Here is a 72,089-nt window from a genome sequence, read left to right as displayed (position 1 = left end):
AACATAAATTTGTATAACTAGCATATCATTTTGATTTCTTTTAATAAAGAGGGTTGTATCTACATTACCTCTTGAAAAATCATTATTTAGTAAAAATTTACTTAGCCTATCATACCATGCTCTAGGTGCTTGTTTTAATCCATATAGAGCTTTATTTAATCTAAAGACATGATTAGGAAAAGCATGATTTTCAAATCCAGATGGTTGTTCTACATATACTTCTTCAGAGATATATCCATTTAAAAATATACTTTTAACATCCATTTGAAATAATTTGAATTTCATAAAGCAAGCATATGCAAGTAGAAGTCTAATAGCTTCTAATCTAGCAACAGGTGCAAAGGTTTCATCAAAATCAATTCCTTCTTCTTGATTATATCCCTTAGCAACCAGTCTTGCTTTATTTCTAATTACATTTCCATGCTCATCTAATTTGTTTCTAAAGACCCATTTTGTGCCAATTATTGAATAATCTTTAGGTCTTGATACTAAGGTCCAAACATTATTTCTTTCAAATTGATTAAGTTCCTCTTGCATAGCATTAATCCAATTATGATCATTTTCAGCTTTTTCAAAAGTTTTAGGTTCAAGATGAGATACAAAAGCACAATGATTAACTGCATCTTTTAGTGAAGAACGGATTTTTACCCCATGCATAGGGTCACCAATAATTAACTCCTTAGGGTGGTTGTGAACATACCTCCATTCCTTGGGTAGGTCATTTGTACCTTGAGGTTGTTCTTAAATTTCTTCACCTCTTTCATTTTGTTCGTTTTCTTGATCCTTGTCTTTTGGAGTTGCTGAATCTTTCAGAGTGATCTCCTTCATACCTTCTATTAGTGGATCTGCATCATCAACACCCTCATTCTTTCTTGAAGGAAGATCGTTAGATTCATCAAAAACAACATGTATGGACTCCTCAACTACTAAAGTTCTTTTGTTGAAAACTCTAAATGCTTTACTAGTAGAGGAGTAACCTAGAAAGATTGCTTCATCTGATTTTGCATCAAATTTACCAAGTTTTTCTTTGCCATTATTTAATACAAAACATCGGCAACCAAAAACATGAAAATATGCAATATTTGGTTTTCTTCCTTTCCAAAGTTCATAGGGGGTTTTCTTTAAAAATTGTCTAATTAAAGCACGATTTAAAATGTAACATGCTGTGTTAATTGCTTCCGCCCAAAAATATCTTGGAAGGTTGATTTCACACAATATGGTACGTGCCATTTCTTCTAAGGTTCTGTTTTTCCTTTCAACTACCCCATTTTGTTGGGGTGTCCTAGGAGCAGAGAAGTTATGGCCAATTCCATTTTCATCACAAAAATTTTTAAAATCTTGATTTTCAAATTCAGTTCCATGATCACTTCTAATATTTTGAATTGAAAAACCTTTTTCATTAGAGACTTTTCGATGAAATTTAGTGAAAATATGAAAAATTTTATTTTTGTGAGCCAAAAAGAAAACCCAAGTAAAACGAGAGTAATCATCTATAATTACAAAGCCATATCATTTTCCTCCTAGACGGGTGGTTCTTGTTGGTCCAAATAAGTCCATATGTAAGAGCTCTAATGGTCTAGAAGTTGAAACAGTATTTTTGGATTTAAATGATACTCTAGTTTGTTTACCTAATTGGCATGCATCACAGATTCTATCCTTTTCAAAATTCAGTTTTGGCAAACCGAGAACTAAATCTTTCTTAATTAATTTTGAAAGAGAATGCATGCTGATATGTGCAAGTCTACGATGCCACAGCCAACTAGTCTCATTGATTTTAGCATTCAAGGATACTAGGCATTGCATGTCTAATTTGGCTAAGTCATTCAAATCTATCATATAAACATTGCCATGCCTATGTCCTATAAATTTAATGCCATCGTTAATAGGACTAGTCACAATGCAAACAGATGATTCAAAAACTACTTTATACCCTTTATCACAGAATTGACTAATGCTAAGTAAGTTATGCTTTAAACCTTTAACTAGTAGAACATTCTCAATGTATTTGGAGGGAGTGATACCAATGTTACCTATCCCGATGATCTTTCCTTTGCCATTATCTCCAAAGGTGACCATCCCTCCATCCTTAGCATCAAGCGTGATGAATTGTGATTCATCACCAGTCATGTGTCTCGAGCATCCGCTGTCAAGATACCATTTCCTGTTTCCTTCTTGGGATGCTAGACACACCTGCAAGCAAAGGTCAAGTTTCTGTCTTAGGTACCCAAGCTTTCTTGGGTCCTTTCAGGTTAGTCAGAATGGTTCCTTTTGGAACCCATATTTTCTTTGTGTTTGTATATTTGTTAATAAGACATGTGTATGATTTATGTCCTATCCTACCACAGTTGAAACAAGTAATATTTGTAGACTTGTTACTTGAACAATTTACATAAATATCCTTCAGAAATTTTTGTTTCTTCAGAGGTTTATAGCCAAGTCCAGCCTTATCATATATAGCTTTCTGATTATCAAGAATCATATTTAGTTTGTTTGAACTTAAGGTAAACTTATCTACTATAGATTTCAGCTTGTTAATTTCATCCTTTAAGTTTTGATTTTCTTGAATCAAGGTGAATTTTTCAATTGACAGGTTTTCAGTTTGTTTCACTAAGGACTGATTTTCCAATTTCAGTTCTTTGTTTTTCTTTTCTAGTTTCTTTAATTCATCAATTGAATCATAGAATGCTTCATGCAATTCTTCAAATGTGAATTCACTAGTGGATTCAGAAGTTACCTCATTTTTATGTGCCATCAGGCACAGGTTGGCTTGTTCTGTTGAGGTTTCCTCGTCGGAGCTTGAGTCATCACTCGCACACCAAGTCGCCATCATTGCCTTCTTTTTGAACTTCTTTGGACCTTTCTTCAGTTGTGGACATTCGGATCTGAAATGTCCCGGCTTCTTGCACTCGTAGCATATAAGGGGTTGATCTTTCTCTTTTTCTTTGCTTTGTTCCCCTTTTGTGAATGACTTCTTTCTCATCCCCTGTTTTCTTTTTCTTAGGAACTTCTTGAATCTCCGGGTGATGAGTGCCATCTTTTCATCCTGTTCTTCATCTTCAGTGTCATCCGTTTCATAATCAAGCGAAGTTGTGGATTTGAGGGCAATGGTTCTTTTATTTTTGACTTCATCCTCTTGATGTTGCTTCATGCTAAGTTCATGAGTCATCAAGGATCCAAGAAGTTCTTCTAGAGGTAGAGTGTTCAAGTCCTTTGCTTCTTGGATGGCAGTCACCTTGGCTTCCCAAGTTCTTGGCAGTGACCTGAGAATCTTCCTTACAAGTTCACTGTTAGTATAAGATTTGCCAAGACTCTTCAAACCATTAATTATATCAGTAAAACGAGTAAACATAGCAGTTATGGACTCGTCATGCTCCATCTTAAACAATTCATATTTATGTACAAGCATGTTTATTTTAGACTCTTTTACTTGATTTGTTCCCTCATGGGTTACTTCTAACCTATCCCATATTTCTTTAGCAGATGCACAAGTAGAAATGCGATTAAATTCACTTGCATCTAGTGCACAATAAAGAACATTCATGGCTTTGGCATTTAATTGTGCCAATTTCTTGTCAACCTCATCCCATTCTTTCTCGGATTTGGTTGACTCCTCACCATCTATAATCTTGGTGGGTGTATGAGGACCGTTCACTATGATACTCCACATATCATAGTCGAGTGCTTGTATGAAAATCTTCATCCGAGCTTTCCAATAGGTGTAATTAGACCCATTGAAAAGTGGAGGTCGGTTTGTTGATTGCCCCTCGGCTAGAGAAGTACCAACATGGGTTGCCATAGATCTTTGACTCTTTGATTGTTAGATCAAAGAAGGGCTAGAGCACCGGGCTCTGATACCACTTGTTGCCCAGCTATGCAACCCAAGAGGGGGGGGGTGAATTGGGTTTCTAAAAATTTTAAATATTGATTAATTACTTATGATGAACAAGACAAAGATTTTAATTCAATATTAAATATCTAAAACAGGAATGCAAGGATATAATAAAAAAATAAAGTGAAGCGATAAAGCATACCACAAACACAAGGATTTATAGTGGTTCGGTGCCAACCCTGCACCTACATCCACTCCCCAAGCTCCTACTTGGGAATTTCAATCCACTATACTTGTATTCAACCTGAATACAAAACGTCGGAAACTCCGACACTAGCTATCCCAAGCTAAATACTTGTTTTTCGGGTACAAGTAAACCCAAAACACTCCGATTTTAGGTTCGGATCAACCTTTCCTTGTTTTGAAAATCTTTCAAAAAGAAGAACAAAAACTCACAAAGAGTTAGAAAATTTTGAGCACAGATTAATACAATAACAGCTCCTTTAAATGAGCGAATATAACAATAAAAACTTTACTCAAATGAAGAACCCCTTTTCGGATTTTCTCAAAGTGGATGAACGCTTGAACGAATGCTTGAGAAGAGGTTGATTGTTGATTGAAGATCTCTTGAAAACTTTGAAAGGTCTCTAGATCAAGGTTGAACAATAGGCTCGAAAGATCCTCTCTTTGAAAGCTCTTGAATCTCTTTCACAATCTCTCGTGTGGATTTTGGATCCTCTTTTCTTTTTCTCTCAAATTATCTCGTGGATCCTCTCAATGAATTTTATCTCTCTTTTGATCTGCCGATTGATCTTCTTCTTTTTCTCTCCAATTTGATCTGCTATTTAATCTGCAATTTCTTTCACCATTTCAAGCATTTTATAGCATTAAAAGCAAGAGAAAATAATTTAGGCAGATAAAAAGCCGTTAGAGCAATTTTAGGAAGCATAAAAGGTAATTAAAATGGGCAAAAAAATAGTCGTTGCTGATATTTTCCGTCGCAGGAGTCGACTCATGAGTCGACTCATGCTACAGGAGTCGACTCATGAGTCGACTTCTGTTGCACAGACCAGACAGTCTTGGTTTCTGGATTTTTCGGCTCAAATCAGCAGAGGTCGACTCATGAGTCGACTCATGCCTTGTGGGTCGACTCATGAGTCGACTCACAGGTCGTGCCAAGTCAAAAATCCAGCATGCCATGGGAATTTTTTGCGTGCCAGTCAGCTCATAGTGCCATGAGTTGACTCATGAGTCGACTCATGCACTTCAAACCTTCATAACTTCAAAAATATAAGTCCAAATACAATGAAATTTTCATCAATAGTTTACAAATCATTTGTTCTATCAAATGATACTATCAAATCAGAATTTTAGTGAAATTATGATTTTGCCCTTGAAGAGCATAAGGACTTTTCAATTTAAAATTATTTGTATCCCTTCAATCTGCTTTGTAATCATCAAAATCAATCTAGGAGCAACAGGAGAGAATCCCGACAGGAAAGTTTGGGTCGGGTCTCAATTGCCCGACACCGAACGACGACGACTGACGGAGCTGCTGACGGCCAATGCCAAAATATTTGCTTGGTCGGCAGTAGATATGTCGGGCATCCCCCCAGAAACAATAACTCACCGACTCAACATCGACCCGACGATGAGGCCGGTGAGGCAGAAGAAAAGGTCCTTCACCCCAGAGAGGCAGAGGGCCATCGACGAAGAAGTAGACAAGCTACTTGAAGCAGGCTTCATCCGAGAGTCCACGTATCCCGATTGGCTCGCCAATGTTGTCATGGTCAAAAAAGCCAACGGGAAGTGGAGGATCTGCATCGACTACACCGACCTAAACTGAGCCTGCCCGAAGGATAGCTTCCCACTTCCGAAGATCGACCAGCTGGTGGATATGACGTCCGGATTTCGACTGCTCAGCTTCATGGACGCCTTCGCCGGGTACAACCAGATCCGGATGGTGCCCGAAGACGAGGAGCACACTGCCTTCGTGACCCCGAAGGGCCTCTACTGCTACAGGGTGATGCCCTTCGGACTGAAGAACGCCGGCGCCACTTACCAGCGACTCGTCAATAAGGTCTTCAAAGACCAGATCGGGCGCAACATGGAAGTGTACGTGGACGACATGCTGGTGAAAAGCATGCAGATCCCGGACCACGTTCAGGATCTCGAGGAGACCTTTCGCACCCTTCGACGACACCGAATGAAGCTCAACCCGACCAAATGTGCTTTCGGGGTGACCTCAGGAAAGTTCCTCGGATTCCTCGTTTCTCAGAGGGGGATCGAGGCCAATCCTGAGAAAATAAAGGCAATCCTCGACATGCGTCATCCGAACACCAAGAAGGAAGTCCAACAGCTGAACGGAAGAATCGTCACTCTTAGCCGATTCATTTCCCGATCAGCTGAAAGGTGCCTCCCGTTCTTCAAGATTCTGCGCCAAGCGAACGGTTTCTCTTGGTCGGATGAGTGCGAACAGGCCTTCGAGGACCTGAAAGAGTACTTGACTTCTCCGCCGCTGCTCGTAAAGCCGCAGGTCGGGGAGACCTTGTATCTCTACTTGGCCACATCTTTCGAGGCAATCAGTTCGGTGCTCGTTCGGAAAAATGAGTGCCGAACTCATCAACCCATCTACTACACCAGCAAGGTGCTCCACGGGGCCGAAGCAAGGTACTCGGAGACGGAAAAGATGATTTTCGCCCTGACCGTCTCCGCGCAACAACTTCGACCATACTTCCAGGCCCACGCCATAGTGCTACTCACCAACCAGCCCCTGAGGGCGATACTGCACCGACCCGACACATCTGGATGACTCGCAAAGTGGGCGATGAAGCTTAGCGAGTTCGACATTCGGTATCGACCGAGGCCTGCCCTGAAGGCTCAGGTCTTGGCCGACTTCATCGCCGAATGCCCGACGACCGACCGAGGGTCGGGAGCTGAAGACCCAGGACGAGATGCGGTCTCTGAGCCAGACCCGATCTCCACCTGGGTACTCCACATCGACGGAGCCTCAAACGCTCAGGGAAGCGGGGCCGGGCTCCTGCTCACGAACTCGGACGGGGTGGTCATCGAGTACGCCCTCCGGTTCGACTTCAAGGCCTCCAACAATTAAGCCGAATACGAGGCACTCCTCGCTGGCTTGAGGATGGCGAAGGAGCTAGGCATCGACAGCCTCCGGGCATTCTCCGACTCTCAGCTGATCGTGGGGCAGGTCAAGGGCGAATTCGAGGTGCGAGATCCGACCATGATCAAATACCTTCAGAAAGTGAAGGACCTCGTGGCGCGCCTCGAGCATTTCAAGATCTCCCACATCCCCAGGTCGGAGAACGCCCGTGCCGACGCACTCTCCAGATTGGCAACGTCGGCCTACGACTCTTTGGGTCGGACGTTCGTCGAAAACCTCCAGCAGCCGAGCATCGATCGGGTTGAAGAAGTACAGCAGCTAACGTCCGAACCAAGTTGGATGGACCCGATCGTCCGGTATCTGACCGACGGGATCAGTCCCGAAGATCCTGTGGAGGCCAAGCGACTCCGATGGTCGGCCTCACAATATGTGATCATGGACGACCGACTCTACAAAAGGTCATTTTCCCTCCCTTTGCTCAGGTGCTTGGGGCCGACCGACGCTGACTACGCTCTCCGAGAGGTTCACGAAGGAATTTGCGGGAACCACTTGGGGGGCAAGTCCCTAGCCTTCAAGGTCCTGCGACAAGGCTACTACTAGCCAACCATGAAGAAGGATGCGGCAGAGTTGGTCCGAAGGTGCGAGCCATGCCAAAAGTATGCCAATATTCAACACCAACCGGCCAGCCAAATCGCTCCCATTGTCGCTCCGTGGCCCTTCGCCCAGTGGGGAGTCGACATTCTTGGTCCATTCCCACCAGCGTCGGGCCAGAGGAAGTTCATCGTTGTCGCCATCGACTACTTCACGAAGTGGGTAGAGGCCGAGCCCTTGGCGTAGATCACCGAGCGAAAGATGGAGGACTTCATCCAAAAATTCATCATCTTCAGGTTCGGATTGCCGCACACCATCATCACCGACAACGGACGGCAATTCGACAACCAAGACTTCAGAGACTTCTGCGCCAGGTTCCACATCAGGCACCGACTGACTTCGGTCGAGCACCCTCAGTCCAACGGCGAGGTCGAAGTGACCAACCGAACCTTGCTCCACGGACTCAAGACCCGACTGAATGAAGTCAAAGGTCTCTGGGTCGACGAGCTGGGCTCCGTTCTGTGGGCTTACCGAACGACCCCCCACGTCCCGACCGGGGAGTCGCCGTTCAGTTTGACCTACGGGACAGAGGCTATGATCCCGCTCGAGATTGGCCTACCATCTTCAAGGGTCGAGCGATACCAAGAGCCGGACAACTCCGAGGGTCGGAGGGCCGACCTGGACCTCCTCCCTGAGCTACGAGACGAGGCTCAAATCCGAATGGCTTCATACCGACAGAGGGTCGCCCGGTATTACAACGCCAAGGTCAGACCAAAGCTCTTTAGGCCTGGTGACTTGGTCTTGAGGAAGGCGGAAGTCTCGAAGCCCTTGGATCAGGGGAAGTTGGCTCCAAATTGGGAAGGACCCTACAAGGTTGCAGACACCTTCGGGCCGAGAGCCTATCGGCTGGAGACCCTTGAGGAGAAGCCCATTCCACGGACTTGGAACGCCGACAACTTGAAGCTGTATTACCAGTGAATTCTGTAATTCAGTGGTCGGAATACAAATACAGTTTGAAATCTCGGAGTCTTAACTCTTCGACTAATGATCGGTGCTCAGCCCCAACGTATCGACGTGGGTCTAGCATCCACCTAAAACCGACGACCTCATCATCGGTAACGCATCGGACTCTTGCGAGGACCGATGCATCTACAATTATGGGAGTCGACACTCCTTCGACAGTCGACGATGCGTCGCTCTTGCGAGGACCGATGCATCTACAATGACGGGAGTTGACACTCCTTCGACGATGCGTCGGACCCTCACAAGGACCGACGGACCCTTATCAACGGGAGTTGCACTCCTTCGACTTTCGGCAACACATTCGCCCTTGACAAAGGCCGATGCATCTGTTGCGACGGGAGTTCATACTCCTTCTACGGTCGAATTTTCGGGCCGAACCATCGGCCGACAGGCCGATCGGGCCCCGACCAAAGAGAGGCTAAAAGCCCACGCGACTGTCGTCGCGACTTCCGACCAGGCTACGGCCGGTCGAGGGATATTCGGCTTACCACCGTCTATTGCACGACGCGACCTTAGTCGCATCCACAACTTGCCGATCGACCTACGGCCGGCTGAACGACATTCGGCTTGCTACCGTATGTCGGAAGACACGATAGCCGACGCAAGAGCATGGGGATCCGACTTGTTATCGTTCCCCCGACACTGCGCCGGATGACATTAGACTATGGAAGCCCGACTACCGAACCTTTACCAGGTTCGGTCGGCTCCTGACTCAATAAGGCGCGCCCGACTAATGAGCTCGACTACAAGAAGCTGACCCAAAGTCGGGACGCACTCTACTTTCGAGGCTGCACAAGTCGCTGGGATCCTACCGACTTACGTAAGTTAACGACTTACTTAAGTTAGCGACTCACGTTCGACATTGCAGAAATGCTCGACATTACGAAAAAAGGGAGGAGGTAAAAGAAGATTTCATTCAAGGCTTAAAAAAATTTTACAAGCAAAGGCCGAAGCCCGATTACAAGTCAAAGCAAAACATGAGACAAAACAAAACCGACTAATCGTCGGAATCGACGTCCTCCACTGGACGACGATGGGAGTTGGTCGGCGGATCCGCTCCGACTTCAGCCGTCGAGGCTGACCGATCTTCGACAACCGGCTCTGCGACGTCTTCGGCTTCTGCCCTGGTGGAGAGGCCTTCCGATGTTGGTCCGGCCGTCTCCTCCGTAGCTGGGGCCCCCGACCCCGGCAGGACCACGCCGCTGAGATCTAGTCCCGGGTACAAGCTCCGAATGGCTTCCCAAGCATCCTCGTACCCGACTTGGTACGAGAGGTAGCCGCTCTCCAGAAGCCCTTCGCGGTACTCCTCCGAGTCCTGGAAGACTTCAATCGCCCGACCCAAAGCCTCCCTTGCCGACTCTGCCTCGGCTTTGGCGACGTCTGCGTCGGCCTGTGCGGCGGCACAGCCTTCTTCAGCCTTGGCGAGGTCCCCGAGACTTGCTCGGAGTTGCTCGCGCTCGGCCTCCAGCTCTTTGGTGATGCTATCTCGCTCGTGTCGGAGCCGACGGATGGTTCGGGACTTCTTTGCTGCGTCGTCCTTGGCCGACTTCAGCTCCGACTCTGACGACGCCAAGGTCTCCTTGAGTCGGGAGACCTCCTCCGAAAGTTGGGCGACCTCCCCCTCGAGTCGGTTCTCCCGGTCGACCGACTGCTGGAGTTGGTCGACAAGGACAACCTTGTCGGCTTCGAGGCCCGCGACCTTATCTCTCCAGGCCGCGCGCATGTCCCCAAACTTCCGATATCCGGCCTCCAGCTCGGATATGTTGAAGACCAGCTGCACAAAATAGAACCGACCTTTAGTAAGCCAAACTTGCGAGGCTACGTTAAAAACGAAGGGAAGGAGAGTTTACCCGGATCATCATCGGGTAGAAAGACGACAGCATGTCAGAGACACGCTGGTTCTTCATCGCTTCGATGTCGGCGGGAAGAAGGAGTGCTTGGCATAGTCTTCTGGCCAAGTCGTGGTTGGCCAGGCCCGACGCACCCTCAGGAAGCGGAAAGTCGGCCGACCCGCCCGCCGACCGACCTTCGTCGCCCGACGCCATGGGGGCCTTACCTCGGCTAGTCGTCCAGGCCCTGACGTCGGAGATCGACGGCAAGCTCGACCCCGACCGAGTCTCGACCGACGGTGCGGCAGTGGCGTTCGTCGGCCGCTCAGGTTCGCGGACCTCCTCCCGAACCTCCGGAGGCTGCTGGGCGGTCGGCGTGCCCCCTGCGGAATCGACTGCTCGTCGGTCGGGCGAAGCGGCTCCCCCAACCGACGGTCCCTCGGACGGGACATCTACAAGCACTGTCGGTGCTGACAGTGCGATCACCGGCTCCGCCTCCGACCCGATTGGTTCGCTCGGCGGAACCACGCGGGGCCTCTTGGGAGGCTGCAACGGCCCGGCGCCTGCCGCCGGCCTCTTCCTCACGGCATGCTGACGAATGTCGGCTGCCGACAGTCGCGTCCTCGACGGCATATCTGAAAAAGATGACGAACGGTCAGAGCTGAAAAGAAAGGCAGAAAAGAAAATGGAGATGTCGGAAAAATGCAAACCGACCTAAATGGGGGACCGGGCTAAGGCCGGCGTCGTACAAGGCCTGCTCGGTGACGAGCTCGCTCTGCTTCGGCAGCGAGATATCCTTTAGCCGATGGAAGTCCTCCCGATCATCGACCTCCACCCGACTGTTCTCATTTGGATCGGTTCGGGGATTTCCCCAACGGATGGGAAACCCCCAAGGGGCAGAGGATGACGCGAAGAAGAACTGGTTCTTCCATCCGTGAATGGACGTCGGAAGACCAGTGATGAAAGAAAGCCCTTTCTGAGGGACGAAGTACCACCACCCTCGGGCTTTAGGATGGGGACGGAGAATAAAGAAAACTCGAAAAAGGGAGATCCGAGGTTCGGTCGGCAAAAGCCGACACAACAGGGCAAAACTGACTATCAGCCGAACTGAGTTCGGCGCAAGTTGTGCCGGGCATAGCCCGTAGTAGTCAAGAATGTTCCGGACAAACTCCGGGATCGGGAATCGAAGGCCGGCCCGGAGATCCTCCAGATAGAAGGCCACCTGGCCCTCGGGCGGGCTGTTAACCCGACCATCGGCGCCAGGGGCGAACAGTCGAAACTGCTCCGGGATGCGGTACTGCTCCCGGAGCCGATCGACGTTCGGCCCCGAAAGTGAAGAAGCCTCCACCTCCGGGGACGACCGAGTGTCTTCGGTCGGCTCTCCCGACCGACTACCTTGCGGGGATGTCCTAGCCATGAGTTCAAGAAAGTGGCAAGGAAGAAAGGAAAGAAAGAGGGGGAAAGCTACTCTAGCCCTTGGAAGGAAAGGATCGCAAATGGGGGACAGAGCGGAGAAGTACCTGGAACGGAGGCCCACGCGGGCAGAGTCTCGACTGTAAAAATGAGAAGGGTAAAAAACCATGTGGGGGTAACTTTGTATATATAGTGCCCCCCAACGATCGAGATGAAGGCACGGCCAACGAAGGCTCCCCAGATTTCGCCGCGTGGTGTCATCAGGGCCGTCCGACGGTCCGACGGTTCGATGCACCCCCTTCAGATTGCGCCACGTCACCTCCATCCGCTCCACCGAACGTGAACCAATGGCCACACGCCACGTGGCACGATGAGACGCGACGTTTGGTGTTCCCGAAGGGACGACGGGAATGACGGTTCTCCTTCCCGATGGGACACGACGGTTCCCCTTCCCGATGGGACACGACACCTGGCACCAGTTTTATCGCTGACACCAGCGGGACATCCGACACGGTGGGGCGTCCGGCGCCGACATGAAACCTGACGCTGATAGGACGAGACGTCTGACGCCGACTAGACGACGGATGCCATCAAGCCTCTCGACATTTATGAGGCGCCTGACACCGCATCAACCGACGGTACGGTCGGATCCTCTCGTACGATGAATCCACTCCTAGTCGCCAGCTCACCGTCCAACTTAGGAGTGGAGGGGGGCAACTGTTGGGGGATACTGACCGACTGACCGACCAACGGCCCGACCGAATGACCGACCGACCGACGGGCGTACCGACCGATTGACGGTCGGAACGACCGACCGACCGGAGGGACCGACCGGCCGACAGCCGGGAGCGCCCGATTGACGGACGCCACTACCGGCCATTCAACGGTCCATCGCCGACTGAGGATATGTCGGGCGTATCTTTCCCGACCGGCCGAACCCAGAGGTCTGACGGCCGACTCATATGAAACTCGCCGACCGACGGAGGAACCCGACGCCACTCTGCTGGCCGCCGACCTAGGGTCGGCCGACTCCTCCAATCGCCGTACAGCCGCCAGAACTTGTCAGCTCTGACAGCAACATGCGGCACGGCCATTTTGGGGTATTGTCCTGCCAGGGGCATTGTCAACCCTGATGATTTGACAGCCCCCACGGCGATGTGACATCTTCACGGCGACCCTGACAGTCTACAGTGAGTTGACAGTTTCTCACTTGTCCGCGCCATTAATGACGGCGCCATACCATGCTCCACTATATATACCGGGGAAGGCAACAGTGCAAGGGATCGATCCGCTCCGTCTCTCCCAAAAACGCAGGCTTGCTCCTCTCTCTCTCTCCCTCGATCGAGCTCTCTGTCTACATTTCACTGTTGCCCAGTCACCTCTTTGACTTGACCGTCGGAGGGTCCCCGTCGGAGCCGCCTCCAGTCAGAGTGGACTTCATTTTGCAGGTGCACGCTCCCCGGCGATCGGACGATGAGGCGATTGGCCGCAACAGCTATGACCGCACACAACTTGACGATCTGCAGCAGTCATTCAACATTTCTTTTTTGAGAAAAAGTTAGTTTACATATTTTCTTGGATGAGGATCTGGTTTACAGGTTTGATCCTTAGAAAGAAACTACTCAAAATGGAATGAAAAATAGAAAATGAAAAATGTAACCAAAATAAATTTTAAAAATTCACCACCGTTTTGAGCATTTGTTAGTGTGTAGATAGGGAAACAATATCAAGGAACTATGAACATCAATAATTTTATTTGTCTAATAATTTCCATGATTTCCTTTGTTTTTGTATCGTAGCTGGGATAATTTGGACCTCAAATTAAGAGAATTAATTATTACTCAATGAAAAATTTTACATCATTATTTCACAAAGACGAAGTATATACTATCAGGTGGCACTACAAAAAAAGTGGTTTTTTTCAAGAATCATTTTTTCTCACTAATGAATTTCTAAACTGTATAGACAGATTATGTGAATTATCTCATATCGCGGCACAGTGAGGACTGATCCTCTCAGTCCCTCCTTGACCTCAAGGGATGGATCAGGACCATCAAAGGGATGATGAGTAAGAGCCGGATCATAGGATTCGATCATAGCTTTGACCCTCCAGCAGTTCGATACTCTTCGATATCCTCCTCTCAGGCTTCGACGACCCAAATATAGGGTGATGCACATGTGGAGGAGATCGTGCAGAGGCTTTAGAGCCAATAATCTCAGAGCTTCTGAGACACCGTCTGCATTACGATCGTTGAGATTTTTCAGGACCACATCTATGCGATTAGTTGAACTTGTTGTCACAGCCTCATAGTAGATAAGTCTATTAATAATTTTTTTATTTATTTTATATTTTTATACTTAGAAGCTTCACATATTTAGGTTTGAGTTCGGGAAAAAGATCTAGAAGGTAAAAATTCAATCTAACCATCCAATTGATGAGCCGGAGGTGTCTATAGCTCCGTATCATCGAATGAAATATGTAGGAATAATTTATTCAAAAATCAGAGTAGTATATCAAAATATATATCTCATATCGACATATACACTTTCGTATCGAAACTTATTAATAATATTTTATTTTTTTTCGTTATAGGATGCTAGAACATCTGGATCTTATCCACTAGCTGCTAGAGATGACGAATAGGAATAGGAGGAGGATGAGGAGGACGATGAAGAGGATCTCACATGATTTTTTTTTTGATATGTATGTAATTTTGATAGTCGTAAAGCAGTATAAATTTATAAAATTATAAAATTTATATTTTTAATATAATATAATTAATTTTATATTTATGATTATCATAAATAATTATTATTTTATTTATAATAGATTTAAAAAAATATAATTATTTATTATAGTTATTAAAATAAGATTTAAAAATTTAATTACGTATTTTTTAAAAAAACTATTAGCGATGAAAAATACCATCGCTAATAATTTTTAAAATTTTAATTAAATTAAAATAAAAATTATTAGCAATGATATTAGAGATGAAAAATATCGTTGCTAATAGTTTTTAAAATTTTAATTAAATTAAAATAAAACTTATTAGCGACAGTAAATGCTGTCGCTAATAGTTTTTATTTTTAAAAAAAAATTAAAATAAAAAGTATTAGTGATAGCTTTATTGTCACTAATATCGTCGCTAATTATCCATATTAGCGACAGAATTTTTACCATCACTAATAATGATAATTAGCGATCACGTTATTTTTGACGAACTATTAGCGACAAGAAGCCGTCGCTAATAATATTAACGACGAGGATGAGGTTATTAGCGACGACATTTAGCCATCGCTAAAACCTGATTTTTGATAATATCGTGAGGTTGAGAAGTTTGCTTGGCATCAATATCAAGTTTAAGGGGGATGTTGGAAAATAAATTTGATTTTGGATCACAAAAGCAGTAAAAATTGAGCTCAATTAATTTTCAATTGGGCTAATAAAGGCATAAATTCTGGAAAATTTATTTCTTATGCTTAAAATATGATATTGTATCCGGAACTTTCTCTAAAATATACTTGGAATATGCTTGGAATGTACTAGAATATTTTGTATCCAGAACTTTTTTTTGGAACCTATAATTAGGCCTCCTCCCATTTATTTAAAAGTGTAGCCAAAGGCATTGAGTTGTAATACAAGCTTTTTCTTCACAAAATTCTCTACATCTCTCTCGTCTCTCTTTCATAAATACACAACCACCCTTCCACCAAATACAAACATCTAGCATACCTATTCCAACACATGGTGGTCAAAACTGCACTATCCTCAGCTAAATCCTAAACCTAGCCATGGTCTTCATCCATGAAGGGCCTGTGAAAACCTTAAGATTGTTTCACATGACACTCCAACAAACACTAGAAATAGGGCAACCTCTTGGGCTTTTACAAGTAAACAAATTCTAACCCTAATCAAGCCAATAACCATAAGTCCTGGGCTCTTCAACATATGTAGCACTATAAAACCTTGGGAGAAATTCTTTATGCACCGTGTGCGGTGTGGAATGTATGCACCGTGCGTGGTGATTGGCTCATGCACAGAGCCGGATAGCACGTGGAAAAAAAAAAATTTCGCTGGCCCCGCGCGTGAGGCACGCACCACGTGCAGTGCATAAAGAATTTCTCAAAACCCTAGAGTTTTGCATCAAACCTAACAGTCAAATAAAACCTAACCCAAATCATCCTTTTTAAAGAGAGACCTTCCAAACTATCTGTATATCATGCTAAAGCATTTGCATCACCCACCCTAAACCTGACCCCCAATCCTGCATAGAACGTATGTATCCACATAACATATCTCATCCCATGGATTAGCAATTCCAATGCTCTCCTATCTACAGCAAAAGAAAAGCTTGCAAGCAGTGGAGGGGAAAGAGCAGGTGGAAACCCTAGAAATAGACAAGGAGGTTGGAAGGGTATGTTGGTATGTGGATCCAGAATAGTGAGATTGATGGGATATAGAGAAGGAAAGGGCTGAAATGTACCCTCTTGTATGGGCTTCTATGTGATTAGGGCCTTAAGGTTGCGTTTGGTGTATTGCCAGATAATTTTGAAAGATAATATGGATTGCCTTTAAGATAAATTATCATCATTAAATTATTAATAATATTGATTATTGTGTTTAGTACATGCAGGTAGTGTTGTAGTAAAATTACTGAAAATCTTGATTGACATATTTGGTATGACAATCAAATTATCAATAATGTGAAATCAAATTTTCAAAATATCCTCAATAATTTTATTCTGATGCTCTTCTTTTTTTCTAGTGAGAAGTAACGGGAGTGATGTGGGTGTCGTGGTGGTGTGAAGAAGTGGCAGGTTTGGCGGTGTGGCCGGGGAACCATGGCCACTAAGGGGGTGGATATTTGTGGAGCCGTAGGGGTGGTGGGGATAAGCATGGAGGAGTTAGATGGTGGTGGGGGACAAGGGCGGAGGAACTATAGGTAGACAAAGGGAGATGAACGAGCCACGAGCAGGCAAAGGGAGATGGAGGAGCCACGGGTTGGGGGCACATGCGGAAAGAGGTGGGGGGAGGAGGGAGGATTGGGCAATGAATTTTGTGTGATTTTTTTGAAGGATAATTTTATCCAAAATTTTTATTGCAATATTGTTAAAGAAGTGATAATCTGGATAGCCATCTCTCTCCAAAGTAATTTGGATTGTCAAGGCAATCTGAATTATCACTCAAAGAGCATACCAAATGCAGTAATCTAGATTACTATATTAAATTGTCAATAATCTGGATAGATTGTCAGCTATCAAATGCAACCTAAGGGTAAGGGTTGCACTGTGGGTGATCATATCCCAAACCATGTCTAGAGTTAAACTAAGGATTATTGAAGTAGTGCCTTGTCATACTTCTATATTTGGTAGAGTGCTACCATGGTCTTGAATGTTCATAACAATATATTATAGTTACCTCACGGCAAAGTTAAACATCATAATAAGCTAGAATTTTATAGGGATTTGTCATCTGACCAGCACCAAGATGATGATGATGAATAGTAATAGTAGTAATAATAACTACTATTGTTATAATAATAATATTATTACTATTATTATTATAAATTTTTTAATCAAAATAATAATTTGGAATAAAATTTAATAAGGAGTATACAAATTTTTTGTATTAAAATAATATCAAATTATATCAACAAGGCTTTGCCAAATACTAGAACAGCCATCATAATCATCATAATCTATATATACTAAACACCACTAATAGACAATTATATACATTTTTAAGAAGAATATTGTTGGAATTCAAGATTTCGTACGTGCATATGTGTTTCAAAACTTTTATTTTTTAAATACCATAGTGGAGAATAAGATTAAAATACTTTTAATCTGAATTTTACATACATAAAAAAATATAAAACTATATGAATCTATTTCATATGCTGAAATTGATATATACTGAAATTCAGATTGTGATCAAATCACATACCTGTTTCACAATCTCTTTCTTCAAAACTGGATCTGAAAGAGATGAGGCTCTCTGTTAGCCACACAAGTATCCGATCTCTACGAGTATCCACTCGGGATCAGTCTGCAACAGTCCTCTATAATCTGAATTTTGGTTCTCCAAAATTCAGCCTACTGAATCTGAACGAAGTCTGGATTGCGATCAACACTTGATCTTTCTCCTTGGTCTTCTTCTTCTCCTCTTTTCTAGAGTTTCTTCTTGCTATGTGCTGCTATCATATGCTAAAAATCAGTAAGAAAAAGGTATCTAAACTCTTTTGGACATGAAACTCCTTGAGACGTGCATCCCAAAGAAGGGGTGTATAGAACACCCAAGAGAAGAGAAAGGGAGAGGAAGAGAGGGCATGGAGAGAGTCTTTAGGTGTGAGGGGCTACTGGTTTTGATGCTCTAGGAACCTTAGGAGAGGTCTCTTTAAATAAGCATAAGGATTGAATCCTATTCAATTTCATAATACAAGTCCTACTTGCATTAGGATTCTTATTAACTTAAGTTATCCAACTTACATTAGGAAGCCCATTAAGTGCCAACTATTGGAGCCCTTACACCCATAATTAGACACCCTCTTTTGCACCCAAGAGACACCTCATATGAAAACCAAAAGCCCTCTAATCAATGGACACATCCAAATTTATCAAATCAAAGTGGCACCCCATAATAACTATCAAGGAGATTCATAAGCGACTTACATCCTTAATTTATATGATTCATAATCTTAGACACCCAACAATTGGAGTCTCATGAATCTTATTCATGTAGATAATTAGCAGGTAATTAAGTTAGAATTAATTTATCAAATAAGTAATCCCAACGAAAAGAAAAATTGGGTCCAACCACGTGCTAGCAAGGTTATCATGAATCTAATGGGTTTCTCTAAATCCAATTGATACTTCATAAGCTCAATTACTTATTCCAGGCCTAATCTCTTTGTTGTGTGACCTCATAGATTCAATTCTATCGAGTAGTAAGACATATAATGATCTCTATCATCGTATCATTGAAACTCTTTTCAATGGATCAGAACAATTTCACTCTAACTCAACAAGGATTGTCGATCCGGAACAATCCTAGTGAGCTCTCATAATTCACCAGTGACACCTAGCAATATATAGTAGCAACCCAGTAGAACTGAAAAGAACTTCTAGGTGTAGTTAATGTGTGATTCGGTCTCTCTATCATGAATCTCGATTAGATGGCAAGTCATGGATAAATTATCAAACCTCAACATCAGTCATATGATAGATTTGATTAGCTCAAATCCAGATATGATGTCTATAAAATTTTTTTTTCATCAATCACTCTACTGTGGTCACAGACTCTTGGACTTAGTCTCTTAAATCTCATAGGACTACTACTCTCTATCAAAGTCAATAGATCCTATCATGACGTGCACTCCACTCCTACAGTGGACCAACTGTTGCCTACGTCTACTACAAGGGCTCATTGAGATCCATGTTTATGTGTCAATCAAACTCTAGTAATCTCACTGCAAATAGTAGTACCATCTCAAGTCAAAGGATCAGTCACACAACTACAGCATCGAGACCATCACTGATGATTGAATAAAAATTTAAGTGATCTCTCGTATAGTCACGCTCAGTGCTAGTTGTTCTCTAACAATTATCTGCACTTGTCGCCCTGTGTCTCTACACAATAGATTAGAGATCCATCTATCTCGAAGGAAGCAATTTGTGCATCAGTCTGTTCGGATCCATCATCATCCTCATAATGATCCTATGATCAGGAGTATTTAGAAAATAAATACATGTCTTTAATTCTCAATACTTTGAGAATATGTATCGAAGCTAATTCTATGGATGATTCAAGGATACATCACACTTGAATAAAAAAGAAATTATTCTTTTATTGATCATATCAATATATTAAGTATAAAATTATGTCCTAGATTTATTATAATGTGTCAGTCATATTGATTTTTAGGACATACGTCTAACAATCTCCCACTTGGACTAAAGTCAATTGGCCACAAATCTAAGTTTCATCTTCTCAAAGTGGACTTTCATTTTCGGTTGGCTCAACTGCTTAGTCAGCGGGTCTGTCACATTATCCACAGAGTCTACTCTTCGCACCTCGATATGAGGTAGTCGCGTACACTACTGCTTTATGTGTTTGAATTTTTGGTGAGACCTTGGGCTCATTAGCAAGGGCTATGATGCTATTATTTTTGCAGTACTGTGTTATGGTATGATTTTTAGCTTTACAACTAACATTAGAGCCAGAATTCATCCTACACATCTATAGCACACTCAGCTTTCATTGATCGATTACTCAGAATCCTTCTAGTAAATGGAATAAGAATACACCCTCAAATTATAATTTAGAATCACCTCCAAAGATCAAGAACAGATCCTTAGTCCTTCTCAAGTACTTAAGGATGTTCTTCATAGCTATCCAGTGCTTCTCACTTGGATTCGACTGATATCTGTTCGTGACACTCACAGCAAGGGCAATATCAAGTCGAGTACATAGCATGGCATACATGAGGCTTCCTATTGCCGAAGCATAAGAAATCCTACTCATACGCTGAATTTTCTTAGATGTAGTCGGACACATTATCTTGGAGAGACGAATACCATGCCTAAAAGATAAAAGATTTCTCTTGAAGTTTTCTATACTGAACCTCTTCAGCACCTTCTCTATGTATAGCTTTTATGATAGACCAAGTATCTATTTAGATCTATCCCTATAGACCTTTATTTCGAGAATATAGGATGCTTCTCCTAGGTCTTTCATGGAGAATTCTTTGGATAACCATCTTTTGACCGTGGTCAGCATGGAAATATCATTTCTAATGAGAAGAATATCATTCACGTACAGTACGAGGAAGGTGATTGCACTCCCATTGATTCTTTTGTATTTACAAGGTTCCTCTTCATTTTTGACAAAATTAAATGATTTGATTACCTCATCAAAATGATGGTTCCAACTCCGAGAAGCTTGCTTTAATCTGTTTATGGACCTTTGCAGCTTGCAGACTCTGTGATCACCATCATCAGATCTGAAACCCATAGGCTGCTCCATATAGATATCTTCTTCAAGATATCCATTCAGGAAGGCAGTTTTCACATCCATCTATCAGATTTCATAATCATAGTAAGCTGCAACAGCAAGCAAAGTATGGATGGATTTCAGCATGGCTACGGACGAAAAAATTTTCTAATAGTCAATACCCTCTCACTGACTATAATCTTTAGCCATAAGTCTAGCTTTATAGATCTTTATTTTACCAACGATATCTATCTTTTTTTTGTAGATCTATTTACATCCAATAGGTACAATATCTTCAGGTGGATCTACTAAAATCCAGACTTGATTCAAGTGCATCGAGTCAATTTCTGACTTCATAGCATCTAATCATTTTTCGAAATCGATGTCAGACATAGCCTCGTCAAAGGTATTGAGATCATTACCATGACCCTTATCTCCCATAAGAAACATTTTCTTTACTTTCTCTGTAAACATATTTATGTACCTTTTAGGAGGTCGGAAGACCCTGCTAGATCTATGAAGTGGCAGAGGAACATTAACTACTGACTCATGGACTACAGGTTCTTGAGGATCTATAGCTCTAGACTCTTCAGAGACCTTCTCTTCGAGTTTTACTAACCTCCCACTGCTGCCATCTTGGATAAATTATTTTTTCAGAAACACGGCATTTTGACTCATAATCACATTGTGGTCTTGTGGAAAGTAGTAGTATCCCATGGATTCTTTTAGGTACCCTATAAAGCGAGCTATAATAGATCTATCCTCCAACTTTTCTGCCATCTGTCTCTTGACATAGATCGGACATCTTCAAGTCTTAAGATAACCCAGACTCAACTTCTTACTGAACCATATCTCATACGGTGTTATAGGAACAGACTTTGAAGGAACCCTATTCAACAAGTGAATAGCAGTTAATAAGGCATGTCCCTAAAGAAATAAGGGTAGATTAGTGAAGCTCATTATGGACCTGACCACATCCAATAGGATCCTGTTTCTCCTTTCGAATATCCCGTTGAGCTGAGGTATTCCATGAGGGGTCCACTGAGAGACTATACCGTTGTCCTTAAGATATCTCAAAAATTTCTGACTAAGGTATTCACCTCCTCGATCAGATCGAAGAACCTTAACGAGTTTATCTGTCTGCTTTTCTACTTCATGCCTGAATTCTTTAAACTTTTCAAAGACCTCAGACTTGTGTTTCATGAGATACACATATCCATATCTAGACAGATCATCGATGAAGATAATGATGTAGCTGTAACCACCCCTGACCTGCACATCAAATGGCCCACACACATCGGTGTGTATCAAGGCAAGTAACTCTGTGGCCCTTTCTCCATGTCCTACAAAGGATAACTTGATCATTTTTTCTCGAAGATAAGATTCACAAGCTAGATACGACTCTGGATTAAGAGAGCTAAGGATCTCATTCTTTTCTAGTATGTTTATCCTATCCTCTCCAATATGACCTAATCTATGGTGCCATAAGTACTTCTGGTTAATCTCTTTTTTGAGTCTCTTTTGACCTACGGCACTCACTATTTGCTCATTTAGGTTCACATTCGCATCAACATACAAGTGATAAAGACTGTCAATTAAAAGACCCCATGTAATCAATTTATTTCGTAAATAAATAGAATAAAAATCTTTATTGAAATAAATTTTAAAACCTTCCTGTGCTAGCATAGACACAAAAATTAAATTTCGACTAGCTACAGGAACATAATAATAGTCTTTCAAATTTAATCTAACTCCCGACGAAAATCGAAGAGGATAAGTGCCAACGGCCTTTACAGCAATCTTTGCTCTATTGTCGATCCAAAGGATCATGTCACCTTCCCTCAACCTCCTACTTTCTATCAAACTCTGTATTGAGGTACATATATGAGCACTCAAGCCAGAGTCCAATACCCAATTAGAAGTAGAAGAAATCATAAGGTTAGATTCAATTATGATCATATATTCGAAAGGTTTATCATCCTTTTTGGTCTTTAGACTCTCCAGGTATTTTAGACAGTTTCTCCTCCAGTGGCCTTCAGCATGACAGTGGAATCACTTTTCCTTTACCTCAGCCACCTTTGGACCATCCTTCTTTGACTTGCTCTCTCTCTTCTGCTTCTTTGTGGATTTTACTTTTTTTCTTCCAATAGACTTTCTCTTGAAAGAAGAAGTCCACTCCACAGCGAAAATAGTGTCCCTTGAACTCTTCAAGGTACCTTCCATTGTGATCAATATATTAACAAGTTCAGAAATAGTGCAGTCAAGTTTGTTCATATGAAAATTCACAATGAATTGACTATGTGAACTGGTAAGGGATTGAAGGATCAGATCCATCTGCAATTTCTTTTGCATATGCAGCTTGAGCTTCCCTAGCTCCTCAATGTCCTTGATCATTGTCATACAGTGCTCATGGACAGACTGTCCCTCACGCATCTTGAGGTTGAAGAGTCTCTTGGATACTTTGAAGCGCACAGTATGATTTTGCTCACCATACAACTCTTGCAGGTGAGTGATCATAGTCCGGATAGTGGGCATATGCTCGTGCTGGTTTTGCAACTCGTTTGACATAGATGCCAGCACATAACACTTGACTCGACTATTTTCATCCATCCATTTCTCAAAAACAGCTCTCTGCTCAACAATAGGACGGTTTGGCAACACAATGAGATCCTGATCGAAAATATGATTTAATTTTTTTGAGGTCAGGATAATTCTAAGGTTTCTAAGCCAGTCTTGATAATTATTACCAGTCAAATGATTGGTTTCAAGGATGAGAGCTAGAGGGTTTGAGGTTGACATGATGGTTTAATTGCTAGAATAGAGATTCAAGTTAAATTTTTGTACTTAATATTTTTAGAGATTTTAAGATGCAAATAATGACTCCCACTAATTTTTCAGATCCCTCCACTCTCCTGGAAGAAAACAAAAATTCTAACACGATAAAAGATTCCTAGTGGATGCTGCGGTCTCACCGATGACATGCACCTTGCCTAACAGTTATTGGTAACATGCACACCGATGCGTAGGTAACTCTTTGCCCAGATGCTTTACTAAGCATATTGCAGCCACTTGATCTCTAAGTCATGTGGGCTCATCTAACAGTTATTGTCCACACTTTTTAGTTAAGTCCAACCTACCATTCACAAGTAGGTGCAAGGCCATCATTGGGTCCTTCACCTAATAGTTATTGGACCCAACCCCATCCTTACTCTGAAGCAACTCTTTGCTAATAGAGTGGTTGCATGTTCTCGATGCAATTGAATCACTGTGACTAGCCGAGAACAATCAACATCAGTAACACGTTCGCACATCTACAACGGTGGAAGATCTATGGACTTAATACTTGTGGGAAGGTTTGGATTTAGGTCTCATCTAATCAGTCATCATACGACTGATCTAATTGGCATGGACTAAATCAGATTGCTAAGTAACCTAATTCAAGATCCAATCTTCCAAATTGATCAGATAAGTGGAGATCGATGGGGTTCTCCCGTTATCTTCCTAAGATACCAATAAATTGATCAGATCAGCTAACGAAACTAATTAAATAACTACATCTTATTAACTTACCTTAGACACCAATAGATCGATTGATCAGAATTGGTTAGCTAAAGCGAATCGGACTCAAACCAACGAGTCAAATTAGATCCTTAGGTTAATCGATTCTACAAATGAGACTCAATCGATTTGATCAATAATAATTGTATAATCATTAACTTAATTGATCTAACTCAATTCAATATTTGACTCGGTTTGACCAATTACTTAATTGAATTAGACCCATATGACTCAAATAAAAAATGTTAGATGTAATCCTATTACATGATCTAATTTTTGATATTTTTATGACCAAAACTCTTATGCACAAACATAATTTTAGATTCTAAAATCATATTTCAGATCTAAATTCTTTGCATGAAAGTAAATTTTAAAATATGAAAATAATTTTTAGATTTTAACATACAAACATATATCATATATATGCATATATAATTAGATCTAAATAAAATTTTAGATCTCAGCATGATATCATATATCTCATATACTAATCATGAATGAGATTAAAAATAAATTTATGATTTAAATATGCAATCATATATCACATATATGAATCAAAATTTAGATCATAAAAGATTTCAAATTTTATGCATGCATTTATATTTCACATGAATATTAACTAGAACTCTTTCTAGATCAAAATTCAGATCTATGCATGCAACAACATATCAAATATATGTTCTAAAATTAAATTTAAAATTAAATTTTAGATTTGAAGATCTATCCATACATATCATATATCAAGAAAAAATTAATTTTAAAATCTTTTCAAAAATATGTATATCAAAATTCAGCATATGAAAATCTATGGCTCTGATACCACAGTTAGAATTTGAGGTTTGGTGCATATATATGTGTTTCAAAATTTTTATTTTTTAAACACTATAATAGAGAATAAGATTAAAATATTTTTAATCTAAATTTTACATGCATAAAAAAAATATAAAACTACATGGATCTATTTCATATACTGAAATTGATATATACTGAAATTCAGATTGTGATCAAATCACATACCTGTTTCGTAATCTCTTTCTTCAAAACTAGATCTGAAAGAGATGAGGCTCTCTATTAGCCATACAAGTATCCAATCTCTATGAGTATCCACTTAGGTTCAACCTAGAACAGCCCTCTATAATCTGAATTTTGGTTCTCCAAAATTCAGCCTGCTGAATCTGAACGAAATCTAGATCGTGATCAACACTTGATTTTTCTTTTTGATCTTCTTCTTCTCCTCTTTTCTAGAGTTTTTTCTTGCTATGTGCTGCTACTAGATGCTAGAAACCAGCAAAAAAGAGGCACTCAAACTTTTTTGGCATGGAACTTCTTGGGACGCGCATCTCAAGGAAGGGATGTATAGAACACCCAAGAGAAGAGAAAGGGAGAGGAAGAGAGGGCGTGGGGAGAGCCTTTGGGTGTGAGGAGCTGCTGGTTTTGATACTCTAGGGACCTTAGAGGAGGTTCCTTTAAATAGGCATAAGGTTTGAATCCTATTCAATCTCATAATATAAGTCCTACTTGCATTAGAATTCCTATTAACTTAAGTTATCTAACTTACATTAGGAAGTCCATTAGGCGCCAACTATTGGAACCCTTGCACTCATAATTAGACACCCTCTTTTACACTCAAAAGATACTCCATATGAAAATCAAAGGCTCTCTAATCAATGGACATGTCCAAATTGATCAAATTAAAGTGGCGCCCCATAATAACTATCAAGGAGATTTATAAGCGATTTGTATCCTTAATTTATATGATCTATAATCTTAGACACCCAATAATTGGAGTCTCATGAATCTTATTCATATAGGTAATTAGCAGGTAATTAAATTAGAATTAACTTATCAAATAAGTAATCTCAATGGAAAGAAGAATTGGATCCAACCATATGCTAGCAAGGTTACCATGAACCCAATGAGTTTTTCTAAACCCAATTGATACTTCATAAGCTCAATTACTTATTCCAGACCTAATCTCTTTATTGTGTGACTTAATAGGTTTAATTCTATCTGATAGTGAGATATACAATAATTTTTATTATTGTATCATTGAAACTCTTTTCAATGGGTCGGAACAATTTCACTCTAACTCAATAAGAATTATCGATCCGGAATAACCCTAGTGAGCTCTCATAATTCACCAGTGACACATAGCAGTATGTAGTGGCAACTCAGTAGAACTGAAAAGAAACTCTAGGTGTAGTTAACGTGTGATTCAATTCCTCTATCGTGAGTCCCGACTAGATGGCAGGTTATGGATAAATTGTCAAACCTCAACATCAGTCATATGATAGATTTGATTAGCTCAAGTCCAGATATATCTATGAAAATTATTTTTCGTCAATCACTCTATTGTGGCCACAGACTTTTGGATTTAGCCTCTCAAATCTTATAAGACTACTCCTCTCTATCAAAGTCGATAGATCCTATCTTGATGCGCACCCCACTCCTATAGTGGACCAACTATCACCAACAACCACTACAAGGACTCATTGAGACCCATATTTATGTATCAATCAAACTCCAGCAGCCTCACTGCGAGTAACAGTACCATTTCAAGTCAAAAGATCAGTCACACAACTACAACATCGAGACAATCACTGACGATTGAATAGAAATTCAAGTGATCTTTCGTATTGTCACGTTCAGTGCTAGTTGTTCTCTAACAACCATCCACATTTGTCATCTTATATCTCTATACAGTAGATTAGAGACCTATCTATCTCGAAAGAAGTGATTTGTGTGTCAGTCTGTCCGGATCCATCATCATCTTCATGATGATCCTATAATCAAAAGTATTTAAAAATTAAATACATATCTTTAATTCTCAACACTTTGAAAATATGTATCGAAGCTAATTTTATGGACAATTTAAAGACACATCACATTTGAATGAAAAAGAAATTATCATTTTATTGATCATATCAATATATTAAGTATAAAATTATGTTTTAGATTTATTATAATGTGTCAGTCATATTGGCTTCTAGGACATATATTTAATAAATATCTAACATCAACCAATGCAAGTAATATTCCTGCATCCATGGTGCTATTGCTTGTATAGAGAGATTTGTTTTTGCTACTATAGCCATCCATGTATTGTAGAAAAATTGATGATCCAGAGAAAATGTTCATGGAACATAAAATATCCACTCATTCGTTGGCCATTTCATAATACACAAATGAAATAGGACCTTTGCAATTCAACATCATCCACTATATGGTTCGCAAGCCCTATAGAAATAACTATTAGAGGAAGTGGTACTGATTCTCAAGGATTATTTGTCAACATTTCTCTAGTAGTAAAGCGTAATGTTACAAGGCTCCATTTTATGCATATTAATTTTGTATTTGGTTAAGGTCATGAGAAGATGGATGGATGAGATTGGAAGAATGGATAGTTTCTATCCATCGTTTGATCCAAAAAGTTACAAAAAAAGATGGATGAAAAAGAATGGTTGTCCATCTATCTTGGCCTACCAAATTGCATCCTCCCAAAATCGAAGAATGTAAAAAAGGATGGATGGAGCATTGATATATGAATTTTTGTATTGATAAAATTATTTTTCATTAAATTTTTGATAAAACTATAATATTTTTTTACTTTTTTACATTATATATATATGTATATTATTAATTATATATTATTAATATGTATACTATTAATTATATATTATTAAATTTTATTACTAATTATTTTGATTTTAGAATATAATTTTGATAATTATAATTAAATAATTAGAATTATCTTCTATTCTCTATCTTTATTTACTATTTTTAATTAACTATTTGTATGATATTAATTTATTATATAGATTAAATGATAAATTAATTAGTTATTTATATAATTAATTTATTAATCATTAATTTATAAAATTATTTATTAAATTAAATTAAATTAAATATTTATATAATTTTTTATATAATTATAGATTATAATGATTATAAATTGATATATATTATTTACTTCTTTAGTATAAATAAGTGTTATAAATTAATAAAATAATATTTTTATCAAAGGATAGTCTAGTAAAAATATTATATAAATATCATCCATCTTCTTTTTCATTCCTCCTATATCAAATAGAAAAGAAAATCATTTCTATCCATCATTCCATATTTCACTAAACATATAAAAAGTTAGATGGTCTTCCATCTATCCTTTCACTCATTCATCCATCCTTCCTCCTCTACCTATCCTTTCCTTAATCTGTCTTTCATGCCAAATAGAGGGTTCAAGTTCTCTTTATATATCATGTGGTGCAAGGGGATTTATTTAACTCCCAAGAACAGCAACTATACATAGGATGGTTGAAACCAAAAGAAAGCAATAGAGAAAGTACGGAATAAGTTTTCATTTTATGCTCATACAATGATTCACTTTCCCACACACCATGACACCATTACACCCATTAAGGATACAACCAATATTTTTATAGATTTTCCATCATGACAAGTGATTGTATCAATGGATTAGATTATTATAGATCCAAATCCATCTTCACATTTTTGCCTTCAAAACAATGATAAAAACAGGATACTTGGTCTTCTCCTTCAAGAGGTGCCTCGCAACATTCTTTGCATGTCTTGAAAATAAATCATCAAGTATGTGCTCCCCAAAGTTGCATGCAATCATAGGTTCTATCACTGCTCTCATACTCTTTGCCACATTTTCCCCGCTTAGGAAATTATCATATATGTAATCATCCCTAGAGTCATCGAGTGGATCCCAATTTCGACTTGAATATTTGCACTTGATCGAGATCAAATAATCCGACACTTTGCATCACTGCCTTCGCTTCCTCCATGGAAGGTGCACAAAAAGGCAAGTTGAATGCATCTACTTTTTCCTTTTTCAGGATACCCTGTGAATCAGCATGTTTCAGAGAATCAGGTGTCAATATATATAGCAAAATAGTGCTTAACAAGAAAAAACATAAAGATGTTTAGGATCTCATTTTAGCCCCTAATGGGAATGTTCTCTTAACCTACCTTCGTTTAATTGAGATAAGGGATATAGATAAACTCAAGATGTATTTGGTTCGTGATTAGGTTCAAAATTGAAATAAATTGAATAGGAATTAGAGTGGTCATATTTTTGAATATGTTTGATTCTAGATCATCATCAGAATATGAATTGAAATAGAATTTAAATATTAGATAAGATTAGAGATTGGATTTTAGGAGATTGGGATGTTTTCATCCTCTCCTAAAATTAAATGAAAATAGGATCCCCACGGATTATAATGGGAGTCCCTTATTTCTGTTCACTTTTAAGAGCCCAAATCTCTCAGTCAAACATGCTCCAAACACAGGATCAAAAATCATCTTTCTATATCAATTCTCTCACCTCTTTTTCTATTGTCCTCTTTTCAGATGCTTTATTTTATGAGAGATCAAAGAAGGAAGTCTGACACCCAAAACATCCTACTACCATAAAATTATGAAAGAGGATAACATTTATACCTCGAGGACCGTAGCATTGAGTGCCTCAGCCAGTAGCCCCCAAAGCTGGAGTCCTTTTCTTAATTAATATAAAAAAAAAATTATTTATATAAATAATTTAATTTTTAATTTATTTATTAGATTGATGCAAAAATAATAAAACATCATTTTGAATGGTGTTTTATCATTGCCACATCACATCCCATTTTCCACATAGACGACGTAAAAAAAATAAATAAATAAAAAATACTAAATAATATAGCATTTTTAAAAATTAAATAACATTTTTAAAAACGTCATATTATTTGATGATTTTAATTCTCCCCCCAAAAAAAATAGTAAAAATAGAATAAAAATAAAAATAAAAATTTTAAATTTATAAAAAATAAAAATTTTAATTTTGATAAAAATAAAAATTATCATTTCAAATTAGTATCCCTATTTCAAATTATCTTTTTAAAAAAATATCTGAAAAAAATTGGTAAAAAAAATAAAAATATCATAAAAAAATAAAAAATAGAAATTATAATTTTAAATTTTAAAAAATAAAAATTTTAATTTTAATTCAAATAAAAATCATAATTTCAAATTACAATCTCCTTTTCAAATTAATTTTTTAAAAAAAATATCATAAAAGAAAAAAATGAGAAAAAATAAAAATTATAATTTTGAATGAATTTTAAAGAATAAAAATTTTAATTTTAATTCAAATAAAAAAGATAATTTTAAATTATTTTATCCATTTAAAATTAATTTAAAAAAATATCTCAAAAAAATCTTAAAAAATTAAAAAAAATAAAAAATATCATAAATAAAAGAGAAAATAATGAGAAAAAAATAAAAATTATAATTTTAAATTTAAAAAAAATAAAAATTTTAATTTTAATTCAAATAAAAATCATCATTGCAAATTACTTTCTCCATTTCAAATTAATTTTTTTTAAAAATATATTAAAAAAATAAAAATTTTAAAAAAAGTATAACAAAAAAAAAATATTTAGAAAATGAGAAAAAAATAAAAATTATAATTTTTAATTTAAAAAAAATAATTTTTTTAATTTTAATTAAAATAAAAAATACCATTTCAAATTACTTTCTCCATTTCAAATTATTTTTTTAAAAAAATATTCTAAACAAAGAAGTAAAAAATGAGAAAAAATAAAAATTCAAATGTTAATTTAAATAAAAAATATAAATTCAAATTATTATTTTCATTTAAAATTATTTTTTATAAAAAATATCCTAAAAAATCTTAAAAAATTAAAAAATAAAAAATATCATAAAAAAGAAAAATGACAGAAAAATGAGAAAATATAAAAATTATAATTTTAAATTTAAAAAAATAAAAATTTTAATTTTAATTCAAATAAAAAATATCATTTCAAATTACTTTCTCCATTTCAAATTAATTAATTTTTTTTTCCATACCGCACCGTACGTAGCTGTTCGTGCCCGTACCAGATCAAGATGTACCAGTGCGGTCCGATTCATCTCATAATTAAATTATCCGATATATTATTATTATTTACGTTATAATTTTTATAGTCCTTTTAGCATAACTTTTTCTCTCATAATGTTCTGAGACACATTAGAGTATGTGTAACCATATCCACAAAGCATAATATCTGATCACTTGAAATTAAATAATATAAAATAAAATTAATAATTAATAATATTAAATAAAATAAAAATATCAAGCATACAAAAAATAGTACAATAAAAGTTTCAAAAATACTAAGTACAAATCTAAAAAAGACTAAGTCCCACAAGGACGTCGTGGTGTCCGTGGTCGCTTGGACCTTCTCAGGAAGGTTCTCAATGGCTGCTCCTGCTTCTGTTGTGATGGCTCCTCTTCTATATCAATGGAGGAAGTCTGCTGGTCATGCTGCTCAAGAATAACTGATGCTGTCGGATCATCTACGGACTGAGCGACCCACTCAACCCTCTCATCTGGATACACGGATGGGCCTAAAAAGAAAGTATCATACTTATGTGGCCAACTGGTACTCGATGATGTCATCTGGGGGATGTAGGAAGAAAAAGGCGCTGCCATCTGTGGATCAAAAGGCGGTGGCATCTGTGCAGCATCTAGTGATGACATCTACGGAATATACGGTGATGGCATATGTGGAACATATGGTGACGGCGTATATCTCATATCTAACGCATCGACTGCTCCATATCAAAGCGCATAGCTATATGGATCAACACCAATCGCCATTAATATTTCGAAACTTGTTCTCTCTATCTCACGCAGTATCTGAATCCGTTCATTTTCATCAGTCGTAGATAAAGCACGACGAGCGTCTAACACAAGACCCGACATAGAATCAGTTTACAAAATAAAAATAAAATAGTCAATATACTGTAAAATATAACACAAAAATATAACACAAACAACATAAACTAATTTTTGTAGTCTTACCAAAAGATGCACAGCAGAACTCTCGTCCTCATATCCGAAAATTGCATACCGAGGCTGTCTAATGACTCGCACTGTAATGCTAAAAAATCAAGCCATATAGTCATTGGTATATGAACGGTCTCTCAAAATGGGATCACCATGAACAATGTGATCTTGACGTGCATCCCAAATATCGATGTACTCTGCATGTCTGATACGCCAGTCAACACGAGCTCTCCCTCGTCGATCAATACGATGAAGTCCCTGGCTGGTATCAAACTGCTTTGGAATGCCCTGAATCTGACCAAACTGTCGTAGGACACGATCGAAAAGATGCCACTCTACCACATCAAAATAAATAAGTGGCACCCTAGCAGTCTATATGTCATGTCTAACTGTACACATCTGCGGCAATATAGCCAATATCTCATCTGTATATGGCTCCCACAAAAACTGATAGAGTTAAAATAAAAAAATTAGTAAGCTAAAATTTTAATAGATTATGAATAATGTAAAATAATATTTATAAAAAATTCAAAATTTATCCGTCTATATGTATCAACTAATGTATCCAACTGGCACCTATAAACCCTGCCACTCTCGTCGATACGTGATGAACGTTAAATGCAACGTTCCATCTGTTTCATAATCTACTCATGTTAAATAAATTTTATCGAATTTAAAATAATAAGTTTCAAATAAAAAAAATAATATTTTTATACTGCTATGATGGCATCTTGAGCAACTATCGTCGTAATGGATTGATAGTCGGTATACGCTCCCATACCCAAATCTGCAAATTTTAAAAAAATCATACATCATATACCCAATGTTTGGAATATAATTGAATATTAAAAGTAAAAATTTTTAATTCACATACCTATAATAATACAAGATAACCACCAATCTCGCTCTAATCAGCATAAGAATCCCAATACATAGCTATGTACAGGCAAGTTAGTACTGCCACCGGCGGCCAAAAAAAAGAGGGAGAGAGAGAGAAAGAGAAAGAGGGAGAGAAGAGAGGGCCGATCAAGGGAAGGGGAGGGCTGGGGCCCATCATGAGGGGCCGCCGTCGGGGTGCACGGGCCCGCTGCCGGCCGTCTGTCGCCGCCGGTCAAGGAAAAAGAGGGAGAGAGAGAGGAAGAGGGAGAGGAGGGGGCCGGCCAAGGGAAGGGGAGGGCCGGGGCCCACCGTGGGGGGCCACCGCCAAGGCTGCCGCTGGGGCGTGCGGACCTGCCGCCGGCCCTCTGTCGCCGGTGGCCAAGGAAAAAGAGAGAGAGAGAGGAAGAGGGAGAGAAGAAGGAGAGAGAGAGGAAAAGGGAGAGAAGAGGGAGAGAGAGAGGAAGAGGAAAGAGAGAGGAGAGAGCTCACCACCGTCGGAGAGGAGAAAACGTCGGAGAAACGTCGGAGAAGAGGGAGAGAGGGTTTTTTTTTTGTATTTTATGCTTCAAAAATGCCAAAGAGAATGGCGTTTTCAAAAATGCCATTCTCTTTGGTGTTTTCTTCCATTTTTTTCTCTTTTTTATGGTTTTTTAATTTTTTTTAAATTTTTTTAGTAATTTTTGTGTGATTTTTTAATAAATAAAATTAATTTAAAATGAGGATAGTAATTTAAAATGATAATTTTTTATTTAAAATAAAATTAATTTTTTTTTAAATTTATAATTATAATTATTATTTTTTATCATTTTTTATTTGAATTATAATTATAATTTTTATTTTTTTAAATTCAAAATTATAATTTTTATTTTTGAATTAGAATTAGAATTTCTATTTTTTTCAATTCAATTCTTTTCCCTTTTTTCTTTTTTTATGGTATTTTTTATTTTTTTACACCAATTTTTTTCAGATATTTTTTTAAAAAAATAATTTAAAATGAGGAAAGTAATTTAAAATGATATTTTTTATTTAAATTAAAGTTAAAATTTTTATTTTTTAAAAATTTTAATTTATAATTTTTATTTTTTTCACATTTTTTCCCTTTTTTTACTTTTTTATGGCATTTTTTTCTTTTATTTTTTTTGAATTCAAATTCAAATTTTAATTTTTTTATAATTTAAAATTATAATTTTTATTTTTTTTATTTGTATCATTTTTTTTATTTTTATGAATTTTTTTTAGGTATTTTTTTCATTTGTTTGGAATATTTTTTAAATAAATTAATTTGAAATAGAGAAAGTATTTTAAAATTATGTCTTTATTTTAATAAAAATAAAAATTTTTATTTTTTAAAATTTAAAATTATAATTTTTATTTTTTTATTTTTTAAATTTTTAACTTTTTTATGGCACTTTTATTTTTTATTTTTTTTATTTTTTTAAATATTTTTTTTAAAAATTAATTTGAAATGGGGAAAGTAATTTGAAATGATATTTTTTATTTGAATTAAAATTAAAATTTTTATTTTTTTAAATTTAAAATTATAATTTTTATTTTTTTTCATTTATTTTTCATTTTTTAATGATATTTTTTATTTTTTAAATATTTTAAGATTCTTTTTAGATATTTTATTAAAAAAATTAATTTTAAATGGAAAAAATAATTTGAAATTATTTTTTTATTTAAATTAAAATTAAAAATTTTTATTTTTTTAAAATTCATTCAAAATTATAATTTTTATTTTTCTCATTTTTTTTCATTTTTTTCTTTTATGATATTTTTTTAAAAAAATTAATTTGAAAAAAAGATTGTAATTTGAAGTGATGATTTTTATTTGGATTAAAATTAAAATTTTTATTTTTTTAAAATTTAAAATTATAATTTTTATTTCTTTACAATTTTTTTTATGGTATTTTTAATTTTTTTTACCATAATTTTTTTCAGATATTTTTTTAAAAAATAATTTAAAATTGAGATACTAATTTGAAATGTTAATTTTTATTTTTATAAAAAAATAAAATTTTTATTTTTTATAAATTTAAAATTTTTATTTTTATTTCATTTTTTATCTTTTTTTTTTTGAGGAAAAATTAAAAACACCAAATAATATGGTATTTTTAAAATCACCATATTATTTGATATTTTTTATTTATTTATTTTTTAGCGTGATGTACATGGAAAATGGAGGGTAACGTATCAATGATAAAATATCATTCAAAAAGATATTTTATCATTTTTACATCAATCTGATAAATAAATTAAAAATTAAATTATTTATATAAATAATTTTTTTTAATATTAATTAAAAAAATACTCCCAAAACTGACACAGTTGTCCACTTGGTGCCCGTTTGGCAGTCCTTCCCAAAAGTGCTAAGACCATTCGTCCTCGCAAACCGAGTTCTTGGAAACGGGACTCGAGAAATGTGAAGTCCCTCCGATATTGTTCTTGAGATATGATTTCACCACGGCAGGTGGACTGGTCTCTGATATGTAGATGTTTTCCTCGTTCAATGGAACACCGGTGTCACTCTCAACTCCAGGAGGGACCTAGTATATATTACATAATCGAAGTCAGTATTCTGAACTACTAAATGATGTATGGTTGTAAAAAATAACATATAATGATTTAAAGAAAAAATATATATGCAAGTATAAATATAAAAAAATATATATATTTTCTTTCACAATAGTTTATAGACTTTTTTTTTTTCTTGTTCTTTTTTTCCTTGCAATGGTCCCATGATTAAAACAAATTATTCATTCTAAAGAATCCCTCGTATATATATACTGGACAGCTGGAGACAAGGCAAAGAGAGCAACTATAATATTCTTACGGTATCATAACTTCGGAGCAATACTTATCAATTTAGCTTATATATCAAATCAAACATTATTGCTATACGCTACCTTACTGCTACAGTATAGCACGGCCAATATGGGAGGCTACGGGAGTCCAGCCAATTTTTTTTTTCTTTTTCTTTTTTTCCTTTTGAGGGGGTGGGGGTGGTTAAGCAGATAAGAGTGAAAAATGGCGACCAACATAGCTATCTTTTCTGAACATGATCATAAAGACTCCCATCCCATTGAAGAATGTTCAATTCGAAGATGAGATTTGAGAAGGGGAGGTAAGCAGATAGGGTTGAATGAGGGCGACCAACATAGCTATCCTTTCTGAATATGACCATAAAGACTCCCATCCCATTAGAGAATGTTTGATTCGGAGATGAGATTTGAGAAGGCATCCTCCTCACCATATAATCCGAGGACCAACCTAATGGATCACTACAAGAAAATAAGTTATTAGCTATGAAAAATTTTCGTCGCTAATAAGTCAAATTCGTCGCTAATAATAATTAGCGATGAAAATTTTATCGCTAAAATTTTGTTGATAATATTTTCATCGCAAATAATCTTAATTTATGATGAAATATTTTAGTCATAAAAAATAAAAAATAAAAAAATTTATTCGTAAAAAAAATAATTTGTGATGAAAATAACAGTCGCTAATAATAATTAATAGCGACGAAAATATATTCGTTGCTATTATTCACTTTTAGCGATGAAAATTTTTCATCACAAAAAATTTTATTTAATAAAAAAATAATAATTAAAAAACTTTAGTGACTAATATTTACGTTGTAAATAAATATTTTTTTGATAGAACTTTACGTTGCTAATAAGTATTTGCGATGAAAATTTTTCGTCGCTGTTAATTATATATTTTTTAAAAAATTAAATTATTTTTGTAAACTTTTTGCTACGAATATTTCATCGGTAATAATTTCATCGCTAATTATTTTTTTTAAATTTTGAATATATTTTTTTAAGTTATATGTATAATATTTTTTATAAATTAAGAAATTCGAATAAGAAATTTGTACAATAAAATGATAAATAAATTTTATTATTTTATTATATCAAATTAAAATTACAAGAGCTTTAAAAAAAAATACATCAAAGAACCATCACATATCGACATGTGGAGAACGAGGTGGGGATGGAGAATGCTCGATGGAGCTCGGACCGGCCTACTGCTGCCTCAGCATCTGGATCGTTTGCTCTATCTATGCCATCCGATCCATCATCTGGATCTGAAACTATTGATACTGATCGATGCGTTCAGTTAGCTCCTGAGCTCGCTACTCAGCCTGCTATCGATCCTCGATAGTCTGCTGTCGATCTTCGACAGCCTGTCTCTGCACCTCCATCAATCGAGCCTGGCACGTAGAATGGATCTCAGCCCTAAATGATCGTGAAGATGGAGCAGTGATCCCATATCCTAGATCCCTAACATAATAGGATCTCGTACTGAGCACCTGATCACTGATCTCACATCTGTGGGTGAGGTCGAGCTCTTAGAGATAGGCTGGGATTTCATGTCGGTCATACGATCTTGAAAATAAAAATTAGAATTATTTTAATTTTTTAATAAAAATTAAATTATAAATAAAAAATTAATTGAAAAAACTTGCAAAGAGCTCCTGGCTCTCCATCGTCCACTCCCCCGATCGTCGTTGGTGGGTCCGCTAGTAGATATCGATCCTACTCTCGCCACTCTCAGCATCTCTCTGTAATTTAAGAATTATTTAAAAAAAATTTAAATAATTAAAAAAATATATCATAATTAAAAATTTAAAAAATACGTACCATGTGCTCCATGTGGCGAGCAAATGATCTCGAACCCCCACAATGTGGCACGATCTGTCTCGCCCGGTTTGCCACATTCTGGGTACATCGTCTCTGTAAAATTAGCAGTAAAATTAGTAGATAACAAATATAATTTAAGAATAAATGATTAAGTCATTAAAATTTTAAAAAAAATTAGATGTGTAACTCGATATGCTGGATCTTTGTAATGCTGGCATATGGTAGTCCAATCATCGATGGTGATGCTGTCGTAGTGCTGCAGCCGTGTTGCCTCCTGCCCATCAGCTTGCACTACCCGGTACCATTGATGATGCATGTGACCGCGATAATCCTTGAAGCGCAAGGATAGATGGGGATCGATCGCTCACCTCACACGATCATCCTCGAAATCGATGATGTCAAATACACCATGCCAATAACAAATATTAGAAGAATATTATGCAAATTAAATATTCATAATATAATTTATTTTATCTGTACGTGGGTGTAGAAAATCTGTCTCTGAGCTGGGACAACATGACGCCAATCGAAGAGCATCACCGGGGCATAGCTGTGGCATATGGTTCCCAGCTCGATCTACCATGGCTCATACCATCCCCTAATGGGTCTGGTGTAGCCGGCCGGTATCTCTATCTGGAGATGCTGTCCCGGGTGTTCACGTCTCCAACGTTCTAAGGCGAGGTTCTTCGATGGACCTCACTCTCGCCTGGCCACCAATGTAGACTGACTTGAAACAACAATAAATAAATTATTAGTATAATCCAAATAAAAGAATCAAATTTGATTATATATAAAGTGTAATGATTAATACCATTGGGACCAGCCTCACTAGGACCCGCCTCACTAGGATCCGGCTCAATCATAGTCGGCTCACTGGGACCTGCCAGTGTAGAACCCTCTGACACTAGAGCCAGTGAGGCCATGGAGATCGGTGAAGGTGCCTCAACCTCGGAGCTGTCTGTAGGTAACTGTGAACGCGACCGTCATCGTCTATCTCCTGGTAGCGTATCTGTAAGAATTAAAATATAAATAAATATAATATTATATAATAATAATAATAATTAAATAACATTCTAATGAATACAATTATATCGCATACCATTATTGCAACATAAAATTGAATGAAGAATAAAGATGTACTCATCAATATTCATATCTTTCTCGATGTGTAGATCTTCGTCTAAGTCACAGTAATCGATATATGTATCGTCTTCTATCTCATCGTCATTTATGAACTGATTGTCACCTTCTGACTCATCCAAATTAGATACAAAATTAGTTCAACTTCTTTGGACGGGAGATCAGCCCTATTCAAAGTTGTCGTTACAAGTTCTTCATCAACAAAAAATTTGACTGATATTTGTTCTTCTTACTGAAAAGCTTTATCTTCATGTAAATCTAAAATTTCATCCATCTCTAATCGAGTTGGTATGTCATATACGCCTCTAGATATTATTTTTTGTACGACATGTCAATTACCTCGATACTTTAGATCTTTCAAATATATTACTTGTTTCGCTTGAATTGCTAATATGTACGGCTCATTTTGGTACCATGTTCGTGAAGATTTACACTGATAAATTATGAATCGACATGAATCCCGATCTTTTTATTACTAATATCTCATCATTCACACTGAAACAAAAATACAGAATTACTGGACCCATACTTCAGTTCTATGATATCTACCAGTACACCATAATAATCAATCTCTTCTTCTCCTTCATATACTGTTGCAGTAATTTCACTATTCTGGGTCTGTTGTTGCATCTCAAGCTCCCTTGTGTGAAATCTCATTTCTCCAATGATACAGGATGTGTAGTGATTAACCCTTCGATCGGGATCACATGCTAAATCGTGAAACTCATCGATTGTACCCACTTCTTTATTGAAATACTTATGTTTCATCTGTATCATAAGATAAAAAATTATATTGATTGAAATAATATTATTTATAAGTAAATAAATAACATATCACTAATACAACTTATAAGATCACCAAACTATTTTGTAAATTCTTTCCTATATCGATCATCAGCATCTGTATTATTCTTTCTACATAATATACTTTTGAGCTCACTGTAAGAAGTTATAATTTTTAATTTTACACCAACATAAAAATTTTTTTTGATCATTAAACAGTATCGTAAGATGATATTTACTCAATAAAATCTTTAATTTTTTTGTAATTATTTAGAACGTAAAAATATGCCTTGGATAGCTCGTTCACGTCCATAAATTCAAATTTTCTTACACCAATAGGTCAAACCATTTGTTTAAATATAGACAACGTTAGCTTATTGTCACCCCATCACGGTCTGCATTATGATCTGTACGATTGAATCTTATTTTGATATCATCAAGATACATCAAGCAGAATATGACAGACTCAGTAGCTATATATGCTTCTGCTATAGACCATTCAAGTGTTACTTTATTGCGTACATATTTTTTTAAGGTGCACAAGAATCTATAAATAAAAATAAATTTAAATTTTATAAATACATTTACATCTTATAATTGATATGATAAAATACGTATAACTTCTTTACCTTTCAATAGGATACATCCATCGATAATGTATCGATCCAGCCAAAAGAGTTTTTTTTGAAAGATGGACAGCCAGATGCACTATAACATCAAAAAATAATGATGAAATTTTTTTTTCTAACTTACAAAGAATGAGTACAATATCTTTCTTTGATCTTTCAAGTAAGTTAATCTTCAATTTTCGATAACATAGTTCTCGAAAGAACACTCCCAGCTCAATCAATGCAGTTTGAACATCACCATCCAAATAGCCATGCACGACCACAGGAAGCAAACGTTGCATCATCACATGAAAGTCATGATTTTTTATGTCAAAGATATTGTCATCGTTGTTCCCAACACACCGCAATACATTTGAAGCGTATGTATCAGAAAACTTTATAATTTTGAACCATCCATAGAAATTCTTCTTTTTCTCTCCAAACAGCGAATAACATGCGGGTGGCATAAAAAATCTCTCACCTCGATAAATTAAATGCAACTCCGATCAGATTCTCATTTTCTGCAAATCAAGACGAGCTTTTATACCATCTTTTATTTTTTCTGAAATATTCAATACAGTATCGATGACATTATCATAAATATTCTTTTTAATGTGCATTACATTTAGATTATGATGAAGTAGTAGCTGCTTCCAATACGGTAGTTCGAAAAAGATGCTTCGCTTCGTCCAATTTAGCTCAGCTTCAGTATGCTTCTCCTTGTGAGTACCCGATATTTTTCCAAATCGAACATTTTCAATGATTTCAAGTTGTTCTAAAATTTTTTGTCTACTTAACTCCTTGGGTGACGGACGTCAATCGGACTTACCATCAAAGAATTGATTATAACGGGTCCCCCAAGAATGATTAGCAGGAAGAAACCGTCGATGACCCATGAAACATATTTTTCGTCTGTGCTTTAAATGTAAGGAGAATGTATCCCTATTGCATATTGGACATGCCAGATATCCTTTGATGCTCCATCCAGATAAATTTTCATATGTCAAAAAATCATTTATAGTCCGTAAAATTGAAGTATGCAATTTAAAATTACTTCAACTCACAAAATCATATGTCTGAACTCTATTTTCCTATAACTCCTTCAGATCATCAATCAAAGGTTGTAGATATACATCAATTTCATTATCTAGTGCTTTCAGATCCGAAATCAACAGTGACATAAAAATAAATAATTTTTTCATGCACTTCTAAGGTGACACATTGTATACAACTAGAATCACAGGCCACATGCTATAAGAGGTACTCGTATTGCCAAAGGGATTAAATCAATCTGTCGCTAGACCAAGTCTAATATTGCGTGGGTCACTCGCAAAGTGCAGATGCTTTGCATCGAAGTCTTTCCACACTAAAGAGTCGGTCGGGTGGCTAAGTATGTTCTCCTCCGAAATCTGCTGCTCATAATGCTATCTCATTTCTTCAGCTATCTTTGTGGACATATATAACCTTTGAAGTCTTGAAATCAATGAAAAATATCTCAAAATCTTTTGAGATATTTTTTTTTCTTTCCTATTATCGATTTTATATCTAGGCTCACCGTAATTCGGACATTCAGTTGCTTGTTCGTTATCCTTATAAAATAATATGTAGTCATTTTTGCAGGCATGTATAGGAGTATAGCCAAGTATAATTTTTCGTATGTATATTTTTGCTTTAGAATATGATTTCGGTAGTCTCTCTCCATCAGGCAGAGCTACTTTAATCTATGTTAAAATTTGATCAAATGACTTCTGACTCCATCGGTTCATGATTTTAATATGAAGTAATTTTATCAAAAACTTTAACTTAGAAAACTTTGTACAATTTGGATAAAGTGGCTCTTGTGCATCCTTTACAAGCTTTGCAAACTATTCAGAGGTCCCTTCTACTTCAAGCTGGATATTATGTTCATGATCAGAATTGCTTTTAGATGCAGCAGTATTCATCCATATATTCGAACAAACACCTTAATGTAAATCATCTAACAATTCTTCTATACCACTATATTCGACAAGTCCATCAGCATTGCTATCATCTTCAGTATCATCATCGTCGCACACCACCTCATTCGGATCACCCTCCCCATGCCATGTCCAACAAGTATACTTCTTATCCATACCATATTGTAGCAAATACTCCTCAACAAGTGTTATGTGACGATATACCATATTGATATATCTCTTACATAGATACTTTATCCGACTAGCACTGTCAGCCTTATGCCATATAAAGTCAATGAAATCTCAAACTCCTTTTCGATATTCAAACAAAAAAATTCTTCTAACATTCATCTAACTTTTGTTGATATTCATCTAACAATAAACACAAAATCATTAACAATCAAAAAAAGTTTCGTAGTATTCAAGATCTCGATTCAAATTTTGGACTGAATCGCGTTCCGAATTTCAGACAAAATTTTGATTCAGATCTAGATCCGGATCACTTCATACAAAATAACACATATTAAAAAAGACATGCAGACTGAACATTAACACAGAAAATGTGTGGCCCTATCTCTTTATGAAGTAAAAATGCATGATCCTATCATTTTCAAATCATTACTAACAGGTGTGGCCCTATCCCTTTCAGAAAAGTAATAATCTCATTATTATTATTAGTAGATATTTTATCTCATTTTTATAGAAAGTTCGGCAGCATCTCCCTATGTTTCTCCCAGTATATGATGTGGATATGGTGCCCACGCAACCTATCCACCACATATCCGAAGAACAATGGACAGATAACTACTGAATACCACATAATGAAATAAAATATCAACTATTAACAACAATAATATTATTACTTTTTTAAAAAGCTCGAATACGGGACATCCAAATTTCGATCTCAATGAAGATCAAAATTTGAACGGAAATCTATGGCTCAATGTAATTTAAGTACCATCTTTGAACGTGCATTCAAAGATGGATTTCTAATTTATCAAAAAGAAATAATTTTGTATTGAAATTTTTTGATCAAAAATTTCAATAATTTTTTTTCTAAAATAGAAATATTTTTTTTATTTATAATTTCAGCAGCATACAAAGCAGCACATAAAATAATTTAATTGTAACAAGTAACAGTAATGTGCATTGTGTTAATGAAAAATAATCAGTCAAATAATTAACTAACTTCAGCAGTAACACTAAAAAATAATATGCAACAATTATAATAATATGCAGCAATTATAATAATTCGGATGCCCTGGCCTAGCCCAGCCCGACACTCTCTAGACTCGACTCGACCTGACCCGGCATGGATCGGACCCGACCCGACCCGATTTGACCCTCCTTGGCTCCATCTGATCCGCCTCGATCCGACCCGGCTCCACCCGACTCGCCCCAAGTCGACCCGACCCGACCCAGCCTGACCCACCTCATCCCGGCCCGACCTAGAACCGTCCTGGCCTGGACCCTACCATCCTCGACCCGGAATGGACGGGACCGGACCCGACTCGACTCGCCCCAGCCTGACCCGACCTGACACCACCCGACTAGCCCTAGCCAAACCCGACCCACCCTGGCTCCACCCGACCCACCCCGACCTGACCCGACCCGGCTCCACCCGACTCGCCCCAGCCCGACTCGACTCGGCCCGACCCATATCCCGGCCCGACCCAGAACCGACTCAGCCCAAACCCTACCATCCCCGACCCAGCATGGACCGAACCCGAGCCGACTCGCCCTAGCTCCACCCGCCCCACCCCAGCCTGACCCGACCCGGCTCAGCCAGACTCGCCCCAGCCCAACTCGACCCGGCCCGACCCGCCTCATCCCGACCCGACCTAGAACCAACCCAGCCTAGACCCTACCATCCCCGACCCGACATGGACCCGACCCGACCCGACCCACCCTAGCTCCACCCGACCCGCCCCAGCCCGACCCGATCGAACCCGACTCCACCCAACTCGCCCTAGCCTGACCTAATCGGACTCGACTCCACCCAACTCGCCCCAGCCCGACCTGACCCAGCCCGACCCGCCCCATCTCGGCCCGACTCGGTCCAACCCGACCCAACCCGACTCCACCTGACCAGCTCCAGCCCGACCCGACCCGATCTAGCCCGACCCACCCGGCCCCAGCCCCAGGCCACGGCACGCACGCCGGCTGTGGCATGCTGGCCATGGCACGCCGACACCGTGCCCGGCACGTCGATCCTGGCATGCAGGCCCCGACATGCAGGCACGTAGGCCCACCGTCCCAACCCAAGCGGTCATCCCCGGCAAACCAGAACCATGGAACACCACCACCGTGTGGCCGCAGCCCGCAGGCCCCACGCGGCTGCGGGCCGCCATCCCGGCCCAAGCGGCCATCCCCGGCACTGCGCCCGACATGCTGGTCCCGGCATGCAGGCCTGCAGGCCCCAGCATGCAGGCCCGCTATCTCGGCCCAGGCGGCCATCAACGGCATGCCGGCTGTAGTGTGGCCACGGCCTGCAGGCCCCACGCGACTGCAAATCGCCATCCCAGCCCAGGCAGTCATCCTCGGCACACTGGCACTATGCTCGGCACGCTGGCCGCAGCACGCTGGCCTCGCGCCATTCCCCGTCCCCAGCCTGAACACAATCCAAAAAAAAACTTAACACGACTCACCTCGATGGCGGCGACGACAGTGGAAGAGCTCCGGACGATGGAGGAAGCCAGAGGGGACGCGGGAGGCAGGGAGGCCGGGAGAAGAACGCGGGAGGCAGGGAGAAGAACGTGGGAGGCCGAATGCCGTGGGGGGGCAAAAGAAGAAAAATAGGTTTCTGATAGGACGTGAAGGGACGCACGGTATTAGCGACGTAATTCTTCATTGTCAATAATTAATTTTTATCGCAAATAAATTGAATGAAAAAAATATTTACAATGAAAAATATATTTTCATCTCTAATAACGTTATTAGCGATGGAAAAGTTTTTTCATCGCTAATAATTCCCGCCATAAAAAAATTTCCCACTGAAAAAATTCACGCTCTGGAAAAATATTATTTACGACAAAAATAAGTTGTTTTGTTGCTATTTATATAATTAGCGATGAAAATTTTACTCCATCGCTAATAATCGTTCAAAATTTTTTTTTAATTTAGATAATGCAATGATATATGTGATATATGTATATATATATACATATATATATATATATATACATATATATATACATATATATATATATATACATACATATATATATATATACATACATATATATATATACATATATATATACATATATATATATATATATATATATATATATATATATATATATACACACACACACACACACACACACACACACATATATATATATATATGTGTGTGTGTATGTGTACACACACATATTAAGTTGGTAAAGTCTTTGGTTGTTGGATCAACTGAAATGGGATCAAATCTTACCTTCGCTTTTGGGGGTCTAGGGGTATTTTGGAGAGGACAACCTCAAAATACAAAATGGACTAATCAAACAAAGATAGAAAAAGATTTTAATCGACATACTCATTTTACTCCAAATCAATATTATATATTGATTTATATATATATAATTATATATTACTTTATATAATATAAATAGAATAATATTTTATATCTTGCACTAAACAAATTGATATTTATCTATCTTATTTCTAGATCAAAATTAAAGGTTGAAAACATAACTTTTGAATGTAAACAATTAGAGACTCGAGAAAGTTATATTAGAATAACAAAAACTATAAGACAAAACATCATGATAAAAAATAAGAATAGAAATAAAAGTAATCACCTCGAGCATGCCTTCATCAACCCCATCCACTTCAACCTCTCCATGCCCTAACATTTGCAACAACATAATTTTCATAGGCCATGATTTTTCATATGCCTTTTATATACACATATCTTGATATTCTACATAACTTTATTTTGCATATATTATTTTTTAAAACTAGCTTATAATTTTTTATAAATATAATAATATTTATTATAATATATATCTTTCAATATGAAAATTTTTTAAATTTTTAAAATTTTTTAACCATTAGCGATGAAATATTCCATCGTTAAAACTCATTCTAACAACGAAAAAAGCTTATTACGTCGCTAATAGTTTAGTTTTTTAAATTTAAAATTATTTTTTTTAAATATTAATGATGAAAATAATTCATCATAATAATCAAAGATTTACGATGATAATATGATTTATCATTGTAAATAGTTCATTATTTACGATGAAAATATTCCATCGCCAATTATCTTTTATTTTTAAATTTTTAAAATTTAAATATTTATGATGAAAAATATTTTTTCGTCACTAATATTCATATTAACGATGAAAATATTTTCATCGTTAAGAAAATAACTAGTTTTTCATTTAAAAATTATTTTTGTCTATAAATTTATCGCGAAAAAAGCTTATTAGCACCACAAATGACTTACTTTTTAAAATTTTATATTTTTTTAATTTTTTAATTATTAATGATGAAATATTTCATCGTAAATGTCCCATATTTTTTGATGAAAATTTTATTTTCTGTCACAAATATTTTGTTATCTACGACGTTATATTTTTGTCGCAACTAATTATTTTGTTTTAAATTTTTAATTTATCTAATTTTTTAAACTGTTAATGATGAAATTATTCGTCGTTAATATTTTTAATTTGCGACAAAAAATCTTTATTGATGGCAAATAGTTAAATTATTTGTGACTAAAATTTACATCGTAAATAATTAAAAATATCTAATTTTTAATTTTTTTTGACTTATTAGTGATAAAAAAAATTATCATAAATAATGTTATTGATGACGCAAAACCTGATTTCGTCGAAAAAAATTTTAGTATTTCCAACGAAAATAATTTCATCGATAATATCTCTATATTTCTTATTTAAAAAATATTTTCTTATTTACGATGAAAATTTTCATTGTAAATATTCTATTTATTACGATGCAAGCAATGTTTTCATTGCTAATTATTTTTATTTACTATGAAAAAATTTATTCATCGTAAATATTTTTTTATTATCGATGAAAATTTTTTACCGTCATTGATATTATTATTTACGATGAATTTTATCTTTGTAAATAATTTCGTCGTTAAAAATCTCTTCTCTTATAGTGGGTGAGTACGTTACTTCAGCATCATCGAGGATCAGAAGACTGGATAGCTGTTCCAGTCCCCACACTGTAGACTATCAGGGGCGATCATAACCATCCTGATATTTAATAGTCCAGCCAATCATTTGATGCCTCTCGTTAGAAGCCAAGAGACAACATTTTTTATGTTGGTTATTTGCCATTTTACCACTATTCAGGATTGAATATGTAATCATTTTTGTGAAGAGTTTGGTGTCCATGAGTTGAGCAAAGCACTATTAGTATGGCTAGGGTATCAATACAGGCCAATAACCTACTAACCTAATCTAAAACCAATTCAAAATATAGGATTCGGATATGAAAAGCAAACCTAACAAGCTATTGGGTTGGGGATTCAAATTCTGAGTTTAGACCTGAAGTCTTTTATGCTCGGGTCTTGATTTAGGTAGATCTATACCTGAAAACATGAAATCAACCCAATTATAAACGTATATAATTGTATGTATGTGTATATATTTCTATAATATTTATATATGTAAGCATATATGTATGTATGTATATATATAAGCATATACATGTATGTATGTGTGTGTGTGTATGTATATGTATATATACACACACATACATGCATGCATACATATTTGCTTACATATATAAATATATAAAAATATACATTCATGTATTTATATATCTATGCTTCCATAATTTATTTAATCATAAAATTCAAAAAGAAAAAGTCAAGTAGAGAGAATTGAGATCCTAGCCAATCTTGTTCCACCGAATTGTTATCCATGTCATTAGTCGTAGTCGTTTTATATTATGTTTTTTAAATTATTTAGTACTCATATTTATCTTCATCATTTTAGTATCTTTTTCATTATTGATGTCTTTTAGTGGCATAGATGCTTAGGTAACAAAAGTGTTGAGAATTAATGTTCCCTCTTTTAGCTATAATTTTTCTTTTTATATTCATGTGTCACAAGTCATAAGGTAGCATTTTTGGGATTTAAAAAATCACAACATAGTAAAATTGTTTGTTGCCAATCCAATTTCTACCTAGAATCAAGTTTAATACCTGACCTTTTTTCAATCCAATATTGATTATGGATATATAGTATTAATCAGGTTTGACTTTGTATCCAGTGTATCCAACCTATAAAACAAACCCACAATGCCTTTTGGAAAGAGTCTCATTTTACTTTTATTTTTTTTGAAATTAAAAGATATAATTTCCCTAGTTTTAGCACTTTATAAATTTTTTTATTTATAAAATTATTTTTATCATTATTATTTGTTTAGCAGGAAGGAGGGACATGTTAAGTGTGATAGTGGTCCCTCCCCCACCATAATATTTTCGTAAATATAGAGAGCTTGATTTGCAGATGTCCAATGGTGTATTTAAGTATCTTAGACCCAAGAACTCTCAACCCTATTAAAAAGCATGAGAGAGGAGATAATAAATGTTTGGCTAGATGTTTGTTTGCATAACATAAAAGGTATGAGAATCCTTGCAGGTATTTATTTAGTTTTATATCGATTATATATTAGATAAATTTTAAATAATATACGGATTCAAAAAATCTAAATTATATATCTTTCAAGCTAGCTTTTTTATATAAGACCTCCTACTATTATAAATAGGATCAAATCAGTTTTAATCTTTGATATGTGGGTTAAAAAAAATGCAACAATAGAATAATTTGAGGCTAGTCACATGCCAAATGATAGGGATGCAAGTAGTATAGATATTATTTGTTCGGATCTATTTTTACATCCGAATTAATCCAGATATAAATAAAAATTTGAGAATCCGATTAATATTTATATCCATATCTATATCCGTTAAAGAAAAATAGATATAGATATGAATAGATAACTATCCGATCCGGATCTGAATATCTGAATCTAAATATAATTCTATATAATTTTATATAGTACTTATTAATTTTTTTAAAAAATATACAATCATATAAATATATTATTAACTTAATTTATCATTTATTTATTAATATTTTTGATTTTACAGTTATAAAATTTAATTATCTAAATTATATCCATCATTGTATCTATATCCGAATTGTATCCGTATCTATTAAAAATAAATATGAATATAAATTTTTATATCTAAATAATATCTATATTAATATTTATATTTATTAGATAAAATAAATATTAATATAAATATATTGATATTCGATCCGATTTTAACTTCGTGAGATATGATATTTATCATTGGATTTATAATTTTAGCCAAACAAAAAATATCGGTACATAATATTTCAGTACTTCTGATAGACTTTTGTGTCACTAAAATTGCTGTACTTAGCTCTCGAGGAAGCTTACCGTGCCTCTAAGTTTTGACCACTTATTATAAATTTCAATACCGAATCTTTTTTTTCTTATTTGTATATAATCTTATTTAATAATAATATATATATATATATATATATATATATATATATATATATATATATATATATATATATATATATATATATATATATATATATATATCAATGAAAAAAGTCCCTCACTTCCTTCGTTTGTTTACTCAAAAAAAAAAAAAAAAATCCTTCGGTACTTCTGCATCGAGAAACTCAAATAATGCATCCAGCGTGAATGGTATATGCATGTCATATGTTGGACCTAGCAATCACAAAACGTCATCAGCGTTTGTCAACGAAATGGGCACGTGGTTCAGTGGGTTCCATGTGACAAATACGCTGACAGGTGCCACGTAATACGTGGGACCTAAATAGGCAATTGATTAAAAAATCGGTTTACAAACAGTATCATGTGATCCACTAAAAAAAAATAATGAGTATATTTATTATATGCAAGAATAGAAAAAGAAGGAAAGATGCAAACCTGAGAGAGCCAAATGAGAGAGAAGGAAGAATGGAAGAAATGAACGCTCCAAGAGGGGCAAAGCCTCCCATAGAAAGAGCCAGCCACTCCCAGAACATGTAACGGCGGAATCCGCTCTCCCTTCTCTTCCTTTAATTTCTCCTCATATATCCTTCCACGGACTGAAAAATATTGTTGAAGTCATTCCCCGGAAGATCGTTCAAGAAGAACTGCACCTCCGGCGGGGGGCGTCCCAGCCGTCGGCTCTGATCGTCGATGATATCGATGACCTCGAAGACTACATGAAAAGTGTTAGGACCGGAAGAACAACCCAAGTCAACCACCACCATGTTCTCAGGCAGGACGGTCTTATAGACGTCTCTCACGACCTCCTCCACTATGGACTTTGTTTCAAATATTGCCTTCTCCTGGGAAATTCACAAGCAAAAGGTTAGAAATGGCATGCAATGTAGAACCTTGGGATAGCATAAGAGGCTAAGGAAGACGACTTGACTTGAACTCTGGAGTTGGTGGCGTAGCTGGTCTCTCCAGCTCCTCCAACCATGTGAAGAACTTGCTCTACCTTCATCCCTATTAATTCCTTCTAATTAACACTTCTAGTTGTTTACCCTCTCGGAGAGTACCTTGCGGTTCGGTATGCTCGATCTCAGCCATGAGGGCCAATTTATAGCTCTGCGGAGTAAACGTCGGCCACCTACTCTCAAAGAATGGTTACCAGGCGCAGAAGGGCGCTGCAGTTATTTGATAATGCGGATGCGTACGTAACGGCAGACGTTGGTCCTTTGCGTCAAAATTAATTTTGGGAATTTGACATAGCTGGTACATATGGCATATTTTATAGCTACAGATGACCGTTAGGATTGTTAGGATTTGATGCCTCGAGATTCGATCTATATTGAGCCCACAGAGAGGTCCGTGGCAAAAAATAGAGTCTAACGAGTTCAAGATTACCTCAAACGGAGTTCAGACGGAGAAGATACATGCAAGAGAAATCGGTACGAAACTCGAAGCTATGGAGGACCGCCGGCGGCCGACGGCGGGCTGGCGAAGTGGTGGCGGCGCGGTAGCACGAGGCCCGACTACACAGGGCGCGGCCCAGGCCAGGGTGCACGAGCGCGTTGGCCGGCCCAGGCACAGGTGCGCGTGCGGGCATGGCCCAGGCCCATGCGAGCCCGCGCATGGGAGCCCGTAGCCCGGTCCACTGTGGACCGGGTGGTATATGGCATGGTCTGTGGACTGAGGAGACGTTTTCCCTCGGTTTCTCGCGGTCCATCGTGGACCGCATGGCGTTTCTGAGTCGTTTCTCACGGTCCACAGACTTCCATGGACTGGTGTGCGATCTGACAGTGTGGAGAGCTCCTGGTGTCGATCTAACGATTTGGAAGGTTTATCTGGGCCTCATTAGGAGCCCTAATCCTGTTCTTTTAGGGTTTTAAGCCTTTAAAAGGTCTGATCAAGGAGCAGAATGGGTTGTGGCAGTGCGATTTTCTTCAGCAGAAATAGAGAACCCATGAAGAGAGAGAGACGTGAGGATATTAAGAGGAGAAGGAGCAGGGCTTCTGGATAGCGGACAGCGGTTGCTTTAGGGGTTCAGGAGGGTCTTCCCAGAGAGAGAGCTTTTATGAGAAAAAACTTTCTGTGAGGAAGAAATTGGGTGTACAAGGGTTGAGGATGAGATCTTCTCTTATAATATTTATTTTCTTATAGTGAAGTTTGCATGCCCCATAGAGGCGAGCCCTTTTTTGGCTAATCCACATATTTGATTGTTTTCTATTTTATTTCTTCTTTCTTCCTGCTGCATCGCACGGTATCGAAAAGGTCCTGGGAGGTGGTGTCCTGACTAGACATCCACCCTACAAATAGTATCAGAGCGAAGTGGTACAAAGACGCAGATTGCAGCGATAGTGAGCAAGACTAAAGATGGAGAAGACGGGATTAATTAAGATGGAGATTAACAAGTTTGATGGAAAGAGCAATTTTTTCTTGTGGTAGGTAAAGGTGAAGGACGTGCTCATCCAGCAAGGGTTGATCGATGCTCTTTTGTGTGAGAAAAAGTCGATCACCATAGAGGTGCAGGATTGGAGACGGCTACAGATACATGCGGTGAGTACCATCCGTATGTACCTAACGGATGAGGTAGTGATCCATGTACTTGGCAAGACTTCTCCGATGGTGCTGTGGTCGAAGCTCGAGGAGTTGTACATGACGAAATCTCTCACCAACACTCTTTTTCTCTGGAGATCAGCTACGGATGACTAAGGGACAGAGCGTGCAGGAGCATCTAAGCCACTTTCAGAAGATCCTCACCGACCTCCTCAACATTGGTGAGAATATTGAGGAGAAGACTAGTGCGCTGCTTTTGCTAGCGTCGCTTTCTCCTTCGTATGAATCTTTGATGACTGCTCTTCTAGTGAGGAAGAGCACCATCAAGATGGACGAAGTCACCATGGCGATTCTCCAGAATGAGGTTCTCAAGAGGGAGAACCCAGCTTTGAGCTTAGGTGGCGATAGCTCAGTTTTGATGGTTTCTGGAGGAGCAGGAGGTGGTAAATGGAGCGATAGAAAATCACGATGAGGGCCGTTTAAGTCCAGGAGAGACTTGAGCAAAATCAGATGTTATCAGTGTGATGAGTTGGGACATCTATCCAAAGATTGCCTTCAACTCAGAGATCGGACAATAACTATTGTAGCGACGGCCAGTAGCAATTCAGAGGGAGATATCCTAGAGATATCTGACGAGATATCTACTTCTTCCCAGTAGTAGATTTTAGATTCTGCATGCACGTATTATGTATGTTGTAGAGAGAAGCAGTTTGACTCTCTAAAGAACAGTGAGGATACTGTTTATCTACTGAATGGATCATGCTGTGCGATCAGAGGCATTGGGATGGTCAGCTGGAGGACACATGATGGTACAGTAAGGAGATTGAGGGAGGTCTGATATATACCTGATTTCAGGTAAAATCTTATCTCACTGAGCAGACTGGATTCGAGAGGCTACGGGACGGTAGCTGGTGGAGGAATCTTGAAGGTGCTATGTGACGATATGATTATTTTGGAGAGGAAGAAGAAGAGAAAAGGACATTATTACCTGACGGAAAGCCTAGTGCAAGGTGGAGTTTTAGGAGCCAAGAAGAGTCCAGAGCGAGGTGGAGCTTCAAATGGAGGTGGATTGGGCACGAGACAGGAGACTCAAGAGGATGAAAGGCGATATCACAAGATGAGATTCTTATTGCCGCAAGATGATACCTTGAGTAGGTCTCAGGTCATGAGGAGCACAGCATACAACGGAGATGGGAGTGAGCGGCTTGGCTCGACTCCCATATTTTTCCATCCATGATCAGCAGATGATTGCCCCAAGGCATGGGGGCAAGGAGATCCAGAAGCTCTCAGAGTTAGGAGGAGGCCGAATATCAAGTCGAGGTGGAGATTGTTAGAATTTGACGTCTTAAGATTCGATTCACATTGAGTCTACAGTGAGGTCCGTGATGAAAAATGGAGTCCAACGAGCCCAAGATCACCTTAAATAGAGTTCGGACGGAGACACATGAGCACGTGGGCCGGCCTAGGCTCAAGCGCATGCGCGGGTGCAGCCCAGGCCCACGTGAGCCCGCGCCTGGGAGCCCGTAGCCCGGTCCACTGTAGATCGGGCGATGCCATGGCATGGTCTGTGGATCGAGGGGGCATTTTTCTTTGATTTCTCACGGTTCACTGTGGATCACATGGTGTTTCTGGGTCGTTTCTCATGTTCCACAGACTATTCCGTGGATCGATGCGTGATTTGGCGGTGTGGGGAGCTCCTAGTGTCGATCAAAATGTCTGTGGACCGGTGCATGACCTGACGGCGTGGGGAGCTCTTGGTGTGGATCCAACATTTTGAGAGGTTTATTTGGGCCTCATTAGGAGCCCTAATCCTGTTCTTATAGGGTTTTAAGCCTTTAAAAGGCCTGATCAGGGAACAGAATGGGTTGTGGCGGCACGATTTTCTTCAACGAAAATAGAGAACCCACGTAGAGAGAGAGATGTGAGGATGGTGAAAGGAGAAGGAGCACGGGTTCTGGACAGCGGACATGTCACTTCAGGGGTTCAGAGGGGTCTTTTGAGAGAGAGCTTTTATGAGGGAGAAATTGGGTGTATGAGGGTTGAGAGTGAGATCTTCTCTTATAATATTTCTTTTCTCATAGTAAAGTTTGCATATCCCATAGAGGTGAGCTCTTTTTTAACTGATCTACGTATTTAGTTGTTTTTTATTTTATTTCTTCTTTCTTCCTGCTGTTTTGTGTGGTATCGAAAAGATTCTAAGAGATGGTGTCCTGATTAGATATCCACCCAATAGTGAGGCATATTTGATTCGTTGTGTTATAAAAAAGAGAAAATACGTGGAAGATTTATATTTATTTTCTCTGCCTTAAGTTCATTATTATAATAATACATACATCAATATATAACATAGAAATAACCAAGATTAATAAAAAAAATATGTAGTACTTATCCTCCCTCAGATTCAAAATTATAAAATAAAATCCAAATTAAATTTAGAAACCATGAAAGTGTTCAGATGAATGTATTTTTATAAAAATATGAGCAATCTGATCAATTGAGGTGACTGAAAAAAACCATACAATATCACGAATAATATATTAGCACATCAAATGACAGTCATTTTCGAAATGTTTAATGCATTTATGAATAACAATATCATCGTGAGTAATAGGAATGGTATTCCGACTGTCACATCGCAGAATGATGTGTTTAACTTTCCTTTAATCCAATAAATGTTGACTGTGCTCGGATATTAGTACATCAATGGTCGCTACAAAAAAATAAAAATTTTAGAAACATTTCAACAATATTTTAAAATATATGTAAATTATTTTTATAAATTTTTAAAGATATTATTTATCCGTTAGCTATATCCACATATTTAAAAATCATTGAGAATATTATTTATATATATTGGGAATATTTTCTGACCGTTTGTAGTAAAATCATTTGGTAACGGCTTATACCATTCTTAAATGGACTTTTGGGATGTTATGCTAAACCGTTTCTTATGCGAATTTTAGTCATGTTATTTATCCATCCCTATAGCTCTTTTAGAATATTTTTGAAATGTTTCTTTAGATTTTCAACAACGTTAACTAAATGTCTCCATTGATTTGATGGTAATGTATTAAGAACATTTCTCATAATTAATAGAGATGTTTTTCAAACTATCCCTATAGCTTTTTAAGAATATTTTTTCAAATATTTTTTTAGAGTTACAACAACGTTAGTTAAATATTTGATGGTAACGTATTAAGAACGTTCCCAAAATTAATAGAGACAATTTTATAACTATCCCTACGTCTCTTTAAGAATATTTTTCAAATATTTTCTTAGAGTTACAACAACATTAACTAAACATCTCCATGCATTTGATGGTAATAGATTAAGAATATTTTTTATAATTATAGAAATATTTTGCAACATTTTTAAAAATCTATAGGGATATTTGTATCCATTCCAATGGCTTTTCATGGATATTTTACAAAATATTCTATATTTAGAAACTTGCATATCCATAGTTTTTAAGATGTTCCTAAAATTCTGTGTATCAATTTTGAATCTTCAATCGAATATAAAAATTTCTAACATTATATTCCATACACACAAGCATTTAATTTTTCAACAAATAAGCATGAAAAAATATTAGATTTCAAATATTGTAAAATACTAATTTCAATAAATCCCCAAAAGATAAAATTGTCAAGTCTATATTCAAATCCATCAATAGACCAAAATACATCCTTAAAATTTAAAAGTACTCGAACAATATTATCTCACATGCTTATACATATGTCCAAATATATAGAAAAAAAATTATAACATTTGAGGTTGATGTCTCCCCAAAAAATTGTCTGCATCCAAAAGATCTAAGCCTGCACAAAGATAATAATGAAAGATTTATTACTTTCTCATTCAATAACTCATATTCAAATTCATTAAATATATCATTTGCACTTTGATTTTACCAAGTACTTTGTTAAGCATTTTTTACACAAGTCAAAATATCTACTATTTGTGTTTGTTGCTATTCATCTAACTAGAGTCCAAAAAATTATCGGATTGGCTCAAAATCGATGACTCATACACATAACTTGAAAATCATTTTCGTATGTTAGGAGGCTCTGAAAAATGAGAGTTTGATATTGTATCATATTTAATGATATAAATGAAATAAGGATAAAAAAAATACAATAAATAATTTTTATATATTACTATTAATGCCAAAAACTAACAGACCAGAAAATGAAGTTTCTGATTGAGAATTGACAATCACCTAAAAGAATAGCAAACAACAAGCGATAATTAAATTAGAGACATAGCACCGATAGTGTATAACTAATTAGTCATGTTAGTCAATTTGAATAAAAAAAATATGAAAAGAAACTAATTCATTTACTTACCATTAAAAATATTTTATTTTTTGGGTATATATATATATATATATATAGTTAAGGTTTTCTTTTGTTTGGATGACTGCTTGATGAATGAATGACTTACAGATTCCCTAAGGTCGACGCTGCACAATACGCGGAAGAAGAATGACGTCTCCTCCTACTCTAGGATTAGATGCTTGACAATTTATAAGAATGCCACAAGAATTGCTTAATGCTTAAACAAGAAGAATGCTGCATGGCAGTGGAGTTTTACACCAGACAGAAGTATCGAGCAAGGAATACAATGGTCTTCACCATGATTATTTTAAAAAAAAAAGACTTTAAAAAGAAAAAATTGCCGCTTCTCAACTACTACCCTATCTGACATTTAATTTTTCAGATCCGAGCATCTTGCTTTATCGAAGACTTGAGAGGATCTCTCTAGTCTTTTACTATCAATATAAACTTTTAATATTTATATATACAATAAAAGTATGTATATGTTATTTCTTTTTATTTTTTATTTTTGGTATATATTTTTTCTACATGGCCGGCCAGGCTACGGTGAAACTAACTACAGACAAAAGCCTACCTGCTTGCTTGCATATAACAAGAAGCTCCACAAGAAACATTGATGAGAGCAAATTAGCACGGTTGCAAGAACATTTAGGGCTTATAAGATAGCCCCGAAAAGGTTAGATTGTCTTGCATATGTATGAATCTCATTTACATATTCTGTGCGCATCTAACTAGTCTTCATCAGATGGAAGTCATTTTTAATCCCTTTATGATGAGTTTTGTACATATAACTTTTTTTTTTTTTTTGGGTACAAGAACACAACTTGTTCATTTCATTACTAGAAAAAAGTACCTCAACCCATCGGCATCCATCCCTCCAAATCAGTGGTCTAGTATTAAAACCTGCGGTGGAACAAATTTTTTTTCGTGTCAGTCGGAATGGCATTGACTAAAGAGAAGTACGCAAGTGACACAAGGAGTCCATTCTTTAAATGGGATGTCTTGTCTTCTACAACTTTGCGCATGGAGTCTACTCTTTAAATGGGATGTCTTGCCTTCTACAACTTTGTGGTAGGTTAATGACGTACGGCTTATTATTGCATGCATGGGACTATCCGCCACCAGCAATATCCTATATACGGGCGCCTCCTTCCCTTGGTGCGGTTGGTGAGAGGCTCCGGTTCGCTCCCACGGTTTATTTATTTTTTTAAATATTATTTTTTAATATTTATTTTTCTATCTATCCTCCTTTCCAACTTATTTTGGATGAGACAGGGATTTGGACGAGGTATCACGGGCGACATGAAACTGCTGTTAAAGATACAGTTTATGCTTGAAATCGTATCTTCAATATATAATTTTAAATATGATAAATAAAAAAATTAAAATTTAATTTTAATTTTAAATTTAAAATTAAAATCGTATATCGGAGATGCGGCTCCAAGATGAAATCGTATCTTTAAAATAATTTTTTTTTTTATTTTGGAGCACTGCTATTTTTTTCTCATTTCTGATTTCGTATCGGATCGAAGGCTTCACCAAGATCGAGGAGGGAGGGGAGGGGGGCTATTAGTCGGCTGGGGCAGTGGTCGGGCAATGGGGATGGTGGCGTACGGCATTGGGGGGGGGGGGGGGGGAGGGGCGAGTAGGATGTGGGCCCAACGATCGAAGGAGAGCAGAGGGGGTTTCGGGGGGTTGGGGGGACGGCTTTTGTGTTCGCACGGACGGACGTCGGGCCCGGGGGGAGAGGAAGGGGGTGGTGGTCGTGCGGAGCCAGAGGCAGTCGGTGGCGGCGAGGTGGGACTGCAGTCGGTGCGATGCAGACAATGATGGTAAAGGGGCGGAATGCGCATGGGGCTTGCGATGGACAACATAGAGGACGACGGTGGGGAGGGGCCACAGGTGGCGCACCGAAGGAGGGTGGGTGCGGGTCGGTTGCCGGCAGAGGAAGGTCAGCCGAGGGGGTGGGAGGAAGGGAAGGAGAAATGAGAAAAAAATAAAAAAAATAAATAATAAAATATTTTTATTTTATTAATAATAAAAATATTATTTGATTAATAATAAAATATTATTATTTTATTAGTAGTTAAATATTATTATTTGATTAGTAATTAAATATTATTATTTGATTAATAATAAATTATTATTATTTGATTAATAATGTTATTTAAAAATATATTTACACTAAAATCGATAAATATATTTCATTAAAAAGTAATAAATATGTTTATTATTAAAATAAAAATTTATATAATAATAAAATATATATTATTTTAAAAATTTATATAATAATAAAATAATTATTTCAGGGGTGATCTGTGAATTATTTCAAGGGGCGACCCATGGATCATCTTCTTTTGAAAAAAAATAGTATTCACATGCATTTTTGGACTGGCACGCAAAAAGGGACGACCCTTGTGTCAGAGGACCATCTTTTTGGTTAGTTTTATATTTGCACAGAGCAGTGGGGTGTGCGGGTGTGGGCTTCATCGAGGTCGGGGGGCATCAGGTGATGGGGGTGTCGGAGGCCGTGAGGTGTGGGCACAAGGGTCGAAGGAGTGTGCAGCACTGGATAGATTATTTTATTATTATTAATAAAATAATAATATTTATTACTAAATAAAAATAATATTTTTATTAATCAAACAATAATTTTTTATTAGTAAAATAATAATATTTAATTATCAATAAAATAATAATATTTTATTATTAATCAAATAATATTTTTTATTATTAATAAAAAAATATTTTATTATTTATAATTTTTTTATCTTTTTTTATTTTTTGTCCCTCGTTTCTCCCTTCCCTTCCTCCTACCCCCTCGACTGACCTTCCTCTGCCGGTGGCAGCACGCGCACCCACCCCCCTCCGACATGCCACCTGCAGCCCCGTCCCACCCCACCCTGCCCGTCGCCTTCCTCTGGATCATCCATCGTGGGCCCCACACCGGTTCCGTCCCTCTGCTGTGGCCCCATGCCGCACTGGCCGCAGTCTCGTCTCATCGCCGTCCACGCCACATTCACCGTCCGCCCCCGGCTCCATGCGACCATCACCCCCCTCCCCTTCTTCTGGGCTTTGGCGTCTATCCGTGCGAACACAAAAGCCATCCCCCCCACCCACTGGAACCCTGTCCGCTCTCTCTCGACTGCTGTGCTCGCACCCCACACCCACCCCCTTGCACCGAATGCCATCGCCCGACTACTACCCTAGCCGACCAGCGGGTCCATTCCCTCCCTCTCCGATCTTGAAGATACGATTTCATCTTGAAAATTAAAACCGCATGCTCAGCATGCGATTTTAATTTTAAATTTAAATTAAATTTAAAATTTTTTATCTAGCTCATTTGAAACCGCATGTTGAAGATGTGGTTTCAAGTCGAAACTGCATCTTCAAAATATGGTTTCGCCACATCTTTGTCATCTCATCCAAAGTATTGTATTTTAAAAAATAAGTTGGAAAGAAGGTAGGTTGAAAAATAAATATTAAAAAATAATATTTAAAAAAAATCTTCGCTCCCGCTTACGAACAAATCTATCACAATTCATAAAAATAATTATATTCTAATTATAATTCGTAAGAAAATGACCATGGTCACCTTTGGAAGTTTGGCGTTGAGAGTCATCTCTTTCTTTTTTTTGATGCAAGTCTGTGAGAGTCACTTTAGTTACTGAAGTAACGCGAGACCGTTCAGGTCTCGAAGGCACCTGAAAATGTAGACATTGGTGTGATAGAGAGTTCCTCACTTCGCCTCTACTTTTGATCAATCTAAACTACCGTTATCTTTCTTAATAACAAATAATAATTATCATTATATTATTATTATTTAATAATAAGAAAAAATAATATTAAATAATTAATGTAGTTATTATATGAATATTAATAAATAATCCTATTTAATAACATAACTTTGTTCCATCAATGCATTTTTCTATTCATAATTAATAATAAATAACAAATCAAATTTTTAATCATATTATTATTTACTACTAATAACAAATAATAGTAAATAATTAATATTTATTTATCATATATAATATAGATTCATATTTAATAATAAATGATATATAATATTATTTTATTATTAATATTAAATATTAATAATATTATTAATGGTAGTATTATTGGAGGAAAACCGCTTTTCCTCTGTGTAGGATCTTCCAGATTTCATCAAATCTGGGATGGAATAAATTTTAAATTTTATCCTACGCTATTTCAGATCTAATGTCTATTAGATCTAATTTTATTATCTGATATTTTAATTTCAAAATTAAATCTAAAAGTATGAGAAACATAGACATACCTCAAGGGTAATCTAATTACCCTGTAGATGATCGCAGCACTGCCTGAGGTTCTGATGTAGCCACGCAAGCGTCTGGCCTCTACTAGTATCCACTCAGGTAGGATCTGGAATGTCTTCTCCTCGCGATTCTACGCTCCAAAAATCAGATCAATATCTGATTTGGAAGTACTTCAGAACTCCTTCTGAAGTTGGAGCAGCAGCCTGTCGAAGATGTCCTGCAGCCTTCTGTTCCAGGCGTCACCACGCCTTGCACCTATGCCAGATGAACGTCCAACTTCTTGGACGTGAAGAGAGAAGAAAGGAGAGCAGGGAGAACATGGAGAAGAGAGGAGGGGGCAGCAGTTAATAGGTTTTTTGCATAAAACAAGTTCTGCCATGAAACCCTAGGTGCAGCAGGGTTTATATAATTTCTGTACGCTGTGCAGTGCCACATCATTCGACCAATCAAAAAATTCCAATAAATTCTGAAAAAATTTTGATTGGTGGAGTGATGTCATCTGATCATATCAGATAAGAACCCCACCTTATCTCCAAAATGTGGCGCCAACATTGGATAAGCACAAATAGAGTGGCACCAAAGAGTCCAAGTTTATCTGGACTCTTTGGTTCTTATCCATTTGGAGTGTCCACTTAAATCCAATTGGGCTCACGCCATAATCTGATTATGGCATCCAATTTGATTAGGTTTAGGCATGTGGACACTCCACAAAAATCCTCCAATAAGTCCTCTTCAGTTTAAGACCCATATGTCAACTTTTGACAGATGTCCTAAAATAAAATTGACAGGTGCTAGAAATTAGCAGGTGTTATCTTAAATTCATCTCATGAATTAAGACAAGCCTTTTCTGAGCTGGACAAGCTTCAATTAGACTGAGAGAAACTTTCCTAAGGTTCTCTGGATGAGTCAGATCATATTTGGCTCAGTAGAGACAGAAAAGATTACACGAGGAGAAAGTTAGGCTCAATCGAGTGCTAGCACGATTTTCTTGAACCTAATTGGATCTTATCCAAATCAATTGGGATAGCCCAATTGATGATATCCAGACCCTAACCCTTATTTGTGTGATCCAGTTAGGTTCAATTCTGTATGGTAATGAGACATATCGTGATCTCATCATCGACATCATCAAAACTCCTTTCATTGGACCAGAACTCTTCTGATTCAGACAATTAGAATGATCGATCATCAAAATCATTCTAATTACTCTCAAAATCCATCAGTGACACCTAGCAGTATATGGAGGCAACCCATCAGAACTGAAGATGAACCTCTTGGTGCAGCTATCTGTGTGATTGAGTTCCTCTATCATGAGTCCCGACTGAATTAGGGTTAAGGTGAACTCGTCAAACCCAACATCAGTCATATGAATCAATCGATCGATCTGAGTCCGATGTGAAACCCCAATGAAAAACTCTTTTTCATTATTTCACTCTGCCATGGCCATGGGCTTAAGGACTCGATCTTTCGATCATCATAGGACTACTCCTCTCATCTACCGAGATTGATAGATCCCATCTTGGTGCGATCTGGTTCCTACAATGGATATGCTACAGCCAACATACACCTCAGGGTTTCGAATGGTTAGGAGATCGAGTTATGGTGTAGTCATACTATAACACACTCAAGGTGAACCATCAATGTACCTCAGATCAAAGAATTAGATACACAACTGCAGCATCGAGCTAGTCATCGACGAGAAGGTAGACTTCCTTATGACTGCTCGAGGTGGTCACGCTCAGTACTCTCGTTCTCAATGAATATCTATACTCTCGCTCCGATGTCTTCACACCGTAGACTCAAGACTCATCTACTCTAAGGAAGTGATCGTACACCAACCTTCCGGATCGATCACCATCCTCGTGATGATCCTATGGTCAGGAGCAGTTTATGAGTTAGTTATGTAAATTCATGCCTTAAATTTTCAACTCTTGAAAAATATGAATTAACATTTTCACTAACTCAAAGGATGTATCACAGACACAATGTACATAATGTGATAGAAGAATAATCCTTTTATTCATTTATAGTCAAAATTATAATTTTTCCCTTAGATTTGTACAGGAATGTGTCAGCCGATCTGGCATTTAGGGCACACATCTAACAAACTCTCACTTGACCTAATGCCAATTGGCTACATATCTAAGTCCCATCTTCTCAAGGTGGGCTTCTATCTTCTGTTGGCCCAATGACTTAGTCAGCAGGTCTGCCACATTATCTGTGGAGTCGACTCTCTTGACCTCGACATAACTTTTTTCGAGATAATCACGGATCAGATGGAATCGCCGCTCGATGTGCTTGGACTTCTGGTGAGACCTTGGCTCCTTAGCTAGGGCTATGGCACCATTATTGTCGCAATAAAGAGGTATAGCATCCGATGACATCACTCCAAGCTCTGCGGTAAACTTTTTGTACCAGAATGCCTCCTTCACAGCTTTCGATGCAGTAATGTACTCTGCCTCTGTGGTGGAATCTGCAATCACTGTTTGCTTGGAACTCTTCCAGCTAACTGCACCACCATTACAAATGAACAGACTCCCAGATGTCGACTTTCGATCATCTATATCAGACATAAAGTCTGAGTCTGTAAATCCCTGAATCTGGAGTTCTCCATTCCCAAAGACTAGAAACATATCCTTAGTCCTTCTTAAGTACTTAAGGATACATTTCACAGAAGTCCAGTGCTTTTCGCCTGGATTCGACTAATGTCTGTTTGTGACACTCACAGCATGGGCTATATCAGGTCGTGTACATAGCATGGCATACATGAGGCTCCCTATTGCCGAAGCATAAGGGATCTTGCTCATGCGTTCAATCTCCTCAGGTGTGCTAGGGCACATCTTCTTGGAGAGATGAATGCCATGTCTAAAAGGCAATAAACCTCTTTTCGAGTTTTCCATGCTAAACCTCTTTAGCACCTCCTCTATGTACATCTTTTGTGAATGTCCTAGCATCCTATTTGGTTTATCTCTATAGACCTTAATACCCAGTATAAAGGATGCCTCTCCTAGATCTTTCATAGAGAACTCTTTAGACAATCATACTTTGACTGAGGTCAACATGGGAATGTCATTCTCAATTAGGAGGATGTCATCCACGTATAATACGAGGAAGACCACTACGCTCCCACTGACCTTTTTGAACACACATGGTTCCTCCTCGTTCTTGATGAAACCAAACATTTTGATCACATCATTAAATGAGTATTCCAACTCCGAGATGCTTGCTTAAGTCCATAAATGGACCTTTGCAGCTTGCAGACCTTGTGATCATCATTACTGGATGTGAATCCAAGCGGCTGTTCCATATAGATATCTTTCTCAAGATGTTCATTTAAGAACGTCATTTTCATATCCATCTGCCATATTTCATAATCGAAATAGGCTGCAACAGCAAGCAATGTGCGGATGAATTTTAGCATGGCTACGAGCGAGAAGGTATCCTGATAGTCAATGCCTTCACGCTGACTATAATCTTTCGCTACGAGCCTAGCCTTGAATGTCTCTACATTCCCATCTGTACCTATCTTTCTCTTGAAGATCTATTTACACCCAATAGGTACAATACCTTCAGGCGGATCTACCAAGGTCCAGACTTGGTTTGAGTGCATCGAGTCAGTTTCTGATCTCATTGTCTCTAACCATTTCTCGGAGTCGATATCTGATATCGCCTCGTCATAGGTCTTGGGATCATCACCATGAACCCCATTTTCTGTGAGGAATATTTTCTCTACATCCTCTTGTATGGTACCTAAGTATCTTTCAGGAGGACAAAAACCCTAGTTGATCTACGAGGTGGAAGAGGTTGTGTTAGGACTGGTTTTGATTGATTAGGTTCCTCAAGTTCTTTAGCTCGTTGCTCTTGGGAGATATTCTCCTTGAGTTTAATTATTCTTCCGATGCCATCATCTTGAATAAACTATTTTTCAAAAAAATAGCATTTCGACTTACAATCACATTGTGGTCTTCCAAAATATAAAAATAATATCCTAATGACTCTTTAGGATATCCTATGAATCGAGCTCTAAAAGATCTGAACTCTAACTTGTCTGTCTGCTGTCTCTTGACATGAGCCGGACAATCCCAAATTCTGAGATGATTCAGACTTGGCTTCTTACCATGCCATATCTCATACGGTGTGGTAGGAACGGTTTTAGAGGGAACCCTATTCAATACATAAATTGCTGTCATGAGATAATGTCCCAAAAAATTCTGGAGGTTTGTGAAGCTCATCATGGAACGGACCATATCTAATACGATCCGATTTCTCCATTCTGAAATCCCGTTGAGTTGAGGCGTTCCAGGTGGAGTCCATTGAGAGACTATACCATTGTCCTTAAGATAGTCTAGAAATTTTCGACTAAGGTATTCACCTCCTCGATCTGATCGAAGAATCTTAATGGGCTTTCTATTTATTTTTCTACCTTATGTCTGAATTCTTTGAACCTTTCAAAGGCTTCAGACTTGTGTTTCATTAGAAATACATATCCGTACCTAGACATATCATCAGTAAAGGTAATGAAGTAGATAAAGTTGCCTCTAGCCGGCAAATCAAATGGGCCGCACACATCCGTATGTACTAGGGCAAGTAGGTCTGTGGCCCTTTCCCCATGTCACACAAAAGGGAGCTTGGTCATTTTGCCTTGAAGGCATGATTCATAAACTGGATATGACTCGAAAGTCAACGGACTCAGTAGCCAGATTTCTCTAATTTGTTAATCCTGTCTTCTGCTATATGACCTAGCCTTAGTGCCACAGATACTTATCATTTAGACTATCTCTAGACCTTTTAATTCCTATGGCATTCACATTTTGTTCAATATTAAAAAAATACATCAACATGTAACTGATAGAGACCATTAATAACAAAACTACTTGCAACTTTATTATTTTCATAAAATATGTTACAATGATCCTTATGAAAGCTAATCACATAGCCTTCTTGTGCTAAACATGAAACAGAAATCAAATTCTGCTTGCTGCAGGCACATAATAATAGTCTCTTAAAACTAAATCTAATCCTAACGGTAATTGCAGAGGTAGATTCTACGGCCACAGCAGCAACTCTTGCTCCATTCCCGACATGTAGGATCATCTCCCATCCTCAGCCTCCTGCTCTCCTCAAGACCCTGCATAGAAGTGCACAAATGAGCACTAGAACCAGAGTCAAGCACCCAACTGGATGTAGAAGAAACCGTAAGATTAGATTCGATAATGAGCATACCTCCAGAAGGACCATCCTTCTTGTTTTCAGGATGGCAAGTACTGAGGACAGTTTCACTTCCAATGGCCTTCTGATTGACAGTGGAAACACTTTCCTTTTTCAGAAGCCTTCTTCTTCGATCCTGTCTTCTTGTTCTTGCCATCCACCTACTGCTTTTTCACGGACTTCTTTTTCTTTCCAAAGACTTTCTCTTGGAAGAAGTCGCTCCACAGTAAGAACTGAGCCTTTTGAACCTTTCATTGAAAGCTCAGCCGTAACCAGCATATTCATTAACTCGGCCAAGGTACATTGCATCTTATGCATATGGAAGTTCATGATGAACTGACCATATCCATCGGACAAGGACTGAAGGATAACATCAATCTGAAAATCTTGTCTAAGATGACACCAGCTTCTCAAGCTCCTCAAGATCCTTGATCATTGTCAAACAATGATCTTGGACTGACTGCCCATCACGCATTTGGCCTTAAAAAGTCTTTGACAGACTTAATACTTAGCCATGCGACTCTGTTCACCAAACAACTCTTGTAGGTGAGCCAACATTTGGGCGGTAGTCAAAATATTTTCATGTTGGCGCTGCAAATCATCAGACATTGCACCCAACATGTAGTAGTATCTGGCTTTGTTATCATCGACCGTCACTTTTTCAGAGATGCTCTCTGTTCAGCAGTCGGACGTGCTGGCATGGCAGGTGGGTCCTGGTCCAAGAATGAGTCAATTTTTTGAACCCAGAATAATTCTGTAGTTCCTCAACCAGTTCTTAAAATTTCGTCCAGTCAGTCTATGAGTGTCTAGAATTTTGGTCAGGGGGTTTGAGGCAGACATGTTTCCTGTAGAGAGTCAAAAGTTTCTAGTTAGATTTTGTAATTAGACTCAATCAATTTATTTAGATTTTTATTTTTAAACAAATTAGGCTCCACTATTTTCTCAGATCCCTACACTCCTTGGTAGAGATGTGAAAATCTCCGTGATTAGTGATTTCTAGTGGGTGGTGCAATCTCACCGACTGGCTCATCACCTCACCTAACAGTTATTGGTGATGGGTCAACCGATGAGTGGACAACTCTTATCCAATGATTCTCTAATCATGGTGCACCCAAAACTTGGTCTCTAATTCATGAAGCTCACCATATCCGAATATTGCTCCAATCATTAGTTAAGCCAAACCCACCATTTGCACGAACTAGATTCCTGATTGGATCCCTCACCGTATCCGAATATTGAGCCCAACCCATCCTCTAATCCGTAGCATCTAATGCCTAATAGACATGGTTGCATCTTCCCGGTGCAACTGAGCCACTGTAACCATCGAGAACAATCAACCCTGGGAAGGGCCCGCACATCCACAATGGTAGAAGACCTAGACTTAATAATTTCTTAGGGAGATTTGATTTAGGTCTCTTTAAACTTGACTTGACATAGTCATAACAATTATGACTAACCTAGTGGCATGGGTCAGCTCAAATTGTTAGCCACCTCAAATCAGAACTGGGTCGACACATATCGCCAGGTAAGTGAGACCGGTGGGAGGGATATGCCATTAACTCGACAAGAATGCATTCGAATCGAGTAGCTCCCAATTAAAAACCAGTCGATCGCATCTGCCCAACATACCTTAGACACCAAATTGTCGAACCAGAATTAATTGAGTTAGTCTACAATTTAGGATCTAACCACTGGGCCAAATTAGGTCTCAACTTGATTGAGTCATATCTAAATGTGATTCGACCTTGACCCAGACTTAATCCTATTAGGCTGGTCAATTATTAGCTTTCATGATTCCACCTAACCAACTCTTGATTTGGTTTGATCAACCGCTAGACCTAATTGAGCTACCCAAACCCGAACCCAATCTTATGAAAATGTCTTAGATCTGAAATTCTCAATTTTAGATATAACTTAATTTCATAAGCACAATACATTAATTAAGTTTGGGTTCATGAACAAAGCATGTAAAATAAATCTTAGGATTTCAGGATCTAGGGTTTTACAGAAAAGTTAGTTTTGATTTCTAATTAAGGATGAACGCGCAGCACCCCTACACGTCATATGAACACCCCATTGAATGGGAAGAGAGGGTTTTAAAACTCTATTTTATTTTTATGACCGGATGGCCATGAGGAATACCTTAATCAGAAATATAAATTTAACTACAAAACTAGTTAGATCTAAATTAACATATCACATATACAATTTAAGATCTAACTAATACATGCTTTGCATACATCTCATGTATCAAAAATCAATCTAATTAACATGCTTTCAGATTTGATACATCACATGTAATATCTGAAAAATAGAATTTAAATTGAACTATTCAAAATAAAAACTATTCTAGACAAGTTACTAGAACAATTCTACAACTAGTCCAGGCATGCAATAGATCAATTTTATGAAATAATTAAAATTTTATTTTTTGATCTGATTATAATAATTATAACATAAAAAATATAGAGAATAAATTATATTTAATTAATATTTTAATCTCATTAAAATATAAAACTTAAGACTATTCATGTATTCAACTAATCCTAGTCTAGTCATGCATCTCATGCATGTTAGATCTTCTTAGATTTAATTTTAAATATTTTAATTTTAGATCCTATCATATCTGATGTGATATCTAAAATTTTTTAATATCAGATAAATTAAAATTAGATCTAAATTAGATCTGAAATAGAGCCAATAACCTGGCTCTGATACCACTTGAATGAGAAAAATCACTTTTCCTCTGTGTAGGATCTTCCAGATTTCATCAAATCTGGGGTGGAATAAATTTTAAATTTAATCCTATGCTATTTCAGATCTGATGTCTATTAGATCTAATTTTATTATCTGATATTTTAATTTCAAAATTAAATTTAAAAGTATGAGAAACATAGACATACCTCAATGAAAATCTAATTACCCTGTAGATGATCGCAGCACTGCCTGAGGTTCTGATGTAGCCATGCAAGCACCTGGCCTCTACCAGTATCCATTCAAGTAGGATCTGGAACATCTTCTCCTCATGATTCTATGCTCCAAAAATTAGATCAATATCTAATTTGGAAGTACTTTAGAACTCCTTCTGAAGTTGGAGCAGCAGCCTGTCGAAGATGTCCTGCAGCCTTCTGTTCCAGGCGTCACCACACCTTGCACCTATGCCAGATGAACATCCAACTTCTTCGACGTGAAGAGGGGAGAAAAGAGAGCAGGGAGGACATGGAGAAGAAAAGAGGGGGTGGCAGCTAATAGGATTTTTGCATAAAACAAGTTCTACCTCGAAACTCTAGATGCAGCAGGGTTTATATAATTTCTGTATGCTGCGCAGTGCCACATCATTCGACCAATCAAAAAATTCCAATAAATTCTGAAAAAATTTTGATTGGTAGAGTGATGTCATCTGATCATATCAGATAAGAACCCTACCTTATCTCCAAAAGATGGTGCCAACATTGGATAAGCATAAATAGAGTGGCATCAAAGAGTCCAAGTTTATCTGGACTCTTTGGTTCTTATCCATTTGGGGCGCCCACTTAAATCCAATTGGGCTCATGCCATAATCTAATTATGGCACCCAATTTGATTAGGTTTAGGCATGTGGATACTCCACAAAAATCCTCCAATAAGTCCTCTTCAGTTTAAGATCCATATGTCAACTTTTGACAGATGTCCTAAAATAAAATTGGCAGGTGCTAGAAATTAGTAGGTGTTGTCTTAAATTCATCTCATGAATTAAGACAAGTCTTTTTTGAGTTGGATAAGCTTTAATTAGACTGAGAGAAACCTTTCTAAGGTTCTCTGGATGAGTCAGATCATATTTGACTCAGTAGAGACAAAAAAGATTACACGAGGAGAAAGTTAGGCTCAATCGAGTGCTAGCACGATTTTCTTGAACCTAATTGGATCTTATCCAAATCAATTAGACTAGCCAATTGATGACATCCAGACCCTAACCATTATTTGTGTGACCCAGTTAGGTTCAATTCTGTATGGTAATGAGATATGTCATGATCTCATCATCGACATCATCGAAACTCCTTTCGATGGATCAGAACTCTTCTGATTCAAATAATTAGAATGATCGATCATCAAAATTATTCTAACTGCTCCCAAAATCCACCAGTGACACCTAGCAGTATATGGTGGCAATCCATCAGAACTGAAGATGAACCTCTTGGTGCAGCTACCTGCGTGATTGAGTTCCTCTATCATGAGTTCCGACTGAATTAGGGTTAAGGTGAACTCGTCAAACCCAACATCAGTCACATGAATCAATCGATCGATCCGAGTCCGATGTGAAACCCCAATGGAAAACTTTTTTCCATTATTTTACTCTACCATGGCCATGGGCTTAAGGACTCGATCTTTCGATCATCATAGGACTACTCCTCTCATCTACCGAGGTTGATAGATCCCATCTTGGTGCGATCTTGTTCCTACAATGGATATGCTACAGCCAACATACACCTCAGATTTTTGAATGGCTAGGAGATCAAGTTATGATGTAGTCAAACTATAACACACTCAAGGTGAACCGTCGATGCACCTCAGGTCAAAGAACTAGACACACAACTGCAGCATCGAGCTAGTCATCGACGAGAAGGTAGACTTTCTTATGACTGCTCGAGGTGGTCACGCTCAGTACTCTCGTTCTCAACGAATATCTGTACTCTCATTTCGGTGTCTCCACACCATAGACTCAAGACTCATCTACCCTAAGGAAGTGATCGTACACCAACCTTCCGGATCGATCACCATCCTCGTGATGATCCTATGGTTAGGAGCAATTTATGATTTAGTTATGTAAATTCATGCCTTAAATTTTTAACTTTTAAAAATATGAATTAACATTCTCACTAACTCAAAGGATGTATCATAGACACAATGTACATAATGTGATAGAAGAATAATCCTTTTATTCATTTATAGTCAAAATTATAATTTTGTCCTTAGATTTGTATAGGAATGTGTCAGCCGATCTGGCATCTAGGGCACACATCTAACAAGGGAGTCCTTCTCTTGGAAGGAACTCCATGCCAAAAATAAGTTGGGACGCCCCATTTATGGCATTGAATTGAAGAGTCCATTTCAACGTGGGCTCTTATTTCCTTCCATTAATTTCTACGTGTTTGTTAATTCCACGTAACATCAGATGTCTCTTGGGATTATGGGCGTAGAAGAGGAAGGAGAGTCCTTCTTTTGGAAGGAGTTTGAATGCCATATATTAATGGTATGCCACATTTTTTGATGTTTAAGGAAGAGTCCTTATTTTATTGGACTCTTGTTTTTTCCACGCCAGTCCATCTCCCACGTGCCATATTATGGCGTACAAATCTTTTTTGATAGAGAAAGAGTCCTTCTACAGATGAAACACCTTTTATTCTATGCCAACTCATTGTATTCCATGCTAAAAAAAATTCATTGGGGCAAGTAAGAATGAAGGGATGCCAAGAGTTGGCATCCCATGGTTTCGCCCATATTTTCCTATAAATAGGGGGTGCTACACTAGGTTTCTACATGCTATTTTTTTCTGTGGTTGGTCATGAGAATGAAAGGATAAAGTGAAAAAGATCTGGGAAAAAGACAAAGAGAAAAAGGGAGAGAAAATGGAAAAGAAAGGGAGAAAGAAAAAGGAAAGCATGAGATGCTTGTCCTCAAATCAGTATTTTCAAGCGTTGAACATTTGATTTAATTTTTGTGTGGTGTGATTTTCTGAGGAAGAGTTCCTAAAGAAGTCTCAGTAGAGGTCATGAAGGTATACAAGCAATGGTGCAACCTGCTCTTGCGAAGGACGGTCGGCAGTGCACTTGCGAAGAAGGCTACAGCACCATAACGAGTTAGGAAGGACCCTGACCAATCCTGTGTGGATCATCGTTGGAGGACTTTTACTTTGGAGTCTTGTGGAGATCTCAAAATCACTAGTTCATGATCTTCATAGTGGTATACAACTTCTAGTCTT

The 72,089-nt window shown here is 37.7% G+C and overlaps 1 pseudogene; it reads right to left on the bottom strand.

The window, feature by feature from the left end:
- Window positions 1-28,829: 28,829 nt before the first annotated feature.
- LOC105036219 (anthranilate O-methyltransferase 3-like) lies at window positions 28,830-59,815 on the bottom strand (annotated as a pseudogene).
- Window positions 59,816-72,089: the final 12,274 nt, after the last annotated feature.

Source organism: Elaeis guineensis, chromosome 8 (genome assembly GCF_000442705.2).
Source record: "Elaeis guineensis isolate ETL-2024a chromosome 8, EG11, whole genome shotgun sequence".
Classification (NCBI taxonomy): domain Eukaryota; kingdom Viridiplantae; phylum Streptophyta; class Magnoliopsida; order Arecales; family Arecaceae; genus Elaeis; species Elaeis guineensis.
Note: the sequence above shows the minus strand (reverse complement) of the source record. Positions and strands in the feature narration are given on the sequence as shown.